Source organism: Centrocercus urophasianus, unplaced genomic scaffold (genome assembly GCF_019232065.1).
Source record: "Centrocercus urophasianus isolate 14NV4802_14NV808 unplaced genomic scaffold, USGS_Curo_1.0 seq_13, whole genome shotgun sequence".
In the NCBI taxonomy this organism is placed as follows: domain Eukaryota; kingdom Metazoa; phylum Chordata; class Aves; order Galliformes; family Phasianidae; genus Centrocercus; species Centrocercus urophasianus.
In genome coordinates, this window is record NW_024884475.1 from 21,975,598 (window position 1) to 22,047,686 (window position 72,089).

Below are 72,089 nucleotides of genomic sequence, written 5' to 3' on the forward strand. Positions count from 1 at the left end.
TTGGTTCTAAAGCATTTGGTTGCTGGCATTCCAACTCTGGTAAGTGAAGCTTTTTCAATTCTATTCAGACTGGATTTTTCATGACAGATTTTTATTGCCCTCCACTTGAAGAGGAGAGACTACAAGGAAGAGCTTTAGATTTGTTTTGCGTAGGCACTGCACTGATTGCAATTCCATGTTCCCCTTATTTATCATTTTAACTGATTTCCTCTTTTTTTCCTTACAAAAAAACAAACTCGGAGGTACCACAGTGAGATATGGGCTATCTGCAAAAAGTTTTTAGTCCCGCCATTTAAACAAATTCTCAGTTAAGTAATGCTTTTTCTAAAGATGATCTTGATGTGTTTCATATCAAGAAACAAAAGAATCCACAGGAACATATTGTCTAAGAGTTGAAGAGTTGTCATTTTGTGGTCATGTTCTTGAGGCATTTTGGTTTGATTTTGTAGGACAATTGATTAATATTGGCTCCTGCACTGGAACTGAATTTCTGTACGTGCTTAAAGGCTTTCACTGCAGAATTGAATATAGAATGAAAATGCACTTTTTTTCCTAGCTTAAATATTGTGCTGCTTCTGTTCTTATTGACAATTCTGAATAGAGAATATAACATCTCCTGCAGTTTTGCTGCCTGATGTAAACAGGAAGTTGAGATGTACTGAAAAGATTTTTTTTGTAGAGCAGTTGTGTAGCTTAAATAATTTTTTCCTTTCTTGTTAGTGAGAACAAAATAATGAAGATCAAAAGAAAACTATAGTAGTATTACATGTAAAAAGAAATAGAATTCCCAGCCTTAAAGCACAATAATCTGATCTCTAAAAGGTGTCCCTTGTGGAAAATGAAACATGCCACGTGGTTGCATTGAGAGTAGAAACTGCAGCCCATCAGTCTGGGTTTTCAGGCTGAAGCAAAAGAAAATGTATTTCAACAAACATGGTACAAAGAAAAGAATACAAGATGCTGAGCATTTGGGAGTGGGAAGAAATCAACGCGATCTAAAAAAATGTGGCCAGAAGTAAGAAATGATCAGAGAACAACATTAGGAAATGGCATTTAATTAGAAGGCATAAAACAATGTAGGGTGTTTTTTTGTTTTGTTTTGTTTTTTTTTTGTTTTTAATATTATTTTAATTATTTTATATTTTTATATAAAATAATTATTTTTATATTTTATATAAAATAATTATTTTATATTATTTTAATATTGAGAGAGTTGGCTGATTTCCTCCCCCTCCCTTCTCACCCACCCCCCAGAAGTGAAAACTCATACAGTCATAGAAAACTTGATGCTCAGGGGATGATATAATCTCAGCTGGAAGCTTTGTTGAGGAAGTATGCACTAGGTGAGTGGAGCTGAAGTGCTTTTAATTGTGGAGGTGGGAGCTGGAGTGGGTTAAAGTGAAAATGATTGAGACACCATGCTGAAATATTGAAGAAGTGCAGTGTTGTAAGGACTGCAAAACTGTTGCAGTGGCTTGCAACCGTTGCTGAATGTGTTAGTCTGTATTTTCAGGTTGTTTACTTGTCTGTGGATAAGCAAGGTTTCTGGATACATCATGATGTTCTGCAATGGAGCTAAAGAGAGCTTCCAAGCACTAATACAAAGAGGACATACGTTTTATGAAATACCACTGAATTAAAAAAACAGTAGATCTGGAGCAAATTGGTGCTCTCAAGGACATTTTCTTTTTTCTTTCTATAAGCACTTATTAAAATATAAGGTCTTAGTGTGACACTTCTGAGAAGTAACTAAGAGTAAGGCTGGTCATACTTCTGTATTATCAGTGTTCATAGCACTGCTATGGGGACAAGGTGTCTACTAAAATAGTGAAATACACACAATACCGCACTAATATAAACTGTTTTTTGCAACTTAGACTGTATTTAAAGCATTTGAGGTTGTGATCAGCTGCTTGAAATCTGAAGACGGAAGAAAAAAATTATGCAATGTTGTGTAAATGATGTAAATACAAAGCTTTTTGTAAGTTTCTCTTCTAAGTAAGGACACTGAAAAAGGGTGCAAGATGAAACGTCTGAAAAATGTCTGAAGCGTTTGGAAGGTATGTTGGTTATTGCTGAAACTGCCAGAAAGTCTGGATGCCAACAGTGAGGATATTCATTGGTGGAACATCTTCCAGAGGACAGTCTCAAAATTGAAACATGTTTTTCCATGCAGTCTCTTAATCAAAATTATTCTCTGTCACCCTTTTGCACCCTTCTGATGCTTGCTGGTGACGTGCTGGCTTTTTCTTTCTCTCTTGGTTACTTCATAATAGTAAGGAGAAGTCAGTTTGATTTGTGAGGTGTAGATATTTAAGTATTTATCTGCATATATTTTCTCATGTAATTATGATTGAATTTGGTACATCTTGTAAAATGTCTGGAAGCTGTAATTATTCAGTAAAATGTTCCATAGCTGGTAAAGGTTGTGTTCCATTAATTGAAGCAATTTTCTGTATAATTTTGAAGATAGACAGTGATGCTGGCTTTAGGCAGTTGGTGATGATTTGCCACATTTCTGAATTAAAAATGCAGTTATGGATGCGAAAGGAAAGTTATATCCATCTATTTGTAGTAGTTACTCAAACTGCCTTTGTGATGCTAAAAGCATGCACTCCATATGTCAGTAACTTACCCAGGGTAGCCAAGCTGTATTTATTCATACTTTCTTCTTCACTGGCAAATGTGCCATGAATCCTATTCACCTGGGTCTCCAAGGAGTGAAATTCTTTCCACAGTTTGTGGTGAGATCTTCCTGCCTGTGTCAGACACCCTCTGGTACAATTTCCAGTTTGGACTGCAGTCCTGGGTCAGAGAGATGGCTTGCACGTTGGTGTGTAGTCATACAGAGAATTTCTTCAAGAGGTTGTGTTCATGTATTAAGACTTGTGCAATAATTATGATTTGACAATACCAGCAAAGCTGTCCAAACCTCTTAAGCCTGGTATTGTTCGCTTGAAATTAGTGATCAGAAATTAGCTTAGAACAGGATTAACTTGCTGACTGGTTCGCTGAAGGTTCTCTTTATCACTAACAGTGATAAAAACTGGTGATCTATCTGATTATGGAAAGTAGTATTTCCATCTGATCTGAAAACAAAAACAAAAACACAAAGTGTTTGGGATTATAAAGAGGAAATACTCAAATGCAGGAAATCTGGGTGATAAAGTGGAGAAACTTGAAAAAATGTGGCGTTTGTCTGAATGGGTTTGTTGTCAGAAATCAGCCAGTCAAGCAGCGTATTTTGGGAAAGATGAGAAGGCTGTTCTTCATCTGGACCTTTGTGATTCACCAGGGTCAGAGTGTTACAAGACTCGGGTTCTTCACTGTGTGCAGCTGGCACTTCAGATACCAGTTCTCTGCATTCAGAAATAAATCAGGTTATTGTACGACTGGTCACCCCATCATCAATTACTACTGGGAGTGTTCCTGAGTGCTCACTGCATAATCCTATCTTCTGCAGAAGCTTTGTGACTGAAAGGACTTCTGCGAGCCAGAATTGCCAGTGAAGCTGACTGACATGCAAGATAGACCCTCAGTAACCAGATTTTGCATGTTCCAGATCTGTCTTGATTGCTAGTTATTTCTTTTCATAGGAATTCCTCCCTTTTAAGTGGTTAACTCTTTCAAGGCTCTTGAGAGATGCTGTACCTTAATGTGTGGTGTTCAGATTGCTAATGACTATGTCACAAACTCATTTGCCATGCTAGACAACATTATTTCTGGGTGGTGATTCCATTGCCAACGGGGTGGGGTGTGATTGGTTTTCTTTGTTTATTTTGTTCTGTTTTATTTTTAATGAACCGAATGGCACAAAGTCTGAGCTGGGAAAGGACAGACTAAATTTGAGACCTTTTCTCATTCTGAGGTTTTGAGATCCTGGAGTCTGTCTTCTGGGCTGTCTAAATAGCCATGCAAATGGTCTCAGCCACTTGGGAAGAGTGACATCTGTCTTCTGTAATGTAAACTGGAATCCTAAAGTAATCCTTTATTGGCCATTTGTGGCATTTGTTGAAAGGCCGTTCATAAATAATGTGTGTGTTAGATGGTTGGTTACAAGTTGAAGTGGATCCTTCCAGTTTTATCTTAACAGTTCTGTTCAAGTTTAGTCTCTGACTCCTAATATTTGATGGGGAACTTCAGTAAGAGATCATAGAAAGTAAGCCTCCCCTTCAGCCTTTGTACTGATATCGTAGCAAAAATCAAAAGAAAATCTGCAGAACGTTCTTATAAATGTGAACAGTTTGAAAACCTTAGTGAAAGGGAGAAGTTTCAATGAGGCTATGAGAAGACCTAATCTGTGGTGTTCTAGGGTGCTGCCCTATGGCTGTCAGCAGAGAGATGAGAGCCTAGTGGCCCTCAGCTCACGTGAACAGCTCAGATCCTCAGATCCACAAACAGCCCTGGTATTGAAGGTTCTGAAGATGGGCAGGTGCTGAGTGGGAAATCGAATGCAAAAGTATGAGATAGAGAATGGGGTGAAGCCTTTGAGTGGTTCACTATGTGCATCAGTCTGAAGAGGAGCTGCGAAGGGTCATGTGGAGCACCTGAGTACCACCAACATGCTGTTCTGAGGTAGAACACTGCAAGAAAATGTCCTTTCACCCACTGTTATTACAAGATAGCAGAGGAAGATGTTCACTTTGTTAGTAAATATTGCTTAAATGGTGAAGTGAGCATGTTATTTAAAAAACTGCTGCATCAGTTTTGATGGTTTTGTACTAACTCTAATTTGTAAGGGAAAAGAAGGAATGGAGAGAAAAATCTTTCCTTTAAATCTGGCATTTAAAAATGAGCCCTTTGTAAGGCAGTGCAAGTTGGGTACTTGCACTCCAGCTCTGGTGATGGTTGCCCCTGTCCTCTGTTCTGGCTATCTAAGCATTACATCCAAAATGTGCAAATATCTCCATGCCAAATTTCATTTCCAAATTCTTAGTGAACTTAGTCACAATGAATGTAGGGGTTTTTGTTGCTGGCATTTTTTTGGTTGTTTGCTTTTCCCTACTTAACAGTATGGTGGTGTCCTACCCTGCTCCTGCAGATATGTAAAGGGCCAGTAGAGGTGGTGCTAACCTCTCCCTGTTTGTTCCTCTTAGATTTTGGAGTTGACAAGCAATTTGCATTCCACTGAGCACTTGGCAAGGGACGTTGCTGCTTCTTTTAGCTAGGCTTATGTGATGCTTGTGGACCTTGACCCATTCTGCTCCTCAAACTCATTACTTTAAAAAATTAATCCTAAAGGTCTCCTGGAACTGTCTTCCTGATGCTGTGGATGGGAAAGCAAAGCTACCTTGGATGTTTCCTTGGCTTTCCTTTTTTTCATCAGATTATGTTAAAACTGCTTGTTAATCTGCTTCTGGTTTTTGAACTATCCTTTTGGAAAAAAAAATCCCCCTTTCCGTCAGTTCAATGAATAGCCAACAGTTGCTGGCTCTTTCAGTTTCACATTCTTTTTTGCAAGAACACTTTTTAGTTTCTCACTAATGTTACTACAAGGCATTTTTGCAAAGCTTAATTAGACCTTTTCTGCTGTGTTTCTGACCCTGTTCCAAATGGAAACTAAATTTAATATTAACTTTTCTAATGGGAGTCATTAGCAGATCTGTTTCCTTCTATTTTTCTACAGACTGCGGTGATAGTAGTGATTGTGTCTGCTAGATGAGTGAGGGGAATTAAAGTGTTTAAGAACAAAGGACTTCTTAAAATTTTTTTTCCCAGTATTGTTATGTCATCATTTAAAAAATCTTGACTCAGATAATTAATCTGTTTTATTTTCTCTCTCTTTCCTTTGACTCAATACATCTGCAGTAAAGCCTCATTGCAGCCTTCCAGTACCTGAAGGGAGCCCACAAACAGGAGGGGAGTCAACTCTTTACAAGGGTAGATAAAATCTGGACAAGGAGAAATGGTTTTAAGTTGAAGTAGGGAAGATTTAGGTTGGCTATCAGGGGGAAGTTCTTTACCAAGAGAGTGGTGAGGTGCTGGAACAGGCTGCCCAGACAGGTTGTGGATGCCCCATCCCTGGAGGTGTTCAAGGCCAGATTGGATGGGGCCCTGGGCAGCCTGGTCTCGTATTAGATATGGAAGTTGGTGGCCCTTCCTGCAGCACGAGTGTTGGAGCTTGATGATACTTGAGATCCCTTCCAATCCAATCCATTTTGTGATTCTATGAAAGCTGCTTTTATGTGCTTCGGATTTTGGTGAGTCTCTCTCTGTAGGAGGGGTTTTACGTTCCCTGAGCGCAGCACAGAGATCTGTTGAGTGCTCCATCGGGCTCTGTTCAGCAAGAGGGAGGGTTTCTCCGTGGAGAGCTTTTTGTAGTTTAAAGCCATTCCCCCTTTTCCTAACACTCTCAGGCTGTGTTAAGGGTCAATCCTCCCATTTATAAGCTCCTTTCAAGTACTGGAAGGTTGCAGTGAGGTCTCCCAGAATCTCCTCCACACAGAACAAGTGCAGCTCTCTCAGACTTTCTTTACAGGTGAGCTGTTGCCTCTGATCATCCTCATGACCCTGCTCTAGGCCCTCTCCAAAAGCTCTACGTCCTTGTCCTTTCTCTTTGGTAAGAGGCCTGGTTTTGTGTTCTGCATTCACTGCAACTACTCCAGAGGCAGGTTTGTTGTCTTCTTCAAGGGCTTTTCTATTGTGCCTATCACTGTGGCTGAGTTTTTCAGCAGCATGCATCTTCACAAAACCCCCATGAAGGAAGAGGCAAAACTATCCTCGTGTCCTAATTCTGGGCATGCTGGCTGCAGATTAAAACTGCAGATTAAATGCTGTGCTCCCTTGCAATGAGTGTTGCGGCCTCTTCTGTGGGGTTAAAGAAACTGATCGTGTTGGGTTCACTCACAGCTGGGTGCTCCATGGCCAACATCAGCCTCCAGGAGTCTGGCAGGTGGGTTGCAGCCTGTGCTTACTTAGGGGCTCTACCTTTAGCATCTGAGGGCGGCTTCTGAGGTGAATGACACATGGCTCCAGTGCAGAAGACATCAATAGGCCACAGAGGGCATCTGGCTGTTCCTGTCTGACCAAACTCCTGGGAGCTGGCTTTGGGGTTGTCATATTTTAAGATTTTTATACTGTAAATTTAATGTTTCTACAAATAGCTTTATTAGTGGAGTAAAACCTACATTCCTTCGTCCTCCCAAGATGTAACAGCTAACTTTTGACCTCAGGAGGTCTTGTTTAGGGTTATCCGCATACTTAAGCAAAGATGCCAGCAGTGGTGGCCGTGCTTCTCTGCATGGAGCAGCCATTTAGCAGAGAAGAAGCACAACTTACCTGGTGTCATGCTGCTCTGTTTAATGGGTGTTCAGCATGAGGGTGCTACAAAGCTGTAGTACTGAATAAGGCTCCCTCACCCCTCTGCCTGTTCCACTTCAGCTGTGTCCTGGCACACATTACTACATTTTTCAGAATCACCAGAAATGATTTCTTCTCTGGAGATATTCAAGACCCACCTGCATGCTTTCCTGTGTGACCTACTATAGGGGACGTCTACTATAGAGGTACCTTCTGCTCCCTATGATTCTGAGATTTGTGCTGCAGCTTCTCTAAACAAAAAATAAAAGAGGCTGAAGTCCTACAGCTGTGACAATAGCAGCTCAGAGGGTTAAACTCCTGCAGGCACCCAAAGGGATGGGGATTTTGTGATGACAGCACCTGGCACCTTCTCTAGGAGAAGGCAGCAGTGTGTGGCCAGGCCTGTCCTGCTTGGCTGGAGTAGGTATCTGCTGCTGCAGAGAACATAATTCCCAGAGCAGTATTCTCCTCCTCCTGGAAGCCAGGATTTCCTAAAGCATAAGAGGAGATGGTCAGCCAGCACTGAATTTTGGATTAAAATGGGATTTAAACTTCACTGCCTGAAAACCCAAGTCTTAGCACCACAGTTGGGCACCTTCTCTGAGCACTCTCTAACCAGTGCATCAGTATATAAACACTGTCATGTTTTGAGGCAAAAATGATTTATTTTATATTCATACTTGAATTCTTCGTAATCTTTCCCTGTGTTTTCCAGCACTTCATACCAAACACGCGTTTAATGAAAAAGGCAGTGTTTGAACCCTTTGCATAAATCTAAACCTAAAATGCATTTATGTTTAGAACCAATGGCGGCCGCTGTCATTGCGGTGTGTACAGAGGGAGACAGAAAAGTTAACCAGAGACAACTTTTATTGTGCATTGTTATGCAACAGAACAAATGGAACTGGAGGTATGTAGTAATAAAACCAATATTCAAATTAGGATTAACACCTGAAATAGTAAACTGCAGGTAACAAATGTCTTTATAATTAAAAAATATTGACTGTTTAAAAAATTCTCTAAATTTTTTATATTTTTTAAAAGAAATGTGTGTTGCCACATAGAAAACAATTCACACATCCTATAGAAAGTGTCACAAAAACCTTACTAGTCTATATTACACTATGCACTTTTTTTGTACAATATCTGGTAAAGGTCTATCCCTAACCTGTACTTACTCTACACAGTACAATCATCGTTAGAAAGTATTCATAGAATTAACTACACCATAACAATAAAAATATCAGGATTAATGGTTTTTTAATCACAGTTTCTCCACAAATATTTGTTATAGAAAATATAGCGAAGGCATGTTGGCACAGATGGGCGTGCGGTACTGCTACACAAAGTTTGAGAGAAGGCAGATACATAAATGACAGTAAGATTAAAGAGCACGGAGGGATAAGACAAGGATCTATCCTCCTGGGATGTGCAGGAGTGACATGACGGATAGCAGCTTCCTGCTGCCAGCCTGCTGCCAGCAGCCAGCACAGAAGGGATGTGCTGGTGTGCAAAGCACAGCGTGTCAATCCTGGTGTCTCGCTGCACGAGGGCTTACAGCTATCTGTTATTCCAGGTTCCAGAGCGTTATGCCTAACGTCTTGTGGCTACCTCGATGCTTTGATGTGTGTAAATTTATAATGCCTTGTGACTCAGGTAATTGGAGTGAGTGGTGGTGGAGGGTTTTTTAAATGAGATGGGTGGCTCAGGAGTCAAGTGGCCACAACAAGGGAGATGCTGTTGTTATTTGCTGTTGTTATTTTAAAAACAAGACTAAATCCAAAAAGAGATGAGCTCCCTTCTTCTGATGCCTGTCTGTGGCTGCTAGTCATGTACTGGTGATTGCACGCAAGCGGTTGAGGGAAAGATTTTGCTCATGAATGAAAGGTCCAAACCTGCAAAGCCATTTCCAGCGCTTAGGTGGCTTTTGGGACAAAACTATACATTTGGTTATTTTGCACAGTATGAGAGTGCAGGACTGTGAGTGGTACCAGGACACTGGCTAAGCTTTTTACACTAAAAGTAAAGCTAGACTTACAAGATATTCCAGGAGAATCTTCAGGCTACTAAGTGAGAGAGGTCTGTCCAGTCCAGTAATTCTGTCCTGAGACTGTTAAAAATGAAGCATCCGTATTGTTAATCTCGTATGTTGAAACATTTGAAAGGAACCATCACAATGTTTACAAAAATACAGCATGATACATATCGCTGTGGACAAATTTACAGTATAATGCTGACTCGCACGCTCTGACATGTTTTACCAAGTAGTTTTGGAAAGTGTCACCACATAGAACATACACCAGCAAGACTTACACCATTTGAGCAATGTAACATCTTCTATAATAGTTCTCTTAAAAAACGTGTAAGTTCAACACAGAAAAGCTACTATAGGATATCTGTACTGTGACGTTTCTATACACCAAGTTTCTCCCCCTCAGCCACAGCACCTCGTTGACTGGTCCAAGCAAGTCACCTCTGCCTGCTATGAGAGATGCTGCCTCAAAACCCCTTGGCCTGGTAAGGTGCAGTGTGACTGAACTGCTGTTAATGTTAGAAAATGAACTGGTTCGTCTGCGTTGGATGAGTGCCTACCAGCCCCCTTTTAAGAAGTACCAAAATTAAAATAAGTCAAGAGGTATTGGACATTTAAAGGCCTAAAGCATATCCTGGCTGAGCAGGGTGTATACCGAAGCCTGTAGGCTGCTCGTAGCAGCAGGTGACGAGGAGGCCAATGCCAAGACAGAATGGTGATGTGGGTGAGCTGCCATTTGTGGGAGTGCCCCAGGTCCTCGTCTCCAGCTAGGCCAGGGCCGTGGCTGCACTGCACTGCAGAGGGCCCTTCCAGGCTGTTAAGGGAATGGGCTGTGTGTTTCCTACCCTGCCCAGTGCATGGGTGAAGGTTGGGAAAGAGAGGAGAAGGATGGAAGGAGGAATTAGTAGCTTCTCCAATGGTTTGAGCAAGATGGGTGGGAAAGTTGGGCAGTATGAGACACACGTTCAGGAGAATAAACACTGATGAGGTAGCACTGAAGTTGATCAAAATTTGGATTTTCTTTCCAAAAACCAGTTCCCCATCCCCATCTGTTGGGAAACATCATCCCAAGGAGGCTGGGCCAGGCACTGACCAATACCAGCAGCAGCCTGGGCAACTGACCAAGGTATAGAGATGGAAACACCCTGATGCTGAAAGGAAGGAACTGTTTCTTTGGCATTATGTATTTCAGGAGTGCATCAATTTAGAGGGACATGGGACTCCTAAGCCTTTGAAATTAAACATTTGAAAAGGACAGATTGTTTTTCCTTTACATCAGCATCCGTTTCCATATTGTATTCTGCTGTGAATTGGCTTCTCTTCTAGAAAACATCCTTTTTTTACAGCTCTTAGTCTGGATCCCAGGCTTACTTCTCTTACAAAGAAATGCTGAATTAGGTTTTTCTAACTCAGCTCTTCCCTGAATGCACCACTGAACATCTGACTGTTGAGACCATCACACTGCCTCATCTATTTTGAGGACTGGATACAAAATAGCAATTTAGCAATTTTTTTGGGGGGGGGGATGAAAAATGTCATGGTCAAGTCTAATTCCCTAGAAATCTAGGTAAACATAGTCTCTATCTAACACACAAAGAAATTTTTATCTATTAGAAGTGCCTGTTACTGTTCTGGGCCTTTGAAGGACTCTGTGGTTGACGACTGGTGTTGTTTGATGCAAGAAGCTTCATTTCCTGGTATAGTTGGCTAAAGGATGCCCCTGAATTTTCTGTCTTACGTGGTATTTTAAGGTAGCATTTGTAATTGTGCTACTTTTTGTTATGAAATGAGTGACCACTTCTTTCATTGTCACAAGCAAGGAGATGTGTTCTTTCATCTCCTTCTCAGGAAAAGCAAATAGTATCTGGTTGTTATGTCTGAAGGTCCAGAACTGGGCCTGTTAGAAAAATGCAAATAAAACGGCAGCTTTTGTTTCTTTTGAAATTTTTGTAATTTTTAAGTGATCTTTTCTCTAGAACTAGATGAAGCAAACTGCAGTTTCCCCTTGGGGTGCTACAAAGGGTTTGCAAATAATAGGCACTGAGAAATCCCATAGGGCAGATTTTGAAGTGGATTTTTCTGTAAATGAGGATATGATAGAATGGAGAAGCTGAAATGTACGCAGTATGTGTTCAAACATGCTTTGGACTCTTAAATGACTTCACGGTAAGTATGTTTAACAAATAGTCTCTTCTAAATTAACTGCTTGCTACTGTTGTGTAAGTTTTCTCTCACTGCTGTCAATCACCAGATCCATCTTGCATACCTCTATTGAAGACTTCGTCCTGTGACCCCGGATGGTCAGTCCCTTCATAATATGAGTTCCCATTGTGAAGGAAAGTCCCCACTGCTCGCCCCTGACGAGCGTGTCCTACTGCGTCACTGAACACCTTGTTGATTTGCTCTTCAGATGGCATCCACCAGTCAGGGTTGGAAGTGCAATGCATTCTAATGAACTCTGCAGGAAAACAGGTAAGAATACAAAAAACAGCTTGTCTTGGCAGCACCCGCTATCGCCCAGACACCAAAAGCCCATGGGAAATAAGAAACAGGGCATCACTGTTCTACTTAAGCAGAAGTAAAGCCTTATGGGAAATGCCATGATAATGCCAACTGGACCTACTGTACTTCCCTACAAGTGTGCTTCTCCACATGCATGTCTGCTCTTCTACCTGATGGGACCTGAAGATAAAATCCCTTCTTGTAGAAAGAAAAAGAATTAATTCTAAGAAGTGACATTTATGATTCAGCATCTGCAATACATGTAAAAGTTAGAAGTTAAAACTGGGATGCGTTTCGCTTGAAACCTGTCGTGTGTGTGGTTATTGTCAAGGACCTTTATCATCTCCCTCTGCTGGCTGCCGGAACACCAGCAGGCTGCAGCAGCATGCTACCCACTCTAAAATGTGTCTACTGGCATTTCAGTTCTGTGCTACTTTCTCCTTGGATTTTCTTTCCTTTGAAAAGAGTCCTGCTCTTTTCATCTTTTGGAATCTGACACTTGTTTTTCAGAGACTAAACTGGCCTTAGAAACAGCTAAATGAGATGAAAGGGCTAAATTGGGGAGCCATGCAGTAGCTATCAATGTGTGGGAAAGTGAACTGTACTGTATGTAATTTGGCCATTTAAGCTGCTGCTGCTTCTATAGACAGCTGTTCGTGTGTGATGATTAGCTCTTAAAATTTCCTTCCAGATTGTTTGATGTGCAATAACTTGCAGAAGGTGCCTCACCAATTCTGGAATGGTAACTGCTAGACAGATTTCCAATCGGTGTTATTCGGACTTTGAAACATCTAAGTCCAATTTTAAATATGTGGGAGCCTCATTAGATGTATTGGATATATTGTATCTTATAAGGTAATACAGCTTCTTATTTATTCTGTAACATTAGTTATTCCCTCATGCAGTGCTGCATCTCCTAGGATATTTTTAAATTCCATTTTCTCCTGTTGACAAGCCAGCAGCACACAGTAACTGGAGTAAGGTAACTTCATTACTGTCACAACACCTTGAGACCGGGTAATGCTGTGCTCCTACATGAGTTGCCGTGCCTGCAAGATATCTCATCTGCTGGACAATTAGGATGGGATTTTTGCATAGCTCTTCCAGCAGTGTGTCTGCAGAAGTGATAGCTATCTAGGATTTAAGTTCATTTCCCTGAAAATCGACACAGGCAACAGTAATTCCTAGTTACGTTCACATGAGGCTTCACAAACAGATTTCTCTTCTGAAAGAAGTAGTCACTATGTAAAGGATCAGTCTGATAACTCAGGCATGCCAGGCTGCTGGAAAGCTGGTTCCAGACAATGGGCTGTTGTAGGAATACACTGAAAACATTTACAGATGTTTAATCTACTCTGAATGCAGAGAGTAGCAGTTTGCTCTTCTGGCAGTGGTGTGATACATTGGAAATCAGTCAGACGTGTTAGCTGGGCTTGCAAATGGGTAGGAGCCAATAGCTAAGTCTTGACACTGTGGAATGTCATAATGTTCTCACCCACACAAGAAAGCCCAAATGAACAACTGTCTATTTAACTTTCTTAACTACACTGAACATTTTGATTTCCTGTTCAAACTTCTGAAAATTAAGGCAACTGGCCTTTCTCTTTCTCCCAGAGAATGCTTCCACATTCGGTCAGCTTAGTGCCCAAAGAGGCAATTAGCCATACATGTAAATTCATCTACAGGTGCAATTACTGTTAGTCCTAGTGGGAAGAAGCAGGAGAGAAAGAGGAAGAAAAGGTCATTAGCTCTCCGTTTGTGCACAAATCATTAGATGAAATGTAAATCCATTTAGCAAATAGTATTCAGCCCTTCAGCCTTCAGTTTCCAGGAGAACTTCTGAGACCCTGAATCCAGCTCCAAACTCCACTGTGGCATGCTGTGCAATGGCCTTGTCCTTCTGCTGAATGCTCAAGGAGTGTAAGTACTGCCAGAGTATCATGTAACAGGTTAACAGGTTCCTTCATAGTACAAGAACATCTTTGCTTAATTTGGCTGTGCACAAAAACTGAGTTCTTTACCTGGTTACATCAATGTGCTACAATTAAATTTATGACTTGCTGAGCCTTGCTGGATTCCTGTAACCCAAGTGGGAAGAGGCTCTGTCCTATGAGTAACAACTTAGGGTTGCTGTTACATGACTAAAAGTCATTACTGTTGGCTGCTGAAAATTTATCAGTTTACACTGCGTTGATGAGTAAAACATTCCTGAAGTCAGCTCAATCTAAATTTAAGGCATGTGCTCATAGAACACTACAAGTAAAGTTCATTAAATAAATGATAAGCAGATGCATTTAAGAAATGCAGGCACCCATATGACAAACATACTTTCTTTAAAGCAGAACATTAAAAGGTCCTGCTTTGTATGTTTCATTATAAAGCACAGTAACAGGTCTTAAAATTTCAGGAAACCCAAGTACGAAATGCCACAACAGAAAATTCTTCTAAATCTAGGTTCTTTTTCTGTATTGTCCAACATTATCAATGTTGTTGTAAAATGCTTGCAAAACTTTCCTTCTTTTTGAGGGCAGATGTTCCCTAACTTTCACAGTAAACGTTACTCGGGTATTTCAAAGAAGTTAAATCCTTGACAATACTTTTGTGCATACCTGTATTTATCTCTCTAACCTGCAGATGTTCTTGGCCCTACTGAAAGTCCAAACTTATTCTGAATCTTGTAAGATTTTGACTCAAAGGCCATTCACTGACTTTGAGTGCCATTTGCTAAACATGTTTGGCTAAAAATATTCCTTTGGTTAATTTTATTGTGTATTAGCAAGAATGCCCTGTTGTTTTACTATAAAGGAGGGCAATCAGGACTGTATGATGTTCCTTTGCTGTTTCACATACAGTGGTGTCACGCACTCATTGACCTATCTCCTCCCTTAGGTAAGCAGCACTGCTTTTTTTCCCCATTCAAATACCTATACACATAAATATAATACATACATAGATAGGTGTATGTATGTATTAAAAAAAAAAGGAGGGGGGGGGGGAGAGGGTTTCTGGCTGCTTGTCACTTCTCTCTGAAACCCCTTCTAGATGTGCAACTGTCAGCCAAACGCTTCTACTGAGCCAGAGCCAATGCGGTGAAATGAGATCACATATGGTGGACACTGAGCGAAAGGATGCAGTACCTCTGAGACATGTTACTTTTACTGGATCCAGAGGACGTCTTTCAGGACCTGTCTCTCCTGACTGCACTGACCTTTTCCTTTTCCCAAGGCCGCATGAGTACTTAAGCTCATCGGTTGTGAAAACAAATCTGATGAGATATCGAAGGAGCCGCCGTCCATCTTTCTTGGATGAATTTACAGCCTCATCCCACTGTTTACTAGTGATGTAGACAGGGTAGTTGTTCAGCAACTGCTTGCTCCCCTGAAAAAAGGAAATATTTCCATTGCTTATTTTACAAGGCAAATAGCTAGTGTCAGCTGCAATAAAAACACATGCTTCTTAAGCAGCTGGGATACCACAGGGAAACACACACCGAGGTGAGCACATCATTGCTCTTACTGAGTACCTTTTCAATTATATTTCCATTTTTCATAACTGCAAGTTGGCAAGGTGAAAGGAACACGTTTAAGAGATGGCTACTGATAATTTGCACTTCAGCAAGTAGGTCAGAAAGTGCTGAGAACCAGCGACTAGATTATATATTTAAATATAACCTTTCTTCTTAATCTGTTAAAATGCATAGAAAGGGGCTTTGAAGAGCATGATCAAATGGAACACTTCACAGCAGCCAGCAGTTTTCTTCAGAGGTGGCTCTTTTGGTCTATTTTTATAATAAACTCATCGCTTCTGTAGTGCACACCTGAAACCTGACAGCAGTTACATTACTGTGAGAAAACACAAAGAAAATAAATAAAGCAACTATGAAAACTAAAAGCTTCATTACTATTAATGAATGCCATATTAACTCAAATTACAGCTTTACACGAATGCCACCATGTCAGCTGGAAAGAAATTTTGCTTTTAACCTTCGTAATTTGTGTGCTTTAATATTCCAACATTAAATGAATGCTGAGAGACTGATTATGGGGATTCTTGTAATCCACACCCATTATAAACCCTCTTGAGTCAATTGTACCTCAATTGTGTTACTTTCATTCTTGCCTCCTATAAAATGCTACACTTTGTGATCAGTCAATTAATATATGATGATACTGTTAATAGACTAAATCAATAAGGAGATTGACCATGCAAATAACCTAACACCATACCCTCCTAGACACCTGTACCGTGATGCCTGCAATAAAAGCACTTTAATAAAGTGTTTCTTACACTTGTATGTTACACTTGTGGTCAACTGCTGCAAAGTTACCCTCCCTGCTTTTACATCTCTGATATCTGAAAACTCTTTTAAGAACTGCTCTTGTCTCTTTTCATATGGTTATAAAAGCATGCTGGGGCAGCTTGGGAGCCTCTTTGAAGCTTTTCCTTGAGATTTCCTTTAATTTTTTGATAGTTTGATAAGTAAGAACGAAGCTAAAAGCAGTGAAGGCTGTGAAGAGGGGGTCACTGAAGAGTCTTTTGGCACAACTTAAAACTTTGTCACCTCCCAGTGTGTGGAACACCACTAGGAGCATCACCTACATGATGGCATGCCACCTATTTGCCTCACTGCAGACCTAACTGGCTTTGTGCAAACCACCGCAAAGACAGCCCTGGGAAAATCCAAAACTCAGCAACAGAAGCCAAAATATAAAGGAGGAGATGGGCCTTGTTGCTCTGATGGCCAAATATCCCAACGCAGTTGGAGCTGACACTAATATTTCCTTGGCTTGTTCCCTCAGACATAAGGCACATCTAACCCTAATGTTGGCACTTTTTTTTCCAGCAGCTTGCTCCGCATCCCTTTTATTTATACCATAGATCCCTGAAATCTCCTTTTTTTCCTATTAAGATAAAATACAATGAAGCAAGAACCTTTCTTACCAACACTTGTGCAACTGACTCTGGGCGCTGCCTCGCTTTTGGGCAAGCCAAGCAGGAGCAGTGCAATGCCAGTCCTTGCACAGCCTTGTGCTCCAGGCTCACTCACATGTGTTAGGGATGAATGCTCATGGGCAGCTTTGCTAAGCAGCAAGTTATCCTAAAAGCCACCTTTCTGTTTAAATGTATTGCTCTAATGGAAATGTGGGTTTTTAAATGTAGTGCAGGAAGGCCTTACATCTAAATTTCATGAGAGCTCCCATTACTATTAACTGTGGAGAAGGTAATAAATTTTGTGTAATTTCCTCAGCCCAAATTTTATTATACTTCTCTCTTATTCCCACTGAAATTTAGGATATTTTTCCTTGTTCTTCACCAAAGGCATGATGCAGTGTTATGATATTCTGTTGAACAATTACTCTGTTCCTTTCATTACTTGCTGCCAGAGGAAGGCACTTCTGGGCAAAATATTTGTGGTAAGTATATGATGCAGTTTGATGCGTCCAGCAGTCATTAAACTAAAACAAACAGAAAACCTTCCAGAAATGAAATAAGCAGATCCTGAAAGATGAACTACAGTACAAATGTGTTCATGCTTGTATTTGTACATGATTAAACTTATGAATAAAAGATTAGCATCTAAGTGTTTAATTGAATAAAAAATTCTGTCACATCATGACAAGTGATTCCATGTGGGCAGTACAGAATGGCCCCATTTTCACAGTGCCGGAAAAATTTAGTTAAACAGAAGAGCATGAAAAAAGGAAAATGAAGCACTGGAATATATTGGAGTGATAACATGCAATGATATATAAATATAAATATATACGTATTGCAATTTGCACAGAGTAAAACTGAAGAGAGAAGCACTCTGCTGCAAAGTCTGAACTGCTGCAAAGCATCTTCAGCAAAACTGTGTTCAACTGGACTCTGTGAGACTTGCACAACATGCAATTTATATGATGAGCAATAGGAGGTCAAACTAGACCTACATCTTCCCTCCTGTGATTTTGCTTGCGTGAAGGACGCATAGTGACATGTACGGACTATACATATGTAAGCATGCATAGAACAATCCCAAAATACAGACTTTTTACATGTCTGAAAAGAAACACACTGGAACAAAATTAACGAGTTACAGCAGAGCTGATACCCACGTCTATACGTTTACCTTCTAGAGAAGACATCCATTCCCCGCTTTTTCAGTGAGCTTTCAAAAGGCATATAATTACAAAAAATCCCCACACTTTGCATAAGCACAAAATGGCCAATGTGTAACATTTTGTTTGGAATCCCTTCTGAAAAGAAAGGGTGCTCCGAAGACCTTCTGAAGCCATACAGTGGCTCTGGTGGCTAAATGAAGGAAGTAACTTGTAGTTCAGCTTAAACCAGCTCAGGGCCACATTAAACAACAGGAGGCTTTGTGGGAAGCTGGAGGCAGCCCCACTTTTTTTTCTTTACAAAGCATTTGTTGGCTACAACACTTCCTCCATCTCTCTCTATTGGCTGACAGTGCCTTAGCCAACCAAGTGTTTGGACAACCAGTAGCATCTGCTTGGCTGGGAGAAGGAGGCTTCACCAGGCTCCCTGCTTCCAGCTACAGCATTCACCAGACCAGCCCCAGCCTGGAGTCCGCCTGTGACTCATCAATCACGTTCCCAAGGGAAGGGGAGAGAAAATTACCCAAGCAGGATGGATGCAGATGCACTAGTGATGACACTCTTACATTTTGGGGATTACTGTACCAAGAACGACAGTTTAATAAAAGATTTTACATATTTTACTATTACATGTATTCTTCCAGTGACTTCTAATTTACTTTCCTACTTGTTTGCAATGAATTTTCAAACACAAAAATAAATAACTTGTCTTCACTGTATACTACCTCAGTTGGATGGTCTGTTGGCTGTGGTACCATAAGTTGGTTGTGATGCTGAAGTACAGTCTTCAAGTAATCTAAAACAGTCTGGCAGGGCACTGCATGAAACAAATGGCAATTACTGTATATTAGCCAGCTAGCACAAAATAAGAAAACAACATTAAATCAAGCAGTGTTATTCAGAATCTGTATACCTCTGTGAGATTTATTTCAAATAGGAAATATTCCTCATTTTGATTTGTGCTGTCATTTCATTCAATAAATACACAGCTGACTCTGTATTATTATTTCCTATGTGGAGATCTCTGACATTCATTTTATTTTCTGCCTGCTAGTTTGTAAACTAGTCATTTCAAACTAGAGAAAGCCAATTATTACAAATGCAAATTAGGTCAGCAGTAATGATAGAAAAAAAAAATAAATGTGTAAATACGGTAAACAGCCCAAACCGTACAAATAAGAAAACATCCAAGGACTAAACCATGCAGTGATTAACACATAAACATGCTCTAATGTTTCTGAAACCACAGCATGATTAACTATATCACACGGATTTAATGATTCATATACTTTAATTTTTATTTATTTATTTATTTTTAAATAAAACTAGGTGATAGGCATATTGCTCTGTCTTTCCCTTATCCTTCCCCCTTTTCATCCCCATTGCTCTCATCCATTTCAGTAAGTTGTACCAACATCCTATTCCCTTCTGCTGAGGTGATAGGTTAATTAGGGATGATTCAATTACAGGTCTCTCTTAAGCAGATGCTGCCACATCCCTGATTAACTCCGGAGTATTTTTGAGATACAGTTCTTTTCTCCTGAGCCTGAAACGCAGTAGCAGACTTCAACAGATATTAATCCAACATTAAAACTGACTCCTCCAAGACTAAATAAGCATCATTTTAAAGGTACCAGTCTCACATTTTGTGAGGCTTGTTTCAGTAAAGTATTCAGAGATGTTCTTAGCTTCAGCTAAAAATCCAGAAAAAGAAATCTCAATGTTCCTCCTTATTTATTTTTTTAGTTTCCAGCCTTTACAGCTGGCATCTGGGGCTTTGTCTCAAGCTGGCAATCAGAAAGCAAGCACTCAAATCAGCAACATTCTACGAAGGCAGGATTTACAGTAGCCTTCCCCAATATTTTGCACTCTTTCCTGGGCACTCCCAGTGGGTAATAACAAGCCCCTGCCTAGGCAGTGCTCTCTGCTTAGCCCTGTGCGAAGCAGTGTCATACTCAGTGGTCTGCACACAAAGCCATGCAGAGTCCCTGGCATGGGTAACAAATTCCTACCAGATCGTTTCACCTCAGGCTGATGTATCTGTAAAGACTCCTATATAATTTGATATAACAGGTAAGTACTTTGCCATGAAGTTGTGAGCTTACGTGTTGGACAAAAGTTAGCACTTCCAGTGACGTGGACTATAATATCTCTGGTGATCTCACTGCTTATTACTAGGCCAGCAGCATAGGTGCCAGACAGTGACACCGCTGAAGTGTATGAGGAAGAGAGCATGTATGCTTTTTTGTAAGAAAAAAAAGAGCCTTTTAAAGTAAGTCACCAGATGGCTTTGGAAAATGTTTCAATTTCGAAGAAGTCAGAATGGCAGTCAAGCTTAATAATCTCACCAACCTGCTCAGTAACCTTTTAATGACAGCTGTGCTGCAGCCTATAGCAGCAATCAGAAATAAACAGTACAATAAGTTCTTAGGTGGAATAAAGGAGAAAAACGTGCTAACTACAGGTGGTACATTGGATATTCTTCAGAGGGCATAGAAAAAAAGATTTGGCTTTTCTTCCCCATTTTTATATACAGGAAAGGTTATGGAGAAAGAATATATATAAATCTTTTTGTCCCTGTGGACAGGCTAAATGAGACGGTATTTGAATATCATTTCCTTACATTTTGTTCAGCACAACCAAGCCCCTGTGGTCCAGTGCTAGGTGACTGCTGCTTGCCTGAAGAGCTCAACAAAACAGTGCTGTCCAAGTCCCTGCAGAAAATTAAATACTGAGGACATTGTAACCTGGTGAAGAGGAGAAAGCTCCTTTTAACTATTTGACTGCTTCACATGAGGTTGGAAGTGTTCTAGTAGAAAAATTGAAACTGTGCCCTACTCAAAACACATCGCTTTTGCCTGTGTTTGCTGTTTGATGTGTCCAAAATTAAGTCTGAGCTAGGGATGCCTATGCACGGGATACTCCATGTTTAAATACATGTCCAGGCAACACAAGGGTCACAAAGACTTGTTCCAGGAAACTTCAGAACCTGTGTGATAGGGTCACCAAAACCTCCTACTCAGATACCTGGGATCTTCTGGCAGGTTACAGGAAAAGCGCAAAGAGATATAATGGGTGATTCCACCATTGCTGGAAAGAACTGATCCTCAGACCTGGAGGAGAGCTAAGGAATAGCTGGGAAACTTGAAGAATGTGAGAAGAATCCTGCTCCTGTCCTTGGAAGTTACTGCTCTGAATGTGCCCCTTTTTGCCTAGGGATTTCATTGAGTACATACAGCTGCCAAAGCATTGGTTCTTCCCTGGAGCTTCAGGGATCTCCAGGCCTTTTGAAGCATTCTTCCACATTCTTCCAAATGAACGGGGCAAAAGTGAGAAGACAACAGGAAAGTATTCAGCCTGTTGTGCCCCTGGTACAAGTATAGCTCTAATCGTTCCCTGCTGACAAAATGCTTTCACACTGCTGGTAAAAAAATATAAAGGTGCTAAAAACTGGCTGAAGTATATAAACGTACAATCAATGAATATACAGATGTTACAGTATAGCAGAGAGCTTAGCTACATTGTTGTTACACCAAAGCAGAAAAGACAGGGACACTCACCCGTATCCTGGGCTCACTTAAGAAACTCCAGAGGAGGGATCTCCAGAAGAGATCCTTTCCCCCTGGCAGTCAGCTCTTAAATGGCTCTAGGAGAGGTGCAGCCAGGCTCCACCCTTCCAGCAGCACAGGGCCTTCACCTGTGCTCCCAGGGCTGACTCACTGCTCACCTCAGGTGATCAATCAGAGGTTCAGGCTGTGATTCAGCATTTCCCATACAATAAATAATTCTACCTTCACAAAAGCAATAAAGTTTCAAGCACAAAACTGTATGATTTTTGTATTGTTCTGGTAACTGACGGACTTTGAGCACTTCTGACCCATAAAATCCTCATGAATCAAACAGCTTGCTGTTGGCACAAGTAACCCCTGCCTTTCAAACATCACATGCTGCTTATGATCCAGGCTTCTCGGGCTGCTGTTTCACTAAGACCAAAAATGAAGCCTCAAAGAGGGCAGTGCGAGGCCACAGAGGCAAAGGTTCAGGTTTGGTTCCATGCCCTTCACTGAGCTTTACAAATACACCCTTTGCTGAGAGATAAGAGGAGGTGTTTCCTCTGAACTCTGTAGTAAATGTAACTTTAGAAGAGCATGTGGTTCCCAACAAGTATGAATAAAGATGTAAGCCTAGTCACTTATTCATTTTGTGTTTATTTTGCTTTGATTTGGTCTCTAGAGAGTTAACAGGATCATAACCTGGACAGCCAATTCTCTGCATGCTTCTGCATGTATCAGGTAACGTCAATGCTATTACTATCAGGGATCTGTGCTTACTGTAACCAAAGTGAAAGATGCTAACGTAGAAATAATGTTTGATCTGATTTAGTAGAAAGCCTGGGGGGAGGCAGTAATTTTTCTGCCCATTAGGAAGAAGTTCCCATGGCCCTTACCTTCTGTGTGACTCACGAAAGGCAGCAGCACAGCAACCTGGCCTGCAGGGAGGGACGAAGGAGTGAGATCTCTGAGCAAGCTCGACGGCGAGAAGGTGCTAGGAGAATTTAGTACGTTGGAAAGGCTGGCCGTGCTGAGATGCAGAGTAGAGACCAAGCAGAACACTCTCAGAGGTAGCAGAGCTTCATTGTTAATTGATCAAAGTTACAGACCTCATTGTTATTCCACACAGTAAACTTTGTTTCTGAATGCTGTAACAAGTGTTCCTTTGCCATCGCTCGTCACAGCTTTCTCTGTGGAATAGCCTATTTTCTAATAAACAGTTGGCTGTATCAACCACCAACTATAGTGGCTACAAAGTTTCCCATGCCTCACCCATTCTGCAGATGGTGTGAGCTGGTAAAAAGCAGAAACACTAAAGGCATCCTAGCCATGCAGGGTCTACTCTTGGCTGGTTATTTTTTGGTACCTACTAACTCTCCATTAAAAATGCACACTTTATTTCAGGTCTGCAATTTTCTTTTTCTTCTGTTGTGCTTCCTCAGACTACTGGAGGACAAGTGCTTGTTCCCTGTTATGCACTTACAGTCAGCAGCCAGATTGTTTCTCAATTTTCTCTTTGCTAAGCCAAACACTAACCTTCCTAATTTTCCAGGGAAACAACTCCTTCACAGAAGGCTCCAGATGCTTTTTTTAATTATTCATTTTCTACTGTTTCTCATCCCTGGCTTTCATTCACTACTACCAACTTCTCCTTTACTCCATTTATTACGTTTCTAATTGTCCCTTTGCTGACCCACTAATGTTATCATTTCTGTAACCAGCAGGAATCTCCACCTCCTATACAGTCTTTGGGGACCTTCAAAAAATGCTTTCAATATTTCCCAATTATCACCCACCCTTTCTTTTTCACTCTCAGCTCCAACAACATTCTTTGGTTTTGTGAAGCCAAATTTTCGTAAAGTGCCAAGAATATTTGTAGCATTGGTTTGGTCTGCACTCATTCTTCTCATTATATACATTGACTCATCATCACTTGTGCTCTGACCTGTCAAAACATGGCCTCCATTGCAACACAATGCAGGTGGGGCTCTGACCTTCCAAGAAAGCAGGTGGCAAGAAATCTGGTTATTCTGTTCCTTAATGAGATGTGGTGGTCTGAAGCTGATACTAGCTAGCATCTCTCCCTGTGCCTCACAGAGCAGAGCATGGATTTCAGCACCACAAAATTGGGAAGTGTGCACATGCACATCTGTCCCATTCCGACTGACAGCTGTTCATTAAGACTTGCTTGTCACTGCAATGTGTCCTCCTTTGCTTGACCTTGAGCTATTCTTCACTCGAAGTTCATTTCAGGGCATTTCTAAAGTGATGTCTGACTGTCAAAAGACTGTCAAAAAGATGTGGCATATGATATGGGACCTGCTGAAAAGGTGAATTTCTTATAACATTAATTGAGACCCTTCCCTGTCTGAGATTTGGACAAGTGTGCAGCATAACATAACTTGTCTCATTTCAGCCTATACACACATTTATTTCAATAGTGAGCTGAAAGCTGTGTAGATAACCTGTAAAGAGAAGTTGGGGTGTGTTAAATTTGAAAAAGATTGAAGGGCAATGAGAGATGGGAGTTAGTAATGAGTTCCAGATCTCAGTGCTCAAGTCCTGGCAAATTTGGATTCTTTTAATTGGGTAGCAAAATAAAAGCAGCTCTCTTTTTTAGAGAAAGCAGACAGCAGAAAGCTGAGAGCTGAGGAATCAACATTACATGCACAAGGGCATTAAAGATTGGCTGAAGTGGCCCATCACCACTGCCGAAAGCAGGGAAGGAAGCAAAAAAAAAGACAGCAAATATCCTCTTACTTCTAAAATCTCTCTCACTTGTGCTTTCCGGGAATGAAAAACCATGTTACTTCTGTAAATCTGAATCTGAAGAGGCATTTTATTTCTCTTAATTTTCTTTTGCACAAACATTTCTTTCAGAAAGAAGAATGTGCTGCTTCCCAACCTCCCATGGCTTTTATTTCTGCCTCTGCTCCTTCCCTCTTCACTGACTTAATAGAAGTTGCCTATTCTCCTTCAACTCTCAGCCACAGCTGCAAAGTCTGCAGGACAGGGACCTCTCCTATCAAACACCATATTACATTTACACTGCTAACAAGTAACAGTGAAACCAAAAACTTCCAGGAAGCAGGAACCGCAGAGCATGTCACACAAACACTAATGCCTGATCTTAATAAAAACACAAACCCAAGTCCAGCTGCAAAAGCCAGACAAGCTGGGGGATGAAAGGATTGAGCACAGCCCTGCTGTGAAGGACATGGGGGTACTGGTGAATGGCAAGCCAGTAGAGAGCCCTCACAGCCCAGAAAGCCAACCATATCCTGGGCTGCATCAGAAGAAGCACCACCAGCAGAGCGAGGGAGGTGATCCTGCCCCTTTACTCTGCCTCTACTGAGGCCTCACCTGCAATACTGCATCCACATGTGGAATCCCCAGTACAGGAGTGACATGGACCTGTTGGAGTACATCCAGAGGAGAGCCACAGAAATGATCCAAGGGATGGAACACATTCTCTCTGCGGACAGGCTGAGAAAGCAGGGGCTGTTCAGCTTGGAGAAGGCTGACTGTGGTGAAGCACCAGAACAGATTGCCCAGAGAGGTGGTGAAAGCCCCGTCGCTGAAGACTTTCAAGGCCAGGCTGGATGGGGCTCTGAGCAAACTGACGGAACTGTGGATGTCCCTGTTTATTGCAGGGGAGCAGGACTAGATGACCAGTAAAGGTCCCTTCCAACTCTAAGGATTCTATCACAAGTCAACCAAATCTCTCTGCAAATCTGCAAGAAAGCCTGCCTGCACAAATTCCCATGGGTTTTCACAAGGGCAAATCTAACAATGAATGGACCAAAAAGCCTTAATAACACCTGGTGTACCACACTTAGGTGTTATTAAGTTCAGGCTGGTTGGGTGAGTTAGCTGCACGTTGAAGTTGAAAGCAGAGCCATGCTTTCAACTTCATGCTACAGGCGGATTCAAGCAGGCCCACTTGCAGAAGAGTCCCGCTAAAGCTGGTGGCAGCTGCAGTTGAAGCTTGTAGGGCAAGGGAACCTCACACTTTGAAGCTGAACAGGCCAGAGATCAGACCAAAACATCCCAAGCTTCAAGGGAAACCATGGAACTGGTTAAGCACGAACATCAAGAAAAAAGAACAACAAAAAGAAACACGAAAAACTGTTCATCATAACCCTTGATGGCTGCTTTATCTCTGCTGTTGGCTCTTTGGAAATGTGATGCTCTGCAAGTATAAAAGAGACAGGATTTCTAGAGGAATGTAGTGTGCCTTTTATTAGATCATTCAACTTAGGGAAAAGAGTCAAGCCCTGGGCACACAAAATGTTCAGGAACATTTGTCTGACTTTTTCATTACCCTGATATTAACTTTATCTGCAAACCCTGCTTTGCTTTGGCTACTTTCAGCTAGCACCAGCATCTTCTTATATTATCACCTCTACATTTGAGGGCTTTGTTCACCCCTGTTCTTCCTCCTTCTGCTCCTGGGCCAAGGTAAGAGGTAAGAGTAATTACTGCAGTCATCACAGATCATTTTGTCTTACTTCCTTGTGCTTTTCTGCTACTTTCAGGCTGGTTTGCCTGAAATCATACAGCAAAGCAAGAGCACCAGGAAGCAAACACTCACACATGACCCCACACTTTTGCTTCTAACATGCAGAAGTATCTGTCTTCTCCCTTCTAGGCAGAAAGCCATGAGAAAACCCTGCTGACAACAGTGAAAGAGAACTGCATAATAATCTTACCTATTACACGAGCTAGATTCAGGCCTTACCTGCAGTTTCACAAATAAATCTTTAATTTTAGTTTTGGGAATGGATCGCAGCCCTGGTAATTTTAATACTGAAGACGGAGATTAGGCCACATTTTCTCCCTCATACAGATGGATTTACTCTGCTTTTTACGGTCTTAGAACCTTAAAGAGCTAATGGCAAGTTGGCCAAACTTCCTCCAGGAATTACCTAATCCTTCTAAAATTGTTCTCCAAAACGAGAAAACACACTGAACAAAAACGCTTTCCTGAACTGAACACTTACAACACTCAGAGCTTCTGTCTTAGAAAACAAACAAAACAACCCAGAGAAAACTGCACAAACTGCAAAACATCGCATTGCTCCTCAACAAAAGCACTGAAGTACAAGTTTTTCTTCATACATTCACATAGCCGAAAAAATTACGATTTCATACAAATTTAGATATTGTTTCAGTGAAATGGGTATTTTTTGAGAAAAAACAAACACAAATAAAATGTAAGCAATATTTCATCCATGTAATCATTCTTCTCCAGTGGTGATCATCCAAATGGATGATCTTAGGCTATGGGAAAGAGAGTACCAGAGGGCACCTATAGCAAGAGGGCTACAGGGAAGAATGCTGAAAAGAGACAAATCTTTTTGCGTGTCCAAGATTCTGTTTTCATAACATCTGTTAAAAAACAGAAGTGGTTGCCTTCACATTTCCGGAAGAGACACTCTTCCTGGCTGTCTTTCTGCACGCAATGCAAACAGCGCTCTGCAGATCTCCAGTCAGACGTGCAGGGCAGGTATTATTAGCACGCAAACTCTCAGGGATTTTGAAAGGCCTTTTGCATACGGAACGCAAAAAAAGGAAAGCTAAGTATTTCAGGAAAGGGATGAAGTGATTCATTCACAGTTATAGAACAGAAGGGTCGGGCTGGTGCTTTCATCTTGCTTATACTGCTGCTAGCATGAGCCTCAGCTTCCATGCTGCAGGCACTGGGCAGCCCTCATTGCCCTCCAGGCACAGCAGTAGCTCCTGACAGGGCCAACACAAAGCCAGCACAGCACTCCTTCAACAGCTGGGTGGCATGGTATTGTTGCATCCATACTAACTCAGCTGCCTCAATGCTACATCAGTTGCTCTTATGGAGAAATTTCTCTGCACTTACGGCCCTGCTCGGCCTGCTGGACAAAAGTGTGAGATGCAGAAAGGAGCAGAGAAGGAGGCCTATGCTCCAAGATGGCTCTGAAGTGGCAGGTGGGACCAACACCATCGAGACATTTCGCTTTCAGGAAAGCCTGTGTGCCTTAGAAAAGAGCCAGAAATGCCTTGATCAGCTCTGGGCACTGTCCCTGCTTACACACGGAGCATTTCAAGTTACAGAGCAATTTCTGTCAGCAGCTCTGGTAGCAGAACGTGGCTAGAGCAGAACAAGGATGTGAGGCAGAAATACTCAGACACAATCTTGATTTGCTTAAAGTCACCCACTAGCAGCTGTGGGACTGCAAGAGAGCCCAGATCGTGGCCTAGCATGCAGCAAAGTCATATGGGACTTCGTGTGGCTCTTGATGTTCACTCCAACACTTCAAGCCTATACTCATTTGTCACCCAGACAGTATCAGGTGACTTGTGATTGTATTATGTTGGCTAGTGAAGTCATTCATCCTTGCACATTTATTTTAGTTTTTTCTGCTTTCTCTGACACACCACTAACAAGGCTTCTCAGTATTGCTGGGGGGTGACAAAGACCATGTCTACATAACTTTACTCACTTTTAAAGTGAGATGAAGGGTAACCATGATGACCCACGTGAGCACTGTTTGTTTGGGCTGGCATTAACCCTGTAACAGGTAAACGCAATGGGATTTGATTGACAAAGAGCCAAAGAGTATGAATAAAATGAATGCCAGTCAAAATGCGGAATGCGGATCCCATCAGGCTAACCTGACTGCTGCTCTTTACTGAGGTTTGATTGAAAAAGTTTGGTTGAACAGATATAATATACACAGGCTCCTGAAGGGCTTTTAACTACCATGTGTTACCTGCAAAAACAGCAACATACAACATCAGTAGACTATAGCACACATTCATTAAGAAACTGCTGCTGACATCTCTAGTGTTTGTCACTGGGGGAATTATCCTGAATAAATGTGTTTCTAGCAAGGTTCTACAGGGACTGATTGCAGTCTCAGTAACATTCATTAGTTCTAACCAGGATCAGGAAGTTAATTTAAAAACAATCAAAAATACTATGGATAATTCAAAAAACTGTGAACCAGCAAACAGTGGGAAAAGTAGTGTATCCAAAGCAACATGGATTATGTACTAAATTAATACAGCCAAAGACAAAGTGGGTATGTGTAGGAAGAAACGCAGACAGAAGGAGAAGCTGCCTTCTGGGAAATGAAGAGACTATTTCTCCTTCAGCCAGGCAGATATGAGCATATTGTACATATTTCCAGTGCCTAAACTTCAAAGAAATGAGCAGAGGGGAGAAAAGAACTATAAAGAAGGTTCCAATACATACTGGTAGCTTTAAATAGCTCTGTCTGCTTAGTTTATCTAAAGATGAAAATTAAGCCAACTTTCAATTTCTAAGCACCTTCGTCTGAAAGAAGTGCTTGGTGGTACACAGCACTTGATTTAGCAGAACAAAGCATATAAGCCTGGAAGGAAGCTGATTTCAGATAGCCAGGTAGGGAATGAGGCACACATTTTCACCCATATGAGTAACTGCTGGAGTCAGTCACCGAGGAAAGAAGCAGAGCCACCTGTAGAGTCTACAGGTCAGCATGGGTGGCTTTCTAGGATGTTACTTCCATAAAATGTTATACTTTAATCAAAGTAAAAAAGAAATTGGGTTCAATACAAGTCACTGACTGAAAGTCGCAGGTCAAATTATAGATTCTAGCAGAAATCCAACTGATTTCTGACCTCATGTTTCTAAAACTAGAATTCAGCAGGAGCTAAAGTTCACACAACTCCATCACACAGCGTTTCCACGTGATCACTACTAATCACTACTAAATCCAGCAAGAACATATGAGTGACTCCAGATTTTGGGAGCACTATAGGGAAATATTCTAAATGTTGAATCTCCTCTGCTCTGAACAATGTTGGTTATGTGATTTGCTGGTACCACGAAGGGTCCAATACATAAAGGAAAACACAATGCAAATAATTAATGGTAACTGGGGAGAATGATGAAAATTAAAGCTTCTTTCCTGATTGCTTTTTGCTTAGATTTTGAGACTAAGTATTCAGGATGCTGCCTTCTTTCTTTCTGCACAGTTAGCAGCTTTGGAGTATTTTCTCTCTTGCAGTCCATACTGAGTTATCTGTACCTTCCTGCCAGTTAGAGATTTGTTTAATGAACTTTGCATGCATCTACTCCTAGCACTGCAAAGTTTAGTAAGCAAAACTGTACCTCCCTAGCATTCAGAGATGTGCTGAAAAAGAAGTGTGGTGTACATATATTTTCTTTGATAACTTCTAATTTGCTTGAAGTATTACTCAAGGTGCATTTTCGCTTGTCCTTCAAGTTTAGAGGATGTGGGCATAAGATACCTTGTTCTCTTCTGATCCCACTCTTCAAGTATCTCAATGCATCTTAATAATGAGCAGTCTAAAGAGTCTAAAGATTAAAGAGATATGAAAAGGTTTTCACAGACAAGCCTTCTATTGGATAAGGTTATTCTGTCTGCTTTCTTTCCTCCAGTGTTGCAATGGAGAAGTTGCTAAGTCTTTTGTTCTCTGGGTTTTATTGGAAAGTGAATGGGGGGAGATATATCTATACCTCTCACAGAACTAAGAGCAGCTTAAGAGATACTATTCAATACAAAAGCTGAACTAATTTTGTTGAAGGTAAGGATAAAACTTTGAATAGCTTCATTAAGTAACCAAATCAGGAGCCCACAAGGGGAATTAGATTCATAAGCTGCAACATTACTTAGAGAACAACACAGGCAATTAGGTATAAAAGCATATATTTGAAATTACCATGATAAACCACCTGATGCTTGGAATTTGGAATTACAAGTATATCCCATTCTGAACACTGCTTATCAGTCTAGAATTCACAGTTCACATGGATAAGTAACAGCAGATAATTTTTCAGTGGGCACAGCTATAGGAATTTAGGATAGAGACAAATGCCAATGTTTTATAACTATGACTGCAAACTTTAAAAAAAAAAAAAAAAAAAAAAAAAAAAGCAACTAGAATGTAAAACAGTTTATCACCTCAACTACTTCTGTCACTGACTGAAAATATTACATAGCAGGGGATTGTTTACCTGGAATGCTCTCCAGTTTTCTGCGAAGTTCCTCATTTTCTTGTTGCAATGAAATTACCTCCTGTTCAAGCTCTTGACATCGAGGGCAGTAACCTTCCTCTTCTTCTTCCTCTTCCTCCTCTGGAAGCGTAGAAGATGATGGGTGACCATGAGATTCAGAAGTTGCTGGAGATGTCCATCCACCTAAAGTGTGTACTGGAGAGGTTGAAAGTGGATCCACATCTGCCAAATGGCTAAAATCATTTACTGACGAGGTGTTCTGAGAAGGGAAGCTCCCAGAAAGCAAATAGTTCTGAAGCGAATCAGTAAAAACTCTCAGAAAGGCTGAGGTTTGTTGTTTCTTTTGCATATACTGCATCTCTATGTCTAAAATGTCTGACGTCTGACTATGGACCATTTTTCCAAGCTGACATTGCTCTTGTCTTTCACTATAATTTGGGTTTTCCTGCTTTATACAAGAAATCATTGACTGAGAGTGATTGTTGTCCAGTAGTTTTCCACCACAATTTAAAAGACTTAGAACCCGGCTGCACTGTTGGGCAAAGGCATCCAGAATCATTCGACTCTCTGAAACAAAAAAAAAGATGAATCACAGCAACCTAACACAAACAGTTACACCAGGCAGCAGCAGCTAGATGAATGTATGCAACCATTTACAGTAGCAGGCATTTTATTTCTGAACATATTAAAATTATGGCTTCTGCTTTAATACTTCTGCAACACTGCGATTTAAAACAATCCTGACTTTGCTTCTATTTTGAGAGTGCCCTTGTGCCCTTGCTGTTAACCAGAAATGTACTGTGATGATAGTCAGTGCTTAGTGCCATGTTCTTTCAGAGGGATTAAGACAGAGAAATGGGGGAAAAATATAAATTCCATCCAATATGCCACAATAAAAGTTCACAGGAGCATTTCTTTCGAAGCAGATTTCAAGCCGTGGTGAGCATTGCCTGTACCTATCTGCAGGACTTTGTGCTACACCTTCCTCCTATGCCCTGCTCCTCTCCAACAAGGCTTCCAAGCTTCAGTTTTTCTCCCTTTCACTTTTGCTGCACTTACCTGGCATTGGGCATAGGCCACTTCATAAGACCCACTCCATTTACATGGATTTTAAAGGCTCCTTTTGTTCTCGCTTCCAAAGAGGTCCAGAAAAGATTCGGGAGCAATGCTTTCTGTTGTGACTGCCCACAGAGTTGTGGCCATGCTGCTATCTCACAGCAGATAAAAGGGGCTGAGCAGTTTCTGGAAGCAAGGAAGCATGCCACGCCACAAACGCCTGGACCTGCCTCTAGTGATAGGAGGAGCAAAATACACCACCACTACAGGATGGCTTACTTCTGTAGGATCTGTGTGTGTAGAGCTGAGCTGCTATAACAGTGCCCACACTAAATGCAAACAGCCAGTGTGTCTAGCTCTGATTTATGGTATGACCTGCTACTTTCCCTGATACCAATGTCTTTAAAAAAAATTATTTATAGCTTATAGCCGAGTTCCTCTAGGCATCTGGAAGATGTAACTAACATTTTGCAGGAAATAAAAAAAAGTGGTAGATTTAAGCGCTGCCAAATTTGGAGAGCTCTTCTAAGACAGGCTTGACTTTTAGTAAGTGACAAATGCATTCGCTTTTGAAAAGGCAACCTGCTACAGATGTATGGAACTAAGCACCGCAAACCTTCACTTAACTTAAACTTGTCACTAGAGGTGAAAAACACAGCCTCGTCACACTGATAACACGTAAAGACCAGAAACTTTGGGAATTCAGATCTTTAAGAGATGGTGCTTTTCACAGCACTTTTCCATCACCCTGCAGTTTTGTTTGCTGGTGGAAAATTACATCATCCTGAGGTTAGAACAGCTGTCCTGCAGAATATCTGAAATGACACTAATTTGGATTTTTACCATCCTCCAGCTGTCAATAAGGAAGAACTAAGGCAGCATACACATGCCGCGAGTCTTAAGTACAGACGGAGTAGGCCTCGCTGACACACAACCCAAGGGTGTCATCTCCTGAGGACTCACACAGGTAAGAAGAGAGGCATGAGGAAGACAGAAGGGAACGTGCAGTGCAGTGTTCTGAGATGGCCAGGAACAAGATGAGAGCACATTAGCATGTGAAGTACAGGGGGCTCTGAGACAGCTCTGAGCAGCCCCACAATCTGTGCCAGCAACTCACATCACACCCTCACTTTGAGTTCTGACCAAGCAGGACAGATTCCTCCATCTTTCTGTCATCAAAAATGCTTGGGTGCTTGGTAGCCTCTATACCCACTGTCACTTCCAAAAGCAAGGAGTCCTGGTGACACTGCAGCTTTCTAACTGGTACCTATGGACAAGAAAGGAAATCATGAAACTAAAATACCACTAACACTCTCAACTTGTGCTTTCTTTCCCTTATGTCTTCACATATTTTCCCTTTAAAAATATGAAAGGATATTGATTGGAACTTTGCAATCCTTCTACAGAGCAGTTTTTCATTCATTTTAATCCTATAATCCGATTCCAGACCTGAAGTCATATTTACTGTTTGTATTTTAATCATTATGGTCCCTGTTGACAAAACAGTTACTCAGTTTTTTTGCATATCTCTCTTGCAAGGGGACGAAAAATGAATGAAACAACTGAAAGGGGATTAGATTAGCATAGGAGACGCTATTCTAGTATTACAGCTCCTGCTAAAACACGGCCAGGAATAACCTGCCATTTCAAATACCAGTTCTGAAGAACACTTTAATAAATACTGCCATCAGTAAAGATAAAATTAGTGATTAGTTTTGTTGTAAAAATGAATGCCTTAACGCATTCACTGTGATAACGGCTTAAAACGTAGCTGAAATTTTATACAGAAATGACAGCATTGATTTAATCTTCAGTTCAGTATCAGATCTACTACAAAGACACAATAACAGCAATTACTGTCTTTTTTCTTAGCTTTAACCCATACCCAAGGATGCAAAAATGAAAGCTGTGACACAGTGAGGCTATTACAAAATGTGAGCACAAGGATTTGCAAATGCTTTCTGCCAGTGCCACTGGGCAGTGACAGTGAGAGATGCCCTCAGCACACAACCCTGGCTCCATGTTGAACCATGTACCACTGCAAAGTACACCACTAATACTACACGTACCCACAGTCTGAACAACCCTGAGTGAGAATGGCAACTACAGTTATTCCTTGTGATGGAAAGAAAAATAAAAACAAATGCTGCCTATTTAGCATTTATTATAGAGCTTGGTATTCCAGCTTTTGCAGGGTGACTGTAATTAGAAATGCAAGCAGCATGCAATGTCTAATCAGTAATAAATGACAAAAAAATTGTTTTAATGTGAATACTACCGAATAATCACAGATCTATGATTCTTAATTGATTTAATGTAATGTACGTATTTTCTAGGAAAGAAGGATTCTGCTGAAATGACTGCGCCAGACTGAAATAAACTACTTACTGAAACTGTATTCTGACACTCCTCTTCCTTATTACAATGCTCACCAACCATGTAATTCTAATGTGTCAGACCCTGCAGTCTTCAGTCTTACAGAACTTCTATTGACTTCAGCTCCACTTCTGCCTGGAGGTGGGCTTGCCACATTAGGCCCATAAAGTGCTAACAAGAGATGATTAACTCACCAGAAGTGTAAGCAGTTCTAAACAGACTATTTCTCTGAGAATGCAAGCAACCAGCTGACAACATTACCACGTGGCAAATGAGGGACCAACTCCCAGATACAGTTCTTCATTTTCACTTCTTTTTCTCATTGATACTAGTTTGTTTTTTCGTTTGTGTGCTTGTGTGTCTCTGAAGCTGCCAGACTGAAGACAAGGGTTTAGTAAGAGCAATCACATGAAGCTCAACCAGATGACCTATGGCAATGCATTAGAAAAGCTGTCTGGAAAGGCTGGTGGGTGCTACATCAGATTTTTCTACACCTAAGGATCTTTTCAATTCTTAGACCAGACAGCTTTATTAATAGACACTTTGCTGGATCTCAATAGATCCGCATTCAAGTGTTGGCTTTTCCATGGTTTCCTCTGCGACCTCGGGTGGATGGTATGAAAAGATGTCTTTACTGAGCTACTGAGGGGGTCCAAATGACACACATTCTCTCCTGTGGAGAATGTACCCATTCATATTTGATCTTCAATAAGATTTGAAGTTTCGATTTCAATAATCTCACTCTTCACTTTGCAGCGTTTCAGATTTTTATCTCTTGATTTGTTGAATAACTGTATTCTATTTCTTAAGGTCCTGGGTAACAGCTCTGTATCCCCAAATGGCTTAGTCCTTGTATACAAATCTTCTCATCACATGGTTAGATAAGAACATTGCTGCCTGAGTCAAAACTGGGAGCATGTGACACCCTGACTAAGGGATGCTTTTGTGGGCATTTTACATGAAGATCACTGAGACACTCCAGCACAATTGATCCATCCACTCCACATAAGTATTTCCAACTTCTTGCTTAAGGCCAAATTGACGCTCTCTTCACCTTCTCTATTCAAATATAGACATATATAAATACATACATATCCTGGACACAATAGAAATTGCTTAATTAGTCTTGTTAAGCATGCCAGGTCTTTAGCACTACTGCCTCTATGACAGCTCTGCTTGTCTTGCTTTCTACTTACTCTCTTCTTAAATTTCAAGGCACACTGTAAGGTCTACATCATGCTTTCCTATGGAAAAGAAGTTACTTTTGGAGCCCATCACGCTGTTTAATGCAAACAATAATAAAAATAAAAAATACACATTATTTCCATACCAAGAAAATATTTCAACCACTAAACTAATAAAGAACTGATGCTCCAAAGGAGAAAACAGGTGTCTGCCCATATTTTGAATGTACTCGTGTGGATTATACTGCAGCAGTCATAGCAAGCACTGCTCACCTGAGAAAAGGGGAGGCTTGTATTTGCAGCACAGCTTCCCATTTCTTACAGTAAGATGACATTTCTCAAGCTGAAGCCTCCCCTGAAAGGTGGGGTCCCAAGCTGGACCTTCCCTCGCAATGAGGCAGGGTGGAGAACCCCTCCTCTGCTCTTCATCCTTCCCACAGCCCTCTCCCTGCTGTTGTTTTGGAGCCCCAGCCAGGGCAGTCTCTTAGTTCAAAGACGACACTGCTTATTTCTGGCAGGAGCTCTGAACACTTGCATATGCTTGAAAACATGTAAGCATCCTTACTCATCCCCTTTGGCTGTGTTATAGATGCCCACTTTCAAAATGAGACTCGGTGTTCTGAATCTACAAGCCTCAGAAACATCATGCCTAAAGATTAAAAGCCAGCTGTATCAAGTGTTTAAGCTACCAGACCAGAGCAAGATGTACCAGGGATGGCACTTTACCAGTCAGTTTATATTCTGTTACCTACACGTGTGAAATGCCAACAGAAAGCGGGAAACCCCTGAAACAGGTGTTGCTGTAGAACCGCAGCTCTCTCCCACTGCACTGCAGATAAGCTAAGGGGGAAAACCCTGGAAGCCAGGGTAAGTCCTACCTGCCCTCTGCAGAACAACAGAACACAGCTCAGACTGTGGTGACAACCCACACAGAACTCCCCTCCTGCACACTGTGGCAAGTCTGGGGTTTGCTTTCTTCTATTTTGTCTGTCCTACTTGGTAGCTCAGCCTCAGCCTGTGAGAAAGGTATGCTGGGATCAGATTGGGAACCCAAAGTGAGCCTGACGTGCAGGTGATGAGGTCTGCAAAGACCTTCAGAGCACAAACAGCCACTCCTCAGTCATCCTCTTTTGCACAGACCCAGCTCAGTGACAAACTCTGGAGCTCGCTCGTGCTCCTGGTTCATACAGCCATAGAGGCAGGAGGAAGTCCAAACTTCTGCTCACCAAAGCCCAGAGTGCTCTGCTGCAAATATGGCCTCATCTGTCACCTACCAGGCAGCCGAATGTCTTCGTGGCGTGATCTGCTTCTGTGAAGAAATGCAGGTGTCACATTTATCAGCAGTGTTTTGATTGAGGGCCACAAATATGCTGAAATAACAGCATTTGGGCATCTAAATAACAGGAAATTTCAAGAAAAAAATCCAACGTGACCTTCTGCCACAGATTACAGGACCATGCGTCAAAGCAGAGAATTTTCACACTCATCTATTAAACTTTTTTTGGTAAAGTACGTGAATTATTTGTTACAAGAGGTGATAAATCCATCCCACGTGTGGCAGCTTCGGAGTGAACACAGGCCTTAACACACAGCCATATATTCTATTAATCAGCACATCTCCCTGTTCAGTAAAGAAATGTCATCGCATTTGTTACAAAGGCAAACAGCAACATAGCAAAACAGGATCCAATTTTTCTAAATAAATAAATCAATGATGTGTCAAAAATTAACAGATGAGTTAATATACCCGATGTTATCAAAACCAGATGGTGCTTCATAATATTCATCCTGTTCAGTCAAACCCTGAATGTATTCTGGACCATCAGTATATAAAATAGGATGCTGCTATTTGTGATGGCAAACAAAAGCAATCATGCCTGCCAAGCACATACTATAACAGGCAGCATTTCAGCTCTGCTAGACAGAAAGTAATTAGAATGCTTTTAATGTCCAAAAGAATGATGCTGATAGGCTGCCACAGATGTGTAGATTTATGAATATTTATATGGTGGTTTATAGCTGACACTTTTATCAGTTGAAGAAGATAAAATATCTGCCTGACTCAAAAGCTTGACAGTCAGGTTAATAAAATCTCATTAAAGAGAATGACCTATGCAATTATATAGGATTTATTGTAATTCATTTTTGATTGTACTCTGCTTAAAGATGCAATTTCCCATTTCCTGATGCCAAATTTAGGTTGCATATCAAGATCTACGTGGTTTTTAACTCCGAGCCATCGCCAGAAGAAAGATACGCGTTCAGCATCTCGCTATCTTACACCTCGCAGGAAAAAACATTAGATATTTTCACCTCCGTTCCAAACGGCACTCCGCGGAAGCGGCCCATCTATTGCCCCGTTACGCCCCCACCCCGTTCCCAGCCGGCAGCCCGAAGCGGCGGACGGCAGCGGGCTCCTGGGGGGCGCCGGCCCCGCCGAGCCGGAGCGGCTCCGGGAGAGCCCCGACGGGAAGCGCCGAGCCGCGCCGCCCCACTCCGCAGCCCTCGCCCCGCGGCCGCCCCCACCCCCGGCGACGCCGACCCGCTCCGCCCGCAACTTTCCCGGGAGCGCCGGGACGCGAAGGGCGGCCCACCCCGCGGGGCCTCGCGCCTCCGCCCCGCCGCGAAGTGCCCCGCGAAGTTGCGCGGGGAGGCGCGGAGTTGCGGTACCTGCGCTCAGCTCCGCGCCGCCGCCCGCGGGGCAGGGGCCGTAGCGGCCCGAGGAGCTGGGGGCCGGCGGCGGCGGCGGGCGGGGGTGGCCCTGGGCGGCGGCGGGGCGGGCGGGGAAGGGGCCGTGCGCGTAGGGCAGCGGCTCGGCAGCGGGCGGAAAGGGCTGCCCCGCCGCGCGCCCGCGGGGCATCTCCACCATGCCGGCTCTCTCGTAGCGCTTGGCCAGCGCCGCCCGCTTGCCGGGGAAGGTCTTGAGGACGCTGTAGGGACCCCGCTGCTTGTAGATTTTGGGGGTGCTGGGCCCCTCCTCCGCCGGCTGCATCTCCTCCTCCATCCTCCGCTTCCTCCTCCCCCGGCCCGGCGCGGCCCCGCTCCGGGGCTGTGGCCGCCGCCGCCGCCGCGGCTTGTCTCTGTGGCACGGCGGAGCCCCGGCGCGGCGGGGCGCCGGCCTGATTGACAGGCGGCCGCGCCAATGCCTGGAGGGAGACGGGCGGCGACCGCCGAGTGTTTGGGGTAATCTCTGCTAATGGCAACGGGGCGGGGAGGCGGGCCCTGGCGGGGCCGCCGCCGCCCCGTTCGCCGCCGGCGGGGGCAGGTGAGCCGCGGGAGCCGAGCGGCGGCGCGGAGCGCTCTTCCATCACGGCGTGGCCCCGCGGAGCCGCCGCCAAACTTTGGCGCCCTCGGGCTGGGCGCCCGCCTGCCCGCTGCGGGGCGGCGCGGGGATAAAAGTGTTGGGAGTGCGGGACCCGTCAGAGTTGATTAGGGAGCAGAGGACATTTTCTTTCTCGTTATGCATAAAGCGCTTCGTGGCGAAATAAAAAGCGGGTCCGCCGTAATTCATGCATGTCAGATTTCCATGAATCTGGGAGATTAATCGCGTTTAGCGTGATTTGCAGCGTGCCCTCCCCGCTCTCCGAACCCGTCCGCTCGGTGCAAAGTGCTGCACCGAGCTGCGCCCGTCCCTCTGCCCGCCCGGAGCCTTCCAGGGCAGTTCGGAAATAATGAAATGCCGCTGAGAGACAGCTTGAGAATGAGATGCCAGCGAGAGACGTCTCTGAGAAATGGAGGAGATCTGGGGAGATGGAGACAGCTGAAGCTGAGTGATACGTTGGAGAAAAATAAACGATAACAAACCGCTCGCTCTCCCCATTCTTTTCAGCGAGGCAATTTGATATTTTGCATTAACATTTCCCTTCTCCTGTCCCACTTCTCCCCTGCTTTTGCTGCTGTAATTTATCAGGATTACAATAAGCCCTCTGGCTTTGGGAAGCAAAATTACAGAACACCTTAGTTCTATTTAAGTCGTGGCGGTGGGAAATCATCCTTCTGCCATCGCGGGGCTCGGCTGCGTGCTGCGGTCATCACTCTCTGCTCCTATGGTGTTTGTTCGGCGGAGCCGCGCTCGCTGGGAAGGGCAGCAGCCCCTCTCTGTGTGACCGACCCCGGGCTCACGGCCCCCTCCTGCGGCTCTCTGTGGGCCGGGTCCCGTTCCATGCGGGGCACATGGGAGCAGGGCGGCTGCGGGTTCTGATTTTTTGACAAGTAGGGTAAATCGATTTCTTGTAGCAGCCAAAAGCCTCTAAATAAAGGCTAGTGTAATAGAAATCGCTGTTTTACTTAAGAAAATCAATTGTAAGTCTTTGTTTTCCAGCCGACTCCTTGATCGCCTGCGCTTTAAAGACAATATTGTACTGTAATGCAAAAGGCAGAATGGAAATAAGCAGGAGAGGAATTTGTGCTTCCACTTGGAAATGAGACATGGAGGGGATGAGGTCAACACCTGGCATTGGCCACTGCTGTAGGAGACCCCGCTACATTCAAATAAACAGCCCCAAGTTAACTGTTCAGGTATAAGCTGCAATTCTGGGGGCTCACTGTTGCTTGGCGCTGCCCCTGCTCCTAGTGAAGGAAACAAACCTGTCTTCCATGCATACCCTATCTCCTCCTGCAAGCAGGGAGAGAACCAGTGCAGTGTGCCCTTCCCTCCTGCCAGGGTGCCTGCAGCCCCACCTGCTCCAGTTCAGGGCTGGAGCCACATGGACATGAAGGGAGAAGGCCATGTGGGGATAACAAGGTGTGAAGACTCCCGCAGCTGAGCCAAACCTTGTGGGGTACTCCTTGTTGGGGAACAGAGCTTTCCTCAAAGCTCTGAACAGGCACATGGGCACTCTGAGGTGGGCTGATGTTATTTTAACTATTTGTCTCTGTATTGCAGTTGCATTTCAGCTGCACACTGGATTAAAACAACACATAGCCCTCACCTTGATTATCCTCCAAAATAGCCTTAGCTGACACCAGCAGCTTGTTCTGAGAAGTTAACACCTTTGTTCCCCTCCCCATCCTCTGAGTGAAAGAGTTCCCCTTAACATGTAATCTAAATCTCATCTCTTTTAGTTTAAAGCCATTTCCCCCTGTCCTGTCACAGTCAGACAATCAGTGTAAAAAGTCAGTCTCCCTTCTGCTTATAAACTCCATTTAGGTACTGGAAAGCTGCAGTGAGATGTCCCCAGAGCCTTCTCTTCTCCCTTCTGAACATCCCCATCACCCTCAGCCTAGGAGAAGTCCCTCTTATGATCTTCTTGGCCCTCCTCTGGACACTCTCAGATGGAACAGGCTGCCTGGAGAAGCTGTAGATGCCCTGTCCTAGAGGCTTTCAAGGCCAGGTTAGATGGGGCCCTGGGCAGCCTCATCTAGTGGGTGGCAGCCCTGCTTATGGCAGGGGGTTGGAGGTCCCTTCCAACCCAAGCCATTCTATGATTTCCTCAGGCTGTGCTATGCTGACATGATGGTTGCATCTTTCCCTATCTGCTTACTGGTGTGAGTTTCCATTTTTAGGGGTTTGAGACCCGTAACAGGATTATTGCAGACTACTCTGAGTGAGTGGAGAAAGGATGGGAAGTAGCTGGCCCTCAACAAATAATAAAAAAAAGCTAATCAAAACAAAGACAAAGGGCGCAATGAAAAATAAGAAACCCAGCGTTGCTGCAGCGTATGCTCTCCTGCTCCTAGAAATCACTGCAAAGAGAATATTTGTCAGTGTATAGAAAAATACCCAATCCAGACACAGGCCATCAATCACTGGGCATGCCTGTGTGAAGGTATTGCGAGGTGCTCAAAGAACAGAAGCGTGATCCATCTCTATCTGCCGAGCAGGGCTAAATCTCACGCCGCTTATTCGCGGGAGCCGCGCTTCAGTGCTGGAGAGAGCCTGCAGGATTTGGCCATGAGCTGCCAATATCGCTCTGTGCGCTTGGAGTGCACGATGAGAGCTGAGATTGGCAACTCTCCCCTGTAATCTAAAGCACTCTGCAAGCAGGCTGGCCGTAATTTGCTGCCCTAAACATTTAACCCTAGCTAGTTAATTTAAGCTTAGCTCAGTTGCTCATGTTTATGGATAAAGAAACAAAAGAGAGAGCATCAAAAGGAAAAGATGACTGTGGAATTCAATATTTCAGCAGCTGTTGATAGGTAAATGTTATTGAAGTGTGGCATTCAAAACCGAAGGCCTGCATTTATGATAATGAGCCTAACAAGGAAATGAGATTGACACAGCAATTCTCTGTTTTTGTTGTCCCCTGAGGTTAGAGATTATGCAGTGCATGGTTCTGTTTTTAGCCTCTTTGGTGATTCCAGCTGTGAGAGACAGCACTGTGCACATTTGTCAAGGTTGTGCTTCAGTCGGGTGACTCAGGAGCTTGAGGGGAACACAGACTGCTGGCCTCATCTCACCTTGAGCCCACATCCCATACAGAGAGCAGCCCCTCCACTGGCAGGCTGTCCCCCATCTCCTGTTGGGCTTGCTCTGTCCTTTGTGAAATGCTTTGAAATAATTGAAATGTATCTATCACTGCGACATTGTGTTTTGAGAATTACTGGAATGTTTCCCAATGACATTAATTGGTTTAAAAATATTTTTCTTTTTCTAATTAGTGCAAGATTGATGAGCGGTGGAAAGGGCATTTATACAGGCAGACACATATTTCCATGCTACATTCGTGTCTTAATAAAATGGTAGCTAACTGGATTCTAGTGCTGAGTAAACATTGGCGAGACAGAAAATACTGTCTACCTTCAGGAGGAGGAAATATCCAGTGTTTTAAATGGAATTGTATTGTGTGAGGAAAAAAAAAAAACTGAACTGGTCTCCCTGAGGACTGGAAAATGGATAAATGAATTATTTAAATATAGTTAAAGGACACACAGGAAAAAGTAATGGCTTTGATACCCAATGTAGGAAAAATTATTAATATTTTAAGGGATCAATTGTGGACACATGGAAAAGCTCATTTTAATTAAAGATCGCTTGCATAGAGTGGTTTGAAGAAGGGAAGAATTGTATAAAGTATTTGTTGCTTAGAATTTCTTAGAAATATATCTTGGATAAAACTGATGATAAAACATGTTCATAACTTCAGCCTGCCCCGTTGGGCTGGTTCTGAATGTCTTCAGCTCCTTGGGACATTCGCTCCTGGGGAGACCTCATTGCAGCCTTCCAGTGCCTTCCAGGGGCTTATAAACATGAAGGACATCAACTTTTTAAACAACTAGATACAGATAGGACAAGGGAGAATGGTTTTATACAAAAAGAGAGAAGAAGGTTAAATGTCAGGGGGAAAATGTTCACTGAGAGGGCAGTGACGCAGTGGCAGAGATTGCCCAGAGAAGTTATGGCAACCTGAAGGTGTTCAAAGTCAGGTTGGATGGGGCCCTGAGCAGCCTGATCTGGTTCCTGATTTAGTGGCTGGCAACCCTGACCATGACAGGGGGTTGGAGCTAGATGATTTTTGAGGCTCCTTCCAACCAGAGTTATTCTACGATTCTCTCTTGTGTAGGCTTGGTGCTTGCATGTTGGTCAGCTTGTGATTGCTCTGTGATATTTTGGTCTTGTCTTGCCATGCTTGATGTTTACGAAGCGCCTCTGAAGGTGTGACTACTGTGGGCTGACAGAATGGATGCTCTGCAGGTTGGGATCACACTGCTTTTCCAAACCTATTTGTTGCCCCAGAATGGGGCTATAAAAGTAGGGCTCCACAGGAGCTGAGGGGCAGGAGACCATCCCTGCATTCACATTCGTCACTGTTCCATTCTCAAGCAGCCCCTAAACCTTACATTAAACCATGACAAATTAACAGCTCATTCTTAGAAGCACAGTTCAGACACTTCATGGAGATGAAATAAAAGGCTTCTTCCACATTAATAATCTTGTAACGGTAACACTGGTAATCCTTTGGGAAACCCAAAAAGCTGTCCTCAGGGGCAAAATCATTACTTACAGTCCAGAAGAGCAGAAAGCAATGGATAAAACCTGGAATCTCCTGAGATCTCTCAACAGTGCTATGCGAAATGACTCCACTGGGAGAGGTGCTTAAAATCTTCAGAGCAAAAACTAAACTGAGTGCCGCACTGAAAGAAGTGGGAAAAAAAAAAAAAAAAAAAAAAAAAAGTTAATAGTACAAAAAGGCAAAATTTTGGGGGAATAGGGCCAGAAAACTGCTGTGGTCTCAGGCAAGAAGAAATTCTATCACCCTGCAAGTACTGTGCGCCTGGGAACACGTCTATCACAAGGTGAATCTGCTAAGGGGAAAACAGAAATGTGAAGACATGTTTGCATAAAGGCAACGTACAGATGTGTTTGCAGAGGCTGAAATTCACCTGATGCATCACTCACATCTGCACACAGATGTTTCACCCAAAAAACATTCAGAGGGGATCTCTGAACAGCATTCCAAATAAGTGACATCCTGAATAAATGTATGTTTCTACTTGCTTAAATGCAAAGAGTCTCAAATAAAATTGATGTTATGTCTGTGGTTGTCTCAGATCGTACTACGATAATACCCGGAGCATACATCAGCTTTGCTTTTGTGACTGCTATATCACGGCACTCTTTGCGTCCTGGTCATTATTCAGAATCCTCGTTACTGTGTTTGTGTTTCTTTGCTATATGACGATGGGTTTAAGTCTTAAATCGGGAGGGAACCTCACCCATCAATGTCAAGAGAGCAGTGACAGTTAACTTTAGCAAATGATATGTTCCCAAAACTCTTAGTTTATAGCTCAGGAAATCTTATGTTACCTACCATCCCTGGAAATGCCTGCTGGTTTTGGTGCTGATTCTACTAGCCTTACTCAGAGTAAAGAAGATCAGAATTTAGGTCATTTACATTATCATAATCTGGACTAACATTTAAAAATTTATGAAAATCTTCCACCCAGCTAGTAGGAGAGTGGCTCTTGAAGAAAGACAGTATGTCTTGCTCTCCTTCCACAAACATCCATTTCACTTACATAGGATTTAGCTTGTTAAGGAAAAAAGGGTTGTGGGTGTTGTTTTTTTTTTTTTTTTTTTTTTTCGGGGTGGGGAGTGAGGGGGTTTGATCTCTGTGTGATTCTCCAATTCCTTTAAATTTTTTGTTACATTATATCATTTTCTTTAAGCGGGGTAAAAATGCTCAGCTCTATTAATGATGGAGGAAACCACGCTTTCCAAAGTAAGGGCTTTAGTTTGCCTAATTTTCATGTTCAGACCATATATATATCTGAAGGCAAGAAACTGTGGCCCTTGAAAAGCAGTAGTAACAAGAAAGCTGCTCAGATTTTAAAGAAAATACATTGCACAACCAGTTCTGGGCAAAGTACGAATGCAAGTATGTCCTTTCTTGCTTTACGATTTATTGCAGACACATTCAGGAAAATAGAAAACTAAATATTAACATCTGACATACACACAGTTAAGATTTTAGAGGTTTGTCTACATAGGCATCTCATTAAAAATGCAAATGAGGCTGGCTTCTGAGAGTGGCTGACCTGAGATCAAGCTTCCTGAAGGCAGGCGATTTCCTCCTTCCTCAGAAGAAAGAAAAAAAGCACGGGGAGCTTTTATTCACCTGGATGAAGCACAAAAAATTGTGTGAGAACTATTTATAAATACGTATGAATAAATATTTAATGATATATATGCTGAACAGTTGAACTGTTGTTCAGCAAATACATAATTTGTTAATTTTGCCTGCTTCTACTGAATAATTTATTCATCAGATCAGCTTTTTTAATATTCACTAGATGATCGTCTGATCAAATCCTGTTAGCTGAATGTGTTATTTGATTTTTTTTGCCCTTTTCAAAAATCACTTAGTTTATTGGAAGAACATTGCTGTGATTTATTAGAGGTATATTCCGTCCAGTCCATGGTGACATTCTTCAAGAATAACCTCTGAAGACAGTAGATTTCTTGCTCCTGTCATACGATATTAACCTTTTGTAATCCTGACATGTATTAGATATTTTTGGCCAGGGAAATTAAGCCTCGTGTCCAGCAGCACACTTTTGTGTCTCACATCCATGACAACATGTATATGATGTGGTTTATTCTTTATTTGTTGACTGAATATTGAATTATTTAGATTAGCTACATCAATCAGTACTGCATTCTCGTTCATCCAAGTGTCCCTACAGTTCACTCAGCAATGCATCTCTGCAAAGAATTTCTTCTAACTCCTAAAATTGTCATGTAGCTTCAGAAAGACCCTGACATTGCAGTGCAGAACAAGGTGCAGAAAGGACAGTGTCTAATCCTTTACGAGCCAGCCTTGAAATCAATCATCTGGTGTCTCTTTGTAGCTTGAAAAAGACTTCTTACACTTCCCACTTGAAGGGAAGTTCCCAGCCTTCTCTTGAGCTGTCTTCACACCCAGGGAGGCCTTCAGATATCGGGGCATACAGCCATGATATCATTACATCCAGAGAATCATTTAATGTTCTATAGTATTATTTTACCTTTTCATAATTTTTAAAGCTTGTAAGGATGTGCTTTTTCTTTTAAGTTACTGAAGCCTAAATACTCAAATAAGGCTATCTTTGAAGAAAAGAGGCTGTAAGAAGCAACATTGATTTGTTTTTTTTTTTTTTAAAAAGATCTTTCTCAAGTTAATTACCTGTAAACTTGCTCTTTAAAATCTCTAGTAATTGGGGAATAAACAACAGGGCAGTAAGAACCAAAAGCACTGAGAGCACTCTGAAATGACCTGTGTAACTTGGTTTGTGCCATTGCCATCAAGGCTAATGCTGACATCCAGGATTCAGATGTCTGTGCCATATCTGTGTGGCACAGCCTAATATATTCCATATTTCAATATGCATGCATATGTAATAGGCTATATAATATTCCATACAAAAACTGCATTAAGAAAATGTTAAAGTTGCCTAATTCAGCATTTAAAAGTCAGGAAATAAAATTAAGGTTGTACATGCAACATTAACTCTGTTCCCTAGTGCATTTGCCTATGATACACTCTAATTACATGATCAAATATTATTTCTCAGATTATACAGTATGATACCTAGATTTTTTTTTCTTCATTTTACAAAGTGTGAAGTGAATTAGGCAGGACCCAGCTAAATTTCATAAACCTCCATGTGAAGAATTTCTAAATGAACAGAGGCTCACTAGTTTGGAAAATGAATGACTGAAAAAATCCTGACATAGTGTTATAAAACCAAGAGTGCTGTGGAAAAGGTAAATGGAGAATGACTGCTCCTTCCATAGCAAACTGGAGGGCATTCACTCAGGTTTGTATGTCACATACTTTCAACACTGTGGGACTTCACCACCACTGATTATTCAGGAGTTTCAAAGTGTAATGCTACCCAAAAGCCACCAGAGAAATGTGTAGAGCATCCAACTATTACTGACTGTTAGATGTGAAATGTGGGCATGCTGTCCATGCTGGGAAGTCATTCTATTTTTGATGGTGAGGGAAAGAGCTGCACAGGCAACCCCTTGGTCTAGGGCAGATGTGCAGATGTTTATCAGCTGAGAACCCCATCCTCTGAGCTATTCCATAGGGCCCTGAGCAGACTGGTATAGTATTAAATGTGGAGATTGGTGGCACTGCCTGTGGTGGCGGGGGGGTTGAAGCTTCAATGTCCTTGAGGTCCCTTCCAACCTGGGCCATTCTGTGATTCTGTGATTCCTTACAGGAGACATTTCTGTGCATAGAAATAATCCGACCTCCTAAAAACCTTGCAGGACTGTCCCCAACACCATTCCTCCTCCCTGCCCCACATTCAAGCATGCTTTAAGCAATACAACATGCTTTAAGACTTCTACAACTGTACCCTTCTCTGTATTCCCCTCAGTTAGAGGCACGCATCCCTGTGCCTCAGTGGGTTCTCTCCCTGACCCAGATGCCAGAGATGTTGGTTGTATGATTGCTGGCATGGGATGCATCCCTGGGGACCATGGCCCAAAAGGGCTGTGTGTCCAAATGCAGCTCAATGAATGGCAGCACTGCCTAATCATAGAATCATAGAATGGCCTGGGTTGAAAAGGACCACAATGATCATCTAGTTTCAACCCCCCTGCTATAGCAGGATTGCCAACCACCAGACCAGCTGCTCAGAGCCACATCCAGCCAGACCTTGAATGCATCTGGGGATGGGGCATCCTATGCGTGGGGAAAGCTGGAGTGAGGAACTTCTAGGGGCTGTTTTCATATAGCATGAAAGTGTATGTCAGAAATAAAGCAGGTGGAGATGACAGCCATGTGATAGACAATATTCACAATAAATTCAATTCACCTCGCATATATTATCTGCCTGCTTCACCTGCACTGTCACTGCTAATTCATTTCTACCAGGAATCTTTTTCTCATGCTAATGAGGATCTTTAAACAATTGTTGCTAAAAACTGAGTTGCTAGAGAAATGCTCTTTTCTTTTCCCAAAATGCAGAGCAGTCCTTCCTTCCTTTCCCAGCAGGCCTGACATGACAGTGTTGTGCTACTGGCAGTTTTAAGGTGTTATTTCAGTCTTTGTTGGGTATACAGTTCAGTATTCTTGTAACTAAGGATCAACAAATATTAGTTCAGAGGCATTTGAGTTTGTGAAATGTTGCCAGATAGCAAGGTATTGCATACAATTAACATAAAATAATCTGTAATTAAAAGATTAGCTACATAAAAATGGTTGTTCTGGGGAAATTATGAATAGTTTAGAAAATCTATTAGTGATGATTTTTACGCTCTCTGAAGTCTGAGGAACTTCGTGACTTTGCAGACAGAGCAATACAAAAACAAAGTCAATTTTCACTTCAAAAGGCTTGAATTCTTAATTTTGTATTTTGTGAAATGTCTATAATCATCGGTGATGTTTATCTGTCTGTAACAACTCATGATTGCATCTGGCTGAGGTACCAAATAAAAAAGCTGGTCTCTCCTTACAGAAGAGAAAAACAAACTGGATGCTTACATCTGCCATGATACAGTGGTTTCTGCAATAGGATTTTCAGGTGGGGAGGGGAAAAATATATGTGAGAGGAATTATGATCTTGTGGTAAGGACACAAACTTACAGTGCTGACTGTACGCAGCTCTCCCGTTACTTACCTGCATGGTAAAAATGAGTTCATTGGTAATTTGGAGGATTTGATTGGCTTTTTTTCCTGCCAATCAGGTGGGGTGTAAATGGAAACCTTATGGAAACACTTTGCACTGGAGCAAATCACTGCACAACACCACAGCACTGGGGAATGCAACTCTGCATCCCACGGGACATTCCTAGGTGGAGATCAAAACCATTTCCTTTATCTCTCTATTTTATTTATCAATGCTATTTTCTCTGTCTCCCAGACCGGAGAGAGACCATTGCAGTGAACAGCCAAGGGGCCACTGATCTTGTCTGAGAGATCTCATCCCTCTGTCTGCTCCCACCGCCAAAGTTTCTTGTCCTTACAGCTTGTTACAGGCAGAACAAGGAAAGAATATGGGTCGGTAATGTAGCTGCACAATTGTAAATCTGAGTCCACAAGTTGATCTATCCACAGAAAAGCAGAAAAAAGAATCAATGCTTGAATGGCTGAGATCTCACAAACTTGCCTGTGCTGGTGGGAGCAACCGAGGCTGCTTCTTTGTGAGCATCAGGAACAACAGAGATATTTAAAGAGGCAGGAACTTATGGTGTCATTTGCACAGACTGATAGAAGCCATTAAATGTTTGCAAAGCAGTTCTTCTCTGTAACATTACACTTAATGGGAATAAATTATCTGAAAGATATGATTGCAAGAATGGTAACAGCAGGATTCTGTATGAGCTCCAAGCTTACTGAGTGTTTTTTCTGCTCCTCCATAAAGAGTTTTTTATGCATAATTTCTGTGGCATTTTATATACACATTTGAAGCAAATAAAGGAGGATGTAACTCTTTGCCCTTAAGAATGGCTTGAGTTAGATGATGCACATATACCAATGAGATGTGATTCTGAACTACTGCATCCTTTGGGAATAGCACAGTTCTTGTAGAATAGGACTTTTCAAAACAAGATGAACCTGGTTATAATAAGTAGTAGAGACTACATGGCTCAAATTTGATGTGAAATCAATCAGATGTTAAGGTTGGCTATGAGAAAATTAAAGAAGTTATGGAGAGAGCATAGGTAAGACCTCACAGGAAGAAAGTGACAAAGCTCTATCCAAACTGCCTTCTACAGCAGGGTTGTGGAACAGTTATCTAAACTGTTACTCAGTAAATCATTAAGTCTTTGTGTGAGAAGACAGGCACCCCATGCCTGAGTGTTAAAGCTATCTCCATCAGAATGTGCTCTGATGGCCAGCCACGCTTGCTTGTACGAATGGCTCTTAATCTTAGTCCTTCTTTATTGCATTTCTGGATTTGTTTAAACATTAAACAGACTCCTGCTATTCCCAACATCATACCTGAGAACTTTTATAACAAAGAAACTGCAGAGGACACATAATTTCAAAATCATTATGCAATATTTCACTGTCAGTGTATGCCCTGAGCTTACATTGTGCTCAGCTCTTCCAGAAAGTAAGTTTGAGAGGTTTACCCAGGGCTGCATAACAGAGCTGGGAGAGCAGAATATGATTTAGGATCAGCCACCCACCATAAGGCTCTCGCTTCTCCATCCTATGCTTCCTGATCATGCTAAGTTAGTCACAGCTCTGGCAACAGAACTAGGAGGAGCTGTTTATTATCCTCAGCGTAGTAATGATACCTCAGGCCACAATGACAAGTAATTGAAACAACAGGAGTCTCAGAGATACTTAAAAGCAGAGATTTTAAAATATACAGGAGACCGGCATAGACAAATGGAATGTATAACTAATAAATAAATTGCCAACTGTATGCAGAATAGTATTTGAGCCCAAATTCAGTCATTCCAGAGAGTTCCACAGTGCCACTTAGTTCCCTTCAGAGTGTAAATCTGCACCAAGCCAAGGCTAAAATAACATCAATAATAATAATTAGCTATTCACACATACTTTTGCCTAAAGGGATTTTCACTTGTAAATCTGAGGCAGGTGAAGAGTAAATTTAACACGAAGGTGTGACAACAATCACATCCAATTACGGACCTACTGCTATGCAGTACTGAATATCTAGGGCTTGAAGCTGATGAGGACTTAATCAAGTAAACGATGATCTTTATAAATATTGTTGACTTATTGCACTGTGTTGTGCTGACTTGAAAGTATTGTTATGTTATTCTGATGATGGGCTTAGAGATGAAAAACAAAACAAAGTGTTTCCTGCACTGTTTTATTTGCCCTAAACAGATGTCACGGAGCCTTTTATTGTAAGCTCTCAGGAAGGAAGGATACAATCTTCAAAGTAAGTCTTATGCCATTAGACCCACTGATGTGTATTTCTTTATGTTCGTTATTAAATGAAATTGCATTTTATATTTTTCATTTGCCTTTATGATCTATTAATAACACTTTACTTACCCATCAGTCTGTATTTTCTGCATCATTTTATCCAGTGCCTTTTGCTCTTAAGATGGTCCTAGAATTTATAGTACTACTCAATGTACTGTACGCATTTTGGGCATATATTTTATGCAGCTGAGATATATCATACTTAACAGAAAGTTTTGCAAAACCATAGCCTCACACTGTAATGAGATACAGAGAGATTAAGGCTATTTTAGTACTTTGGCTACTGGATGGCAGATGAAGGGCAATATGATTAAATGCAAGATAAAACTGTGAGCAGAGTAATAAAAACAGACAAGTACATGAAAGACTCTTCTGTCAGAGGTTTTTCTTATTTATCATGTAAATATTGCCTGAATGTGCTATTACTGAAACTAAAGTTTGTAATTTTGCACCTAGTATTTCTCCATTAGAGGTACCATTTAATTTATCACTATGTGAATGTCTTAGCGAGAACAGGAAATGTGGTGAAGAATGTGATTATTATACTAATAATCTCCCTTAACCCATGCTAATCTGAATGTGCTGTTTACCTCTGGTAAGATACATAGTTTGCTAGAGCTGAGCAAGATATCCCAGTGCTGCTGAGCGTTTCTGCCATTACAAGTACAAAAAAGTAGAGAAGAAAAAAAACCTGCTTTTGTAGGAAAGGAATGGGTAGGAATGCAAGTGTACAGCTGCTGAGATGGTAAAAAATGAACATCATTGGCTAGTGTTGTGAGAGTTTGGTCTCTTCTTGCCTATAAAGGTCTGCTGGTTTTGTTCTGGCTCTGAGTCCAGTGGCCACCTGCACAGGTATGTAGATGTTTGCAGAGGTGGCTGATGCGGTCGCTGAAGTGCTGCTGGGGTGTCCACCTGCTTCTGCAGTCCTGGAAGAAGGCAGCGTTCTCCAGGATCTCCCCAAGCAAATAGAAGGCTCTGTGTAAATTGCAAAAATCACTGGCCAAATATTTCAAATAATGAATACTTTTGTTCTCAAGGTATTTATGAAAACAAACAAACAAACAAACAAACAAACAATTAAACACCACAAAACCCACTGGTTGATTGAATACACTGGTATTAATGGATGTCTGAAGAAGCTGGGCTGCATGACTCATTCAATCAAGCTGTAGAGGAAATCAAAGAGGGTGAGAGATTCTTCCATAAGAATTCTACATTCTTCTTCCAATTCTACATTCTTCAAACATCCCAAACTCCCAATGAGTTCAGTACAGAACCATTTAGGTGTTTCTAGGTCTCATGTTTCCCAGCTACTTTCCATAGAGACTTAATCATCTCTGAGAGCTCATACATGAGCTATGCAACTGCCCCTCTGTGTATTACATTTCTTATTTGCATTTCTAATTCCTGGGATGGATCTCATCTATCTGTGTGTGCCCTGTTGCACTTTCCCCCCAAGGCCCTCCAACTCACCTGGGAATGGGGACCTCACTGTGTAGACTCAAGTGCTTTGTTAATGAGCTGTCTGGATGCTCTTGCTGAAATTCTTGGGTCCCCCGTGGATACGAGGCACCCAGGAGTAAAATGGAATTACCATTATAAAAAATCTGATCTTTTCATGCCTGTAATTTGTTCCTGTGTTTGTGTCTTATTGCACTGCATTAAGCTCCCTCTAAAAATATAAAGCAACAATTCATAATCAGAGAGAGAGAGAGAGAATAATGCTGGAAATCCCAGATTACTGAAAAGGAGAAGAAAAAAACAACAATGTAAAATTGCTGCCTGGGATGATTAAAGACATTTCATAATTTTCTAGTGAACAGTCTTCAAAACTGCTACTGAAAACAGTGAACGTAAAAGAAGAAGAAGGGTTGGCTATCAGAGGAAGAAATTGGGGGTGCAAGAAGTTGCCATAGGAAAATATCCTTTCTGGTACCCGAAAATAAAATGTGCCAAGAGCAGATATAACATAGGAACATATAGATGATCTGTGTTCCCATGCTTCATTCAATCAGGCAATCAAGATAATTAGAAAGTATGGGCAAGATTGATTAATGGCCGAGATAGACATTGAGTTGACCTTTTCTTTATTACTACAGTAGTTCATTTAAACAGTCTCCACTTACTGGGATTTAAAATAGAGAGTGAGCTGTTATAGATATGGTAAATGTGTAACAATGGATGCATGATCTAACTCTTTTGCTTGCTTGCTTCCCACCTGTAATCTTCACACCATCTCACCTGAATATGAATTAGTTTAATTTCTTGAAACCGTGCTCCATCAGCAAACCCACAACACTGGCGACCTCTCCAGGCTTTGCAAAACACAAACAGTCTCAACGGGGAAGAATCTTTGCTAGGGTATCTTCAGGATGCGTGGTACCCAAAACACATGCTACTGGTGGTGTTCATTTGAGAAGCTGAAAACGTAACACAGGTTACAAGTGACTTGTGCTGCTGGGATGGTGGCACAGATCTCCGGCCAGGGCCACCACCTGGGTAGTAGACTTTGGTCACACAAGGAAACTGGAATCAAGTGTGTGCAGGGAACATTCCCTCTCGAGAAGGACTTAACCCTTCTTTTTGCTCAAACATCCCTAGCTCCTTTCTTCTGTAAGGTATCTCTCAAGTAGAAATAATCCCGCACCAGCGTTGGAACAAACATTCACATCACTCAAATCAGTAAATCAGCAGAACTCCTCTGTTGTCAATAAAACCTCCTTGATTTACTATAACATGAGATCTGGACTATATATTGTTTTGAAAAATGGAGGTGTGCACATGTTTATTGTTTCAAAAGTAGAAGCCTGCTTGGTTCCACTGGGACATTGCTCTGCTGTGTCTGGCTGCCCTGTGAGGTCCCCATAAGGTGCAGGGGGAGAAAGGTTTGCTCACAGCTTGTGCTGTGCAGGACTTCGCTGAGCAAGGAGCAATTCCAGCACTTCCTTAGGAATGTCTCTTTACCCGATTCCATCACAAAGCACTTGAAACAGTGATTAATTCGTTCTGGGAATACCCTTCAGTGCAAAGGGCCAGATCCAAACCCTCAGTTCTGCTGGCCTCAAACAGCACCCAGCTTAGTCTGAAAGATCTCTTTTTGGAGTCTGGTGATGGTGCTTTATATGCATCTGGGTCACATTTCGTGACCAGACAAGTGAGCTGTGATCCTGCGCCTGTCTTGAGGTGGGTGTTGGGCCCCCTGAGCCTCTTTTAATGATCATTTGGCATCAGCATGGGAGCAGAGGGCTGTGTGAGTGTGCAGAGTGCTCACTCTGACTGTGTGTGCTTGACTGGACCAGGCTTTGTAGTCCTGTTCCTTGTATCACTGGTCACTAGGTGAGATTTCTGGTCTTGTTTAGAATGATGCTCTAATTCAAATAAATATACTAAACTACCAGACAAATGAAACATGAGCCTCACAATAAGAAAATGATGCTGCATTTTAAACAAGAGAGAAAGAAACAGCCATTTTGGAGACTGCAGAATGTGCCAAGTAGGGTCAGAGCAGAGCTTGGTTTGGCTTTCGTATTGCATTCAGTACTCCGGAACTGGCGGCTCAGTGTGCCAAGAGGCTGAGCGCTTCTATTGGGTGCTGAGCATTTTCTGCTCTCATTGACTTCACTGGAGGCCACTGAGAGAGCTCAGCACCTTGGAAGGTGACTGCAGACTCTGACATTTGAGGCATATTAATGAAATAATTTCCCTTCGTGGAGTATGCATTTCCCTTCCCCCTAAGTTTCAAATCACACTACTTCTTAAAGTAGGAACAAACATTTTACTTATGGCTAGAATGCATTTATTGGTAATTTTCACATAAATCAACTTATATGAAAATGAATTCATAATCCAAGCCTTCTCTATAGTGATAAAATGTTTCTGCTTCTGTGATAGAAAATAGCTTATTATGCAAACAGCATTGCTAGTGTTACATTATGCATGGGAGTCACCTGGAGAACATCACAAAAGCTTCAACCAAAAGGCAAAAAAAAAGAGGGGAGAAAATCGGGTGTTCCATTTACTGCACCACTTGCCTATTATAATTAGCTGTAAATGAGCTGATATCTGTACTTTGAAACGTATCTCATATATGCCTTGGTAATACTATACAAATAAGAAAAGCAGAACAGAATGGAAGAATATGAAACTCACCAAGGAATGGCCTTGAAAAATGTCATCCCAATTAAAAAGCAAAAGCCGCATTCCATTTTAAAACTGGTTAGTTGTATTTACTATAAGAATACCTTGGTTACATTTTTATACCACTTGATTTAATACAGGATGCTACGAATTCCCACTGGATTGTTTTTATTTGAAATTACATTGTCAAGAAGTTTGATTAAATAATACCTGTTCAGAGAAGACAGAAAAATATTGCCTTAGATTTTTTTTTTCTTTTTTAAAATGATAATGAAAAAGTACTAGTCCCAGCACAAACATCTGAGACACAGTGCCTTTCTCACTTTGGGAGAAGAGAGCAATTTTAAGGAAGGATCACTGCAATCCAGGTAATTCTGGATACTCATCTTCTAAGGAGCTGTGGGGACACACCACATACCATGACAGCTCTGTCCCAAGTTGGTATATGGTTGGAGTTCAAGACAAAGTGTCTGTGGTTTTTGTGTTCTGAAGACTGGCATTCAATAATTCTGAATCTTTCACAAAGCATAAGACTCAGTTTTGGAAATGTATGAAGCTCCTTTCACCAGATCTATTTCGTCCCCTCTCTTTATGCCTAAAATGTTGTTAACTCTCATGTATTTTTGCTGGAGGGATTGTTTTGGCTGCAGTCTTGTTGCAGGGGCCAGATGTTTCCATCACCTTCTCTAAATCAGCATGTGAGCAGTGAGACTTCTGTGATGTTCTTGGCTTTGTCTATAGTCTAATTGAATAACTAGTATCTCCCTGAAACATCTGGTTTTAAAAGCATTTGGCTCAGTCAGAGCTGTCTCTGTTATGAAGCATTCATTTGATCAGTGCTGCTGTCGATGGCAGGACCAGTATGAGCAGGGCTGTGTACTCCGGGTCAGAACTCACCCTTCCAGCCATGCCAGCCAGCCCAGAGCTAAAGTTATCCTCCAGGAGAACAAGAGGAAATCAAGGAAAAGAAGAGGCCATGAGAGAGGTATGAGAGAAGAATTGCTTCTGTGGGTTTCTTTTGCTTTTTGTCACTGTATGACTACCAAAGGACACAAGGCAGTAGGAGGAGAACAGCCAGATAAGTGTCCTGAGAAAAAGGCTGGAAGTCAAATGTTAGATGTTGAATCTCCCTGAAAATGTGCCAGACAACTGGAGATGGTTTCCATCTCACTTCACCATCTACGAGATATGGAAGCCAGCAACAAGAAGATAATCAGAAGGCAATTTTGTTTCTGGCAACACTTTGATCTGAGGCAGCTCATCTGCTTTATAGTTTTCATTTAATGCTCTCTTGGAGAGATCACTGGGAAACTGTACATGTGAGGTGTACTGTCCAGCCCAGAAGAAAAACATGTTGCTAACACTGCATACATATACTATATACATAGGTGTATATGTGCACGTGTATGTCTGTGTGTATCTATCTATGTATCTATCTAGAAATTCACGAGTCAGTGCAGAGAAACAATCTGTGACTCATGTAAGGCTAAACAGGGCAATCCTAAAGACCCAAATCATTATGATAATGTCATGATAAGAATCTGGGGCAATATACTCATGGGAGTGACCGAGAAGTCAAAATTAATCTGTGGCAAAGGAAACAACATTTCTAAAAAGCAGTAATAGAAACTGCTTTATTTCTTATGAAGGTGATGCTATGGCCAGTAAAGGCAATCCAGAATACTGTATAGAAACAGTAGCAGAAAGTCATGGCCAACAAAAATAGCATGTAGAAATGCAGTGAAAGCTACTGTAAGCAAAGATAATGCTTGATGTTTGAGAAGATATGCAAAATTGAAATGGATTATGCTACTTTGTAAGAGTGCATACACCAGCACAGTGTGCACAGCATGGACAAAGCAGATGACAACAGTATCAGTGGCTCAGAGCTGTTTCTTCTTTGAACAATGGATGCTGCTGTAGAAGACGAGTGGAATATTAGCTTGAAATAAAATGGAACATTTATGAATTTTAAGTTTGACACAGGTAGACAAGCTGGTGTGGGGCCAGAAACACCGATATTATCACAGAGATGAAAGCCACAGGCAGAAGGAAATGAGCTGGAAATGTTGGGGCTTACAGAGGAAGCTTATCTCTATCAAGGGAGCGTGTGAACTAAATGCATCAGAAAATGATAATTTCAGAAAAGAAAAAAAAAAAAAAAAAAATCAGCAGATGTGCCAAAGGTGTGGGAAGGGATCTGTTTTTGAGTTAGAAACATAACAAAACATGTACAGCTATGTCAGTGAGATGAGACTAAATCTGTTTGGTAAGATTTTGAGGACATCTTCCAGAGAATAAGCCAGGTATTTCCCTCTTTCTAAATCAGAAGGCAAAATTGCAATTAGTTGAGTTGTTGATATTAAATCACAGAGTAAGTGAAGCATCCCTTCAAAGCAGATACAGCCTCTGGTCACTGCAGGAAAAAAATCCTGCACGTATGCCTGACAGACTGGTTTTACTTCTGCACAGAAATGTGCCACGTCTTCTTATTTCACCAACCCCACATACACTGTCCCTATTTTCTCAGGGAATTTATTTCATACCTTCAAAAACAGGAAATAAGGGGCTTTCTATGGAAGCTTTTCAGGAAAGGTAAGTGAGGTTTTGGGATGGAGGCTGGAAGTAAGAAAGGAGCAGGAATTTCTGTGCAGGTGTGGAGAAAGGTGGAAAGAAGCCCGTGGGACCGTGAAATAAGGTGTCCTTTCAGGCTGCTAGGCAAGAGGGAGCAGTGCTTCTTCAGACACAAGGCTGGGCTGATAGGGTAATAGCTTGCTATACTCAAACTGCAGACGGGGTTATTACGGGTTTAGATAAGAGCTATTAACTATTGTTAAGGTGATTGATCACTTTTATCATTTTGTCATGGAAGGAGATTCACAATCAGAGCTAATCATGGGGCATTACAGTGTTCCTGTCTGCATAAATGCTGAAATCCAGAGGGACAGATTGTGAGATGATTACAAAAATTGCAGGACTGTCATTTCCATATTCAACAGGGACCAGGCAGAAATCATAACAACACATGTATTTCTGAGATACCCCATGTGGGGGAAAACACTGCTGAAATTTGCTTTCAGCCTCTGGAGAGGGAAACAAACAAGTTTGCTTACTGTTCTGTTTAGCTTTTCCATCACACAAAGTTTCTGTAGTTTTAGCCCTGTGCTACTGTTCAATTTCTATGGTATATGCCTGTCAGGCTTCTCTGGTACCAAATTCTGCTATTGTCTGCAAGGTTTGCTAGGAATTCAGCATAGAAAGCTTGGAGAAAGGTTTTCTTGTGAACATATTTAAAGGAAGGTTTAATAAGAGTGCACCTCATATTCAAAGGAATGGATACTGAGATTAAAAGATTGGAACTGAGAACTGCATGGCAAAAAATATGCATCCATGTTTCTCCTCAGCAGTGAGATGCTTTCCAGAAACACAGAATTCCATCCTCACATGCTCTTGGCAAGGCATTACGTGAGGCTTTCATCTGAAATGTTGAAGACTCCAGCCCAGTGCCTTATTGTATTTGATGGGGAAAGAGAAATTGATATCAAATAAAAATTATGTAGATTCTATGAAAACCAACTGGGCCACGTCATGTGAGGTCTGGATGAATCCAGCCTGAAGATCTGTTCAGAAGCAGGAGGAGACCTAGCTCATGAAACACACTCAACAGCAACACATGGCTACGTTAAGATTTGAGATCAAATACATTCACACCTATGCCCAGATCTCGCTAGTGATGGGTGGGAGAGCAGAGAATACCTGCAACTCTGCTCTTAGCATCCCAGGAAGCAGCTGTGCCTTTTCAAGGCTCATTTTTCACCTTGGGCACTCCACAAAGATCTACCTACTGAAATAATGGCTATTCACCCTAAACGCTGTAATATGCAGCTCCTGTTGGAAGGCACACAAGTTCGGTTTGACTTTGCAGAAAATATATACATAATAGTAAACACAACAGCAATAAAAGACTAGAGACTGCATCGATGCTGGGCAGAATGGAAAAGTGTAAATGACACTGGCCTCGCACTTCAGGTATTGATCAAATAGTACAAATAATAAACAGTACAGTTTAGTACAGTAAGTAGAGTACAGTACAGTTAGTACAGTACTGTACTCTGAACAGTAAGAATTACACAAGTAAGTAGTGTATTATTGTACATCATATTAATTATGTGCAAGGCCACCAGTAATCTATGAACTAGGGTGTCAGTGAAGATGTGAGTTTTGTTTTTTTTCTGGATCAGTGAATTTCAGCAAAAATGCATTTACATGGATAGCCAAAGGGAGTCTTCTATGGGTATTACTTGTAATCCTTTGTCATGAATGACCACATACCAGAATTTAGCCCATTTGCCTCAATTCATCTGTCACCAATATTCAGAGAGTCCTGTTGACATGCACTGTATAGACGGTACATGCACAGGATGAATTTGGAGATACTTTTATATGACTTACCATGCCTTCGGAGATGATGATTTTACAGGTGATGGAGAGTCAGTCTCATCTGGCGTACCCAGATTTCAAACTGCCTTCTGAACAGAGGGGAAAACCATCTCTAAAGTCTCTGAATGTGCATGCCAGCTAGATTAGATTTGTACCGATAGCTTTCGTTTTCTTTCTTTTCCCTCTCGCCTAGCTTAATATGCATGGCTATATATGGAGAAAATGTGTCTTTGTGCTGGCATAGCAAAGATAACCTTGAAGAGTATAAATGAAAGTACGTATTGATGAAGCAATTTGTGTTTTTATTGATTTCTTGCTGTGTCTCACTGAATTCCTAGTATGTAGAACAGGCTGTAACTATTTCATTATGAAGAATGCTACAGAATATATTTTTCCACACCAATTCTTAAGGGACAAGGGCAATTTATACACGAGAATACAAGAGAAAGCATATGGTATGTATTGATTATTATTATTTATCACTGGAAGAAAGATTTAGGGCTCTGGCAGGAGATACAAGACTTGAGATCAAGAAAGGGTGCCATGTTTTCTGTCTAGAAAGGTGGAGCTGCCAAGATGAAATATCTTGTTTTTAAAGTCTAATACATGGACACAGGAGTCCAATCTGTACATATCAAATCAGAGATTCCCTGCTTGTAACTTAAGAACCCAGTTTGAATCGGTGATACAATGACTTGTGATATTCAATTGAAGACATGCAGACAACTCTATGGGTAACTTGGCTGGACTTTCTTCTGCTAGTTTGCTGTCCTCCTTCTACACAGTAATCACAGAATCAGAATCACAGAATCACAGAAATAATCAGAAAAATACATTGAGTGCTGGGCCCTGTGCAGTCTTGCTCTGTTCCCAAGATTCCATTTAGAGACAAGAGCACAAAACTGCACCTTTCTTGCCTGATTGCTCATGAACAAGGAGATGAGCAGGGTGTCCATGTTCCCACACAGACACTGGTAACATCAGGGACACCATGCTGGGGATAATGTACTTGCATTTAGCCCAATATTTGTTCTCCGTAGATGCCTGGAAGAGGATGTCTAAGAAATCACATAAACCGTAGTGCACATGTAGCTTTTGGCATTTGTAACATTCTCTAGTAATAAACATCATAATTTAATTATATATCTGTGAGAAAAAGGACTTCCTTTGATTGTTGTGTAGATCTGAACCTCTTAATTGCAAATGAGCAGACGTGTCAATTAATAACTTTTTTACAATGGAGAAGGAAAGTCACAAAGCTGATAGTATAGATCTGGTGCATGAGGATGGACACTAAATTGTGGCAGTGGACAATGTCAAAAGGCTAAGCAATGAAACTAAATAGTAGAACTTTACAGATGTAGCTAGATTTACACTTCTCCAGAAAACAGAATAATTATGTGAAAACATAAGAATATGTTGGAACAATGATTGTGTGATGTGCATTACCAGTGCAGTGGTGAATCATCACACAGGTATTGGTGTCTGATGAATGCCTGTAAATGAAGACAGCTTTAGCATGTTTTTCCTCTCCATTCAGTGTCCTTGCCAACACTTGAACTGCACATTTTTCTGTATATACCACGAGTTTGTGCCATCATACATTGGTATCATATTTTCCTCTTTGTTCTCATTCTTTTGTTATTTTTTCTTAAATACTACATTCTCAACAAAGAGATACAAGTCTTCATTATTGAAGAATGACAATCTAAACATCGGACAGACTACAGAAAGATGCAGATTTAACAACAGTGACTTAAAACTGCCATTTCTATGCACAAGCAAGAAACAAAGCTCCAGATACGTCAAAGCAGCTCATACCTGAAGGTAGCAGACAAACCCAGTGACCCTTACAGCAGCAAGGAGAGCAAAGTGTTGCAGCTCTCAAAATCTGTGTATCCTCACCTGCTTCTCACCATACTGTGGAGCACATCTCTCTGTACTCTGAGTGCTTTAGAACCGTGAGTTTTTCCTCACAGTACTCTTGCAGACACAAATTGTAGCATTTATTCCACAGTAGTGGGACCAAGATGCACATACTGAATGATTTCTCTAAGGGTGGGCAGACCCAGGATAAAACTCACACCTCTCCCTTGTGAATCCAGCATCTTAATTTAGGACTTTGTGCAGGGACAGCCATCTTCTACACATTAATGTTTACCTCCTTTCCTTTTAAATAAGACCCTAACCCAGACAACATCAATCTTCTTTTTCTCTGCATATGTGATAGATGACTTGTGCAGTAGCACCGCATTAGACAGGAGGAGACAAAGGGGCCCACAGCTCATTTGTTTGTCATGGAAGATTCTCAGCTTTAGTATTTTTGTTGTGGGAAAGAACTCCTGGCTCTCAGTCCAGAGGAGTTGCACCCACCTGGCATAACATGAGAATGGGCTTTCTGGAGGCTGATGTCCAAAGATGTTTTACTTAATCAAACTCTGTGTGAAGTGCAGAAGCCATCCTACCCCTGGACTAATCTGATCCTGAAACTGTGAAACCTGGTACCCCAGAGTTAAACCATACTTTCACAAAATGGAGCATTAAGGCCTTTTTTTTTTTTTTTTTTTTTTTTTTTTTTTTTTTTCATTTAAGACACCATTTCTTCATCAACCGTGCCACTGAAGAGAGATGATGCTGGTGAGGTGTCATCTGAGTGATGGCAGCTCCATGTCCACCAGGAGCCCAACAGAGTGGGACACATAGATGCCCTGTAGTCTTGTTCCCCTCTGGAGCTCCTCTTAGAGGGAACTTTGGATCAGTGCTATTTGGGAAATTTCACATCTCATGGACTGTTTGCACCATTTGCTTTTAAAAGAAGAAAGTTTCCTGGAGGAAAGTGGTACGATGACAAAAGAGCACTCAAAATACATCCACAGAGCCAAGGCAGAATTATAAAGTGGTAATTTGTGGATCTTGAAGGCACTGTGCAGACTATTAAACTAATGGAACAGCTGTTCATGGAAGAGTTTCAAGCTTTGGGAAACTCTTTTAATTACTTGTTAGGTTGCAGGTTGTTAATTGTTGCAGTTGTTGGAAATATAGACACTATCTGTTCAGCAACTAGATGCAATATAATCTTTTCCACAAAAGCAACTAAAGATTAGAAGGGAAAGTATTATCCAGCAGGATGGCACCAAAAGTCATTTAATGATCACTCTGAAAATGATGCCACTTTCTCCCAGACTGCTAGAGAGCCATCTCAGTCATTGCTTTTGCTAAGAATATGCATCCATTGCTCAAAAAGGTGGAGATAGCTGCTTGTCTTTGGAGGTTTCATGGCCCTTAGATCACAAAAGCCAGTCAGGGGATCCTTAGAAATGGTTTCTGGTTGTAGCGACAACATAAGTGTTTCAAGGCAATTGTCAAACTGAATAAAGAAAGCAAAAGGTTTATGGCTTTTCAGTTTGTAACAACTGTCAACATGTCTCTGAGAAAGGTTGGTCAGTCCTGTACATAAATTTCTTTCTGTTCTGAAATACTTGTTTTCCAGTACCTCTGGCCAGAATTCCATCAGTTTGGATCTTGTGTGAATCCACAAAATAAATAGCAGGTTGTAATTCAGACAGAATGAAGCTCCAGAAACAAAATTCTGATCTTCACAACTAACACCTCACTTACCAAACTTATCAGAAATTTCCAGAAACAATTGGGCATCAATTTATTTTCCTTTTTATTTTAATGACAACAAAGAACTTCTTACAAAAATGCACGCATCAAAAGCAAATGCTCTAAGGAGTTTAGAAGCAGAAAATTAAGAACTGAAGGGCTACATTTATATTGATTCTGGATTTTTTATTTTTATTTTTTGCCAATAATTATATGGTAACAAAATGCTAAACTAGTAGTACCAAATACAAAAGAAAAGAAAAAAAAGTCAATACTTATTATATTCAGCCTCAGAATGGTTAGATAGATATGACCACTTTTTGACACATTTGCCAATATTTCCTTCTATCCTCCTGTTAGTAACTGTCTGGTGAAACCTGATGAGTGGACATAAAGGGACAAATCTATCCAGAGTCTAACTTCAGAGGAATTACTCAGGGGACACGATCAGTCCATTACGGTGGGCAGGGAATGCATGCTGATTGGAATCCCGCCAGCATTATAAGGTTGTATTTAAAGCTGGAAAAATTACACATAGCACACATTGTTTGCCCCCCCCCCGAATGTATGCACAGCAGCTCACACTGCATTCTCAGGTATCAGATTGCCTTTGAAAGGTAAGCTGCTGGGGTATATTTTTTGCTCTTCTTATTTATTTATGGAGTGGATTCCCTTTGCAGGGGGTGGAAGCTTTTTTTGACTTTGTCTGGGTCTCTTGCAGGAAGTAGTCCATCTATTTCTAATAAGGACAGAGTCCGTAGGGGTTCGATTAACCTAAAGTAACATCTCAAAGTTGGATCAGGAAGATATCTTGGCTGCACTTTTTTGCCTTAGAAACACCAGTAGGTCTGTTTTGATGACACTGCTGAGATCAAACCTAGAAGAAATCTTCTAATTTGGAATCAAACAAACTTATTTACACATGAACTTCCCAAGGATTATAAACTTTAATACTTCTAAACTGGCACTCTGGAAGGCCAAGGAGCCAGAGCAGGGCCATCCCATTGCTCTGTGGATGTGCAGTGACTTGTCCAAAAGGCTTTGTGGCCAGGCCACCAAAGATTGCAGCAATAAAAAGGACTTCCCTGTGTCTTGCTGAAACCTGCACTTTGCTTTCCTTCCTTTCTTCTCCAGATAACAGCTATATGGGTTTGAAAGGACCTACACAGCAAACTTTGCCAAACACAAGGCAGAATTTGTAAAACAGGAAAGGCTGCCAGATCTAGGAGGGTGTATCTTCACACCTTTCAAAAGCACAGTTGGAGTGAGCTTCAGCATGGAGGAGAACCAGGCCAATGTTCTGCTGAGGGATGGCAGTTGTTTGTAACCCTGTTTTTCACAGGACACTTCCATGTCTCCTGTACTTCAGAGGGACAAAGATATGTGAAAGTCACAAATGACCACAATGCCAGAGCCTTCATGCTCTTGCATAGTTTTTCTGAAGAGTTAAGTGGCAGATAATGCCAATGAAAATATAACCAGATGCTCAAAATTCAGTTTTACCAAGGCAGTCTGTGTTGTATCATGCCTCTGAGAACTGAGGATATTGCAAGAAAATGTCTTTGGCAAGCTCAACAGGGTATTTTTAAAAGTCTTACTTCTAAGATAAGTGTTGCTGGATTACATCTGGATTTTGTTAGCACTGCCTGGTAGGAGTGTGCTTTACCCCCTGTCTACACGCCAGGACCACCTGCAGGAGGCTGCTAGCAGCATTACAGCCTTTCCTGCCATCACAGTGCAGATGTGGAACTTCCCTGAAGCAAGAGGAGTTATCAACATTCACAGAATCATAGAACAGTGTGAATTGAAAGGGACTCTGTAAGGCCATCTAGTCCAATTCCCCTGCAATGAACAGGGACACCTATAGCTAGATCAGGGTGCCCAGAGCCCTGTCCAACCTGACCTTGGATGTCTCCAGGGATGGGGCACCCACACCTCTGGGCAATCTGTCCCAGTGCTTCATTACTCTTATCATACAATACAATTTTCTTATATCCGATCGAAATCTCTCCTCTTTACCCTTCTTGTGGTATCTGAAGTTCACATGTTACTGTCCAGAAATACTTTGTATTATTCCTAAAGGCCATTGACTCCCACTGGTTGTCTCCCAGTGCCGGTCTGACAGCGCATGGGCAATTCCCACATCGCCCCCAACCTCTCCAGCACTTCGCTTTGCAGGCACAACGAGGGTCAGCATTCTTTAGTTCACAGGGAGCTCTCGCAGGCCAGGCTGCTGAGCGCAGGGAGTTTCGATCCTGAGTTGCTGGATTTGCAGGAAGGGCATTTCGGCCTGTCCGAACCCCAACGCACCCCTAGAGGGCACTGCCGGACTCTTTTTGGAGCTGGTCGACGCAGCCGAGCGACAAGAGATCGCGTCTCTTCCCAGCAAACTGGGAGGGCAGCCGGGGCCCGTGCTTAAAGGCACTGTACTTGAACAGCACTCACGTGTGCCTACACAACGTGCCGGCACCCAGCCCACACCTTCTATCGTGAAATCCACTTGAAAGCGCAAGTTTCTGAGTTAATACGTCAGATGAGATAAATTCAATCTGGATTTTTTTCCATGCTTCTGTATACTAGGGAGTTTGGACAACGGGGGTACAGGTAGTGTGACCTATATGTTCCAGTCTCAATATCTTCCCATGCATCAATATCACAAAGATAGATCTCACTAAGAAGTTCTCCTGACCTTCAGCAGGCTGTTTGATTGGCCTCAGAAAAATACAGATGCTCTTGTCCTGATGTCAAATACAAAGCCTGCCAAAGTAATAATCAGGCTGTCTGAACACAAAGGCATACCAAGAAACAGTCCATGGCTTCAGTTTACTCAGACTGCAAACAATGCAGTGTAACACTGTGGCCATGATGTGTCACAGTGCTGCAGCTGCCAGCCCAGGTTCTGCAGGCGCAGCCCACATCTGTGTGCACACATTGGAAGCAAGCTCTGTCGAGGCACAGCAGCTTTAGCAGATTCCAGGGATTTGCTATTGCTATTTGTTCCAAAAATGAGCACATTTCCTCCTAATAAATGTCGTATGCAAATACAGCTCAGTCATTTCTATGTGAGATTTTAATTCATTCGTTTAAAGATGCACATTTTGTAGTGTATGCAAATTTGCATAAGTAATTCAGCAAAGGCAGGAGCAATCTTTTATTCTTATCACTTCTGACATTTTAATCAATGATTTACGTCTTACGTTTATTAGCCCTCTCTCAGAATGCTAAGGCAGATTATTACACATGATATTTCCATACATATACAAAGCTCATTAAGACTCTCTGATAGAGGGATGACCAAAGTGCAGGAATGGAGGCAGGTGTTTGAGGTGTGTGCCTTCCTTTCTCTATAGGCTGGTTGCACTTGTTTGACTAACAGCTTCACTGTGCCACAGCCATCCCAGCTGTATGATAGAGATAGCATTACCCTAATGCAGGGGTGAGGCTAACAGGAGTGTTTCAAGCTTTTTGAGCTCCCCAGATGGTAGCTCCTGTATAAACATTCCTCTGGTCACAAAGAGAATTAATGAGGTACAGTCCTTTGTAACAGATATTATCTGTTATTTCTAGTTTTTCTGGCTCTTAAAGGCAGCTGAGAAATGGCACCCTCTTATTCCAGAGATTACCCCTTGTAAGTATTCACCATCACACATAAGTTTTTGTTTTTAGTCCCCCCCCCCCTCCAAAATTAGGCTTTCACCGCTGTTTCTTTCCTCTGTTAGCTTTGCAAATCTGAAAGACTAAACTAAATTTTATTACCTCTTGGGCACCATGAGCAGAATAATTTATCTAGTCTCAGCGCTGAGTGGTCAATGCTCTGTGATTCTTTGGAGAACAGGGATGAGTGTGAACAATTTAACTGTGACAAAGAATGACTAAGGAATAATGTAAAGGCCTGGTTTAACCTCCAAGACCTTTACATCTGGGAGGAATTAGTGACTAAGAAGTAAACAGCTCCCATTTTGTGCCTGAACAAGGTTTCTCTTGCAGTGAGAGAAAACAATAAGAGATTTAAAAAAAAAAAAAAGTATAATTTCAACTTGAAGTGTGTAGTGGTAGGGTGAGAAGGTGGTGTTTAACAAAAACAGAGGGGAGATTTAGGTTAGTTATGTAGAATTCTTTACTTGGACAGTGGTGAGACACTGTCCCAAACTGCCAGGGGAAGCTGTGGATGCCCTATAGAGTCATAGAAACCTTAGAGCTGGAAGGGTCCTCTGAGGGCCACCTAGTCCAATTCTCCTGTAGCGACCAGGGATACCTCAGCAAGATCAGGTTGCCCAGGGCCTTATCCAGCCTCACCTTGAAAGTCTCCAGGGACAAGGCATCAACCACAACACTAGATAGTGTATTCCAGTGCCTCACTACCCTCCATATAAAAGATTTTTTCCTTATATCTAACCTAAATCTATCCTCCACCCCCAGAGCTGTTCAAGGCCAGGTTGGAAGGGGCCCTAGGCAGCCTGATCTAGTGAGGGACAGCCCTGCCCACAGCAGGGGGGTGGAACTGGGTGGATTGTAAAATCCCTTCCAATCCAAACCACTCTTATACTATGAATCTATAAATCTGGCCCTGCAATTATTTCAGAGTTAGAGCTTTGCTCATGTGATTTTTGGAAGCACATTTGTTTTCATATGTGCAATAAAGGCAGCCCTAGTGGAATCCAGTTCCAGACACTTCCAGAAGTGTAAATCTGTTGATGATACTTGTGAAAAGCAATACTCCAAGCATGTTTATAATTAAAAATGAATACTGTAATCTTGTACCTTGGTCATGAAGCTGTGCATCTGATAAATGTACCATCAGGTTCTCAAAGAATGCATACCTATTTGAGAAATGTTATTTGTTACAAATGCTGTCGTGTCCATTGCACACTCTATAAAAGAGTAAATTTCTGGAGCAACCTTTCATAGAACCATAGAATGACTTAGGTTGGAAGGGACGTCAAGGATCATCAAGCTCCAACATGCAGGGCCACCAGCCTCCATATCTACTAATACTAGACCAGGCTGCTCAGGGACCATTCCAACCTGGCCTTGAACACCTACAGGGATGGGGCATCCACGACTTCTCCACCCAGCCTGTTCCAGCTTTGAAACCTGTGTTCAAACTCTTCAACAAATGAATGTATGAATTGCCCATAGTCATACTCAATCCTACATCCCCTGTAGGAGTAAATCCATGTGAGTACAATTACCACCACAGCTAGCAAGCTGTCCCAAAGCAAGGATGATTGCCATAAAAGACCCAGAATATACACCTGGATATCTTCACTGCAAGAAAGTCCAGCCTGATGAATAATTCACTCAACTCTTTTAGTGGGTCTGATAACTGTCAAATATACACAGCAATTGTTGATGCCATTCTGTCAAGCCCAGGTTAACATGATAAAAAAGGATGAACAACTGGCATAGCAACTTTCTAAGAACAAGCAATTACAGTGGTACTGCTGGCAAGCAGTGTAACGCTGCAAAAGGGCCACCGCTGAATGACTCTCCTGAGCATAGAGAGTGCTTGGTTTCTACTCTGCAATCTCTCTCATCTGAGATTTTTGGCCATGAACCTGACATTATTCACAGCACTCTCACTTCGGGATTTGTTTCTCAAGAGCCAGGAACATCCTACAGAGTGAACACCAAACTTTTCCTCAATGGGAAAAAGCAAAACGAAAGATTTGGACTATGAAAAATGAAGTGCAATACGATTTTGACTTCGGGTCAGACACCAGCAGACATTTTCAGATAAGTATGCATGTTCTGAGCTTTTAATTTAACATGAAGTCTCTGAGCAATATACATGAGCAGCATGTTTTGTGCTGCTCCCTCAGCTGCTAATTCACAGAAACCACCAGTCACACTCCAGCATCTTATAAAAACTGGATTTTTCAGGTTTGATATGTTTGCCAGCACCCCCATGAGTCCAGGCAATTTCTTTTCTGGTCATAAGTGTTATTTACCCACTGAACTTCAGGGTTTTTTTGTGGTTTCAGAAATAATTCCACTAGAGACTGGGGCTGCAGACCCCATGAGACTGTAGCCAGCATTTGTTTCACTTAAGTCATAGCTTTAGGTTACATTTTCTTCAGAATGGACAGCTAGTTAGTATAGTTATATTTGTCTGAGAGCATCAGAGTTGGTCACATTGTCACTGGTAACAAAGGAAGCTCACAGGCTGTTCTAAACATCAGTAATCACACAAATAGCTTTCAGACATCTTGTTCTTTATATACTGACTTTGCCCCAAAACAGTTATAACAAATGAAGTGCCACTCTGTTGCAGTGTGTTTACATCTAGGGCATTACCCTATGCACAAGTAAACCTACATACTGGGTAGGAGAGACAATACAGGCTACAGTCTCAAATACAGGGGAAAGTCATAGCTCAGACAAACCTTGACTGCAGTCACCCCCTCTGAGGTCTGGCAAGCTTGAAACAATCAAATTGCTTACAGTGCTCTTGGTAGTTTGGCTTTGGCACACATCAAGCCTTACTGTTTCATCACATTGAGTTGTGTTCCCCCCCCCGAATTTTCTAGTAGGTTTACTTTTGTTTTACAAGTTTCCTTTCAGCATTTGAGGTTTCTCAAAGTGTGAGAGTCCACTGACTCTACAGCTACCACCTACTGTTGGAAGATCCAATGACCAACTGCTCTCTATTCACTTTCTCTGTGCTACTCATAGTTTGACTATATCCTCACTACGGTGTTCCTGTTCTATGCTACAGAGCTCTGGTCTGTCATTACTTCTTATAATGGAAGTACTCAATCTGTTTGCCCATTCTTAGTCTATGCTCTTTGCTTTTCTAGTTGTCCTGTTGTCTTTCTGAGCACCACTTCCAGCGCACTGCTATTTATGTGTCTACACATCATAGTTTGCTAAACTGCTTTGCATGCTTCACTCTGTAGAAATCTCTCTCCTAACAGCTATCTTAGTATTCAAGAAATATTACTTCTACACCATCTACTACCCAGATGTCAGAAATGGACAAACCAGCAAATGTAGCAATAATACCCCAAGGAGATCTCAGTATGCAAGTCTCTCTCTCTATGTATTTTAAGTTCACTGGTCTGTATACAGAGAAATTAAACCAGTTTTAGAAAGTCTAGTACGAAAGTATAATTTCAGCTACTACACAAGAATGTGAACAGACAAGAGATGTGAGGTTTTTATTGCCTTTTTCATTCAAAGCTGAGGTACAGACTACTGAAAAAAAAAAAAAAAAGGACAAAATATTAGACTTCTGGCCTGCTAAACTTTTCTACCCTCTTACACATGGTCAGTAAAAGAAAATAGGTATTATGACATCAGCGAATTACTCATCTGTGCTTAATAGCTCTATTTTTATTATTATTGATTAAAAATTAGTCTGAGGGCTGTTGAAATGCATTTGCATGACAAATTTTGCACTAGGAATGCCAATACTTGCTGTTCAATAGTTGTGCCTTCAGCTTATCTAGTACATCATCCATTAACAAAGAGGCTCCTTTGTGTTGCACTCCTGTGAAGCAAAGAAATGCACCTTGGCAGCAGGCATGTCTCAGTGTCACACGGATAAGTGAGATTAGAGGAAATGCTAACTTTGATTTAAAGACCAATGATCCAAGAAGGTACGTGTTTACAGACTGCTTGATAGGAATATTGTGCTTTGCACATCAGTGCTGCATCATGGTGTTTGTGTTGGTGCACATCATGAAAGACTTCAAGAATGATCTGATATGGAGGTCTTTAGAAAAGCCTGTAAAATCGATTGATTGCTTTTATCTCTGGAGTTGTTAGAGCTGTAGTATTGTGTTAAAAAAAAAAAAATGCAATAGTAATATAGAAATTCTTTGCTTATTGAGCAGATGAGTTGCATCTCATGACATCTTTTGGAAGCCACATTCTAGCTGGTGAAAATAAGGTTCCTTTGCTCACCTAAGGCTATGAAGAGGTCATTCACAGCCTTCCCATATCAGCAGCCTCCAATCTGCAGACTGTCAGCCACACTTAAAAATCCAGCCTCCACTGCAGCTGGAGATAAAGTGGCCACAGACCTGACAGAGAAGGAGTTGTCATGTAGATTAGGTGATGGAGTGAGCAGAGAAGAGGCACATGGAGGAAGGGACCCATGATCCCCAGGATTAGGTCACTGTCAGGATGGCAATGTAGCAGCAGCTCCCAGCAAAGGCAAGGGTTGGTGCTATCTCCTTGGTAGCTAGCACAGGGACCACCACAATCCAACCTCTAACAAGCAGAAATAAGTCCATTAATGTGATGTTTCTTGGAATCACCACTTCTTTATGCTTCATAGAACATTGGTAAGTTTGTCTTTTTACTTATGAATGCACCAGGGCAAGTAAGTTCTGGTTTCAGACCTGTATCCTCTGAAGTCACAGAACTGATTAGACTCTAAAGGCTTGCTGCAGTTTAAGACACTCAGGTATTTTTTTGTTGTGCAGTCAGCAAAAGATTAAAAAAAAAAAAAAAAATCATGGGTATATACCACACATGCCCTGAAAACATTTCAGTCCCAAAAGGTATTCACTAAAAAATAAAGAACTAATTGGGGCTTTAGCAGTCTTGGCTACATGAAAATGTGCAGTCTTTAAGTACTGTTTCCATCATTAATAAAGATAGCAGGACATGCTCTGTATTTGTGTAACAATTATCTCCCAGGTTCCATTTTGCTCCTCTAGATCAACTTGCTTCAAGTATTCTGCCTCCATGATTTATAGCTAGACCTGCTCTGTCACCATCTGCTCTGCTGTTGCTCAAGAAAGAACAAATTCCCAGAAGACATTACTGTCCAGACTAAGAGTCATAGAAGCATCCACTGCACATTCAGCCAAACATTGACTAATGGAGAGCTAAGCTATAATAAAAAAATCCCTTCTTTCCCATTCACTACAGTTCAAATCCATATAAAAAAAAAACTTGGTGGAATTCAACTATCCTCCTTGGGGATATAGGTTACCATCTGTCTGGTTTCCAGTGGTACATTTAAAAAACATTTGTCCCATTTTCATAGAACATCCTGCTGCACAGCAACCTCTTTAATATCTAATTACACAGCATTATGTATCACATATGTCACAACCAGAATAATTTGGCCTAAGTTTCTACTATGTAGTCTAGTCTGCTTTGCTATTTTAAATTAAGTTATCCAAACACCTACAAATCCAAAATTATGCCTCTAGCTAATGTAATTAGAAGAAAAAAGTAAACATTGAACTGCCCAAGGAATATTTTCAATTTAATTCGTATAGGATTTTCATTTCAAAGACAAGCCAAAATATAGTTTAAAGTTTAATGTACTTACTGCATAAAAAAGAATAAATTCAAGTTCGTAAAGGCAAGCAAGAGAACAAAAATCTTCACACACAAAACCATGACACTACCCATAAAACAGCATGCAAATACCAGAAACATACCACGAAATCTTCCCAGCTGGCCCCAGAGGGCAGGCAGTCAAAGAAGAACATCTTCCCAA

General features: G+C 41.8%; 1 protein-coding gene across 2 annotated transcripts; it reads right to left on the reverse strand.

The window, feature by feature from the left end:
• Positions 1-8,151: 8,151 nt before the first annotated feature.
• Positions 8,152-38,103, reverse strand: BEND4 (BEN domain containing 4). Of its 2 annotated transcripts, XM_042812407.1 has the most exons (6): positions 34,110-36,309; positions 30,484-31,050; positions 18,657-18,748; positions 14,971-15,211; positions 11,598-11,789; positions 8,152-9,409 (listed from the first exon to the last, which is right to left on the reverse strand). In XM_042812407.1, exons 1-6 carry the CDS (start codon positions 34,171-34,173, stop codon positions 9,366-9,368), a joined length of 1,200 nt encoding a protein of 399 aa, XP_042668341.1. In that variant the 5' UTR covers positions 34,174-36,309; the 3' UTR covers positions 8,152-9,365. The 2 variants fall into 2 exon arrangements, with proteins under 2 accessions (XP_042668341.1, XP_042668340.1); XM_042812406.1 differs by lacking the exon at positions 34,110-36,309 and adding an exon at positions 37,770-38,103 and having other exon boundaries at positions 8,152-11,789.
• Between the last annotated feature and the right edge of the window lie 33,986 nt (positions 38,104-72,089).

Coding starts and splice junctions, on each gene's coding strand:
- BEND4 (XM_042812406.1), bottom strand. CDS start 38,103: ATGGAGGAGGAGATGCAGCCGGCGGAGGAGGGGCCCAGCACCCCCAAA. Junction 18,749..30,483: donor AAAACTGGAGAGCATTCCAG/GTAAACAATCCC, acceptor TGTTTCATGCAG/TGCCCTGCCAGACTGTTTTA. Junction 15,212..18,656: donor CAACAGACCATCCAACTGAG/GTAGTATACAGT, acceptor TCCTTTTTTCAG/GGGAGCAAGCAGTTGCTGAA.